At 40.7% G+C, this 72,089-nt stretch overlaps 1 protein-coding gene across 1 annotated transcript; it reads right to left on the reverse strand.

The window, feature by feature from the left end:
• Positions 1-41,030: 41,030 nt before the first annotated feature.
• On the reverse strand, positions 41,031-46,016 carry FOXL3 (forkhead box L3). The gene is made up of 3 exons (XM_089682726.1): positions 45,907-46,016; positions 44,601-44,769; positions 41,031-41,666 (listed from the first exon to the last, which is right to left on the reverse strand). The coding sequence occupies exons 1-3, from the start codon at positions 46,011-46,013 to the stop codon at positions 41,199-41,201; spliced, it is 744 nt and encodes a 247-aa protein (XP_089538852.1). The 5' UTR covers positions 46,014-46,016; the 3' UTR covers positions 41,031-41,198.
• Positions 46,017-72,089: the final 26,073 nt, after the last annotated feature.

Consider the following 72,089-nt stretch of genomic DNA (forward strand, 5'->3'; position numbering starts at 1 on the left):
CTTTTAAAACTTTTTATTCCCACCATCCAAGTATTAAACTCACATTAGACAGGTTTAAATAACGCAATATCCCATTGGAAATACTCTGCTGGCCTCTGAGTCATACACCTGCCGTCTATCGTGTTGTGCGGCTCCTCTCCGAGTGATGACATAGCCCCTCCCCTACGCGTTACGCCTCCAATCACGTGGCTTCATCGGGGGGTTGTGATAGCAAATAGAAGGTGGTCTTGGCTTACCTAATGTTTGGAAGAATTATTTAGCAGCAAGACTGACACAATGGCACACCTCTCCTGCTCATATACCATGGCTTAGATTTGAACATATTTCTGTTGAACTGTCAGCATTGGATCGTCTGGCTCGACAGCGGGCATCGGGTCACCAGGTATGACAGCGGGCACCGGGTCATCAGGTACCGGATCGTCTGGCTCGACAGCGGGCATCGGGTCACCAGGTATGACAGCGGGCACCGGGTCATCAGGTACCGGATCGTCTGGCTCGACAGCGGGCAACGGGTCACCAGGTATGACAGCGGGCACTGGGATGATAGGATCATCAGGCTGGATCAGTTCATCAGGCTGGGTACAGACATCAGGCTGGGTAGAGACATCAGGCTGAAGTGCGGGTGCCGAGGCACCAGGCTGAACCACGGAAGGCAGGTTCTCAGACGGCAGGCTCACCGGTTTGGATACTGGCAGGATGGTACTGGTTGGAAAGAATTTTCGCTTTTTTCTGGTTTTAACTACTGGAGCACTGCAAGTAAACGCAGGTCTGCAAACGAATGGAGCAGCTGAGGACAGAGAAGAGCTGGAAGATGGAACAGAGGAGGGAGCAGCCGCCACAGAGGACCTCTCCATAGGGCCAAAGAAAGGATAAGTGCAGCGAGTGGGAGCAGGGGACTGGTATGTGGTAGTTAGCAGAGTATACTGGGCCGTCAATGGGAGTGCTGTCGGGGATGCAGGAAGAGTGCCTTGAGCAGAGGAATGACGTTGCAAGCTGACTGAGGCTGGGTGCAACAAGTCTGACCATGTCTGCAGTATGGGTTGAACAAAGCTGAGCTTACACAAAGCCTGTCTGGTCAAAGACTGCACTGTGTTTATACAATCCCTTAATACCTGTGGTGAACATGCAACATAATGCTCCAAGAAGCAATCCACATCATCCTCTAATAACCAGGGACTCTACCTGGTCTGCACTAAATGGTGACAAAAAGTCATTCCTGCTTTCAGGGGTACCAGATGAAGCCAACTCTACACAAACCTGAATCAAAGGTTGCACCTCAGAGAACTCTGTGCCCTGATCTACTAGAACAAGAGCGATCAGTATACATTCTAGCAGTTGATCCCGGGTATACTCCCTCAGAGTCTGATAAGCATATTCTCTGTCATCAAAAACCAGCAGCGACAAATACACAACCTCGTCAAGATCCATCCTTCCCAGCAACAGGAGAAGTCAGCAGAGGTCAGGATCAAGCAGGGTCGGCAACAAGTCAGTCAGGCAGGAACAGGAACAGGAATGCAGGTAACAAGATACAGGGGACCATGGAAAAACACACACCAAGGCACAGACTGCAGGTCTGGCCATCCCTTAAATACACCTCCGTAATCAGCTTCAGGTGTTTGGCTGACTGCAGGGTTGAGTCTCTGCTTGCTGAGAGCACCCACTGGCCAGCCCTGGTACTGCAGCCCACAAGGCAGGTGAGTCCCACCATTACTGGCAGATCCATTCCTGACATGAACCCTGTTATCTCCCAGGACTTCTGTGGTCTTGTTCAATACTCTCAAAGAATATTATTCCATTAAATAGAGTTGTAGGCCAATCTCTATCCTTGTGGTCATTATAAAAAGAGCAGTATAAATTATTGCCTTGATCTCCCCGATCAGCCTCATTTTTAGATGAACCCAGGATTCCACCTGCATATGCTTGTAAATCTGAATTTGTCCTGTGGAAGAAAAAACATTTGGTTACTTTACATTGTCTTTCCTACGAGTTGCCCTTTGGCTCTTTTTTTCTTTTTTACAACAGCACTATGTCTTTCCCACTCTATATAAATATATGCAGATAAGACCCTTTTATTTTACCTATCGCTCTTCAAATGGAGGAGATACCAGAGGGGCCTTGAAAAAATATGTGGCGAGACCTCCAGGGACAAAAGCATAATTTCAGTCATCTATAGGTACCTTAATGATCAAGGCACCCCAGCCAAGTCCAAGGAAATGCTTAGCTGGGAAGGAGACACAGGTCAAGAGTTCTCTGCTGGACTGGCTTGATCTGATATCTAATATGCATAAATGCACATGCTCTATAGCACTTAAAGAAACTGTTATCAAACTTCATACTACATGATACTACAGCCCTGCTAAGCTACATATATTTTACCTTATGTTCGAGGTACACATTTACATATCTTCTGGAGCTGTAGAGTTCTTCATACACTCTGGCAACAGGCATCCAGGTATCACAAATCACTGGCTTTCTAATCACTTTAACATACCATATGTGTTTATTTTTTGCGGGTTTGCCTGAGGTACCACCCCCCTGTCAGAAACTAGTACACACTTTATTTTGTGCTATCCATTGGGCTATTGCCCTGAATTGGCGGGCTCCATCTGTACTCTGGTCTCAAGTACTCCATCACATGGAGACAATAAAGTTAATGGAAAGGGTTCATCATACAGTCATGGATACTAAGCACATCTTCGATCGTAAATTGTAATCATGGTCATCCTATTGACTACTGGGAATCACTATATTACAAAACTGTAACCCCCTAATTGTTGTATGATACAATACTAGTTGTACACTGTTAGTTCCAGTAACCTATATGAACAGATCGATCAGGTCATGTAATAATCAACATTTTAGTAGTTTGTTATAGATGTAATTTCATCTCATGTTGGTCTGTGATTCTTCATTTCTTTTTTATTTAATCTCTTGTTCAGAGATTGAGTTTGCAAACTCCTATATTTTGCTCTTTTGACATTGTATACAATCTCTCTGTCAATTCTATGCATATGCCTTTTAATATCATTAAAAACGTTGGTAAACAATAAAAAAAAGTCAGACATACTTTTTTAAATAATAATTTTTTATTGCTTTTACATTTTAAAATAACAAAGACATGAAAACATATAAAAGAAGAAGAGAAAAAAAGCACAAAGAAAACGGCAAATGATACCTTCTGGACTTCAGACATACTTTAACCACCTCTTATGGCCCAGAGCAATTTTAACTTATCTCGTATAGACCTGTTTTATTTGGCAATTGCTTTGTCATTACATAGTTACCTAGTTAGTCCAGCAACCAGCAGGGGTTTTTATTTTTTGCTAAATTAACAAAAAAAGACCAAAAATTTTGAAAAAAAAACACGTTTTTCTTTGTTTCTGTTATAAAAGTTTACAATTAAATAATTATTCTTCATAAATTTAGGCCAAGATGTATTCTGCTACATGTCGTTGGTGAAAATAATCCAAATTAGGATGTATTTTTTAGTTTGTAGGAAAGTTATAGAGTTCACAAACTATGGTATAGATCTGAATATTGATCAATCCTGAAGTACTGACAGCCAATCTAATTTCTTGAGGTCCAAGAATGTCAGAATAGTACAGATATCCCCCAAATGACCCCTTTTTGCAAAGTAGACAGTCCGTCATACTTCATAAGAGGCATGGCGAGTTTTTTGAAGTTGTATTTTTTTCGTCATAATTTTTCGGAAAATGAAAAAATAAAAAAAATTATTTTCACTATTTTTTTTTACATACTGTCACCAGTGCAGTACAGCGTCATCATATAACTGGCATGGCGATGATCAGGGACACTGACTGGTGACAGTGTGAAAAAAAATATACATATTTTTTTTAAATTTTTTTAAATTTTTTTTATTTTTTTTTCCCCAAAAAAGAGGTGTTTATTGAAAACAAAACACACAGATTGATACAAGACAGAATAAAATTTCAAACGGGTTGAACATAGGGCATATGGCAAAACATATATCATACAGAAGAGCATGAAATCCAATGCAGAAATGAACAAATTGGATGAGTAAAACCACGACAAGGTTGTGCCTGCAATATTCCAGTGTGCTTGTCAAACGATTAGAGCAAGGAGGCACCAGGCGTTCTACAGTAATGTCTCAAAGTATGGTGCTATGGAGGAAAGGAGGGTGCGTACAATATCTAAGCAGAAGTCCAAACTACAGGTTTGAGATAGCGGAGGTGGCGGAGAGCGTATATGGGAGTAAATTGTCATGGAAATCGCTAATGGGAAAGGAGATAAGATGTTGACATCATGCCTAATGCTCTGCGGAATAATTATCTGGAGCTTGTACAAGCATAAGAGAGGAGAAAAAAAAAGAGGAAGGATAGAAGCGCGAAGGAAAGAAAGAGAAAGAAAAGGGGAAGAGAAAAAAAAAAAAAAAAGGGGGGGGGGAGGAGGGAAACACGTGGGTAGAAGGGAGTGAGGGAAGGGGTGACTGCAAAAATTATTTGATCATCAATACGGGTCATATCAGGTGCGGTAGAAGTCTAAATTAACATTAGTTGCAAATAAATGTGGGATGTACACGGAGGAGGGGGAGTATGTTGACCACCATCGGGTCAAATACAACTGAGTTACAACAGTAGGGAACCTAAGTCAAGTCAAACAGGTTGGTCCATAAGAGATCGATATGCGGGGGTAGTCAGAAAATGAGTCCAACAGGCCCAAGTGTGGGAAAATTTTGTAGGGGTATCAAGTGCAGTCGCAATCAGTTCCTCCATAACTGCCGTTTTACCCACTCGGGTGAGCCAATCGCGTATAGAAGGGGGGCGTGTGGAACCCCACAGGACAGGGATGCAGAGTCTGGCTGCATTGATCATGTGCATAGCTAAGGATTGGAAATACTGCCCCCCGGAAAGGGAAGAGTGATAGAGGAGGAATTGAGCCAGAGAGAAATCCACAGGCAAGGTAGTTACAGACACCACTAGCCTGTGTACTTCTTGCCAAAATGGTTGTAGAACAGAGCAAGACCACCAGATGTGAAGGAATGATCCATCTGAGGTCCCACATCTCCAACAACTGTTGGGGAAAGCGGGGTTGAACCGATGAATTTTCCAAGGGGTTCGGTACCATCTCAAGGCTATTTTGTAGCCATTTTCCTGAGTCGAGACGTTGAGGGAGCATTTATGAGAATGCTTAAATACCCGGTCCCAGTCTAAGTCCAATATGTTAGTTTCAAGATCTCTATTCCACGCTCGACATGATGGGAGGGAGTCATAAGTCCGATTCTCCAGTAGGAGGGGATAGATCTCCGAGATCAGGTGCTTTCGTGGTTCAGCTTTAGCGCAGATAGTTTCAAAAGGGGTAAGAGAACGGCCCCAGTCGAAAGGGGGTTTCTGTGAAAGCAGATAGTGTCTAATCTGAAAATATACCCAAAAAGGGAAATTGCGGACACCTAGACTTTCAGTCAGTTCTCTGAGTGTTTTCACCTTGCCTTTGTGGAGAAAATGTTTCCCCAAGATCTGTTTATGCGGCCAAAATTTCAGTAAGAAGTCCTTGTGCATTCCTGGAGGGAAATCAGGATTGAGACGAATAGAGGTTAACGGGTTGGGTGTTTCGGAGATGGATGCAAATTTACAAGCCAAGCAAAAAGTTTTTAAGGTAGGCCCCACCAAAGGGTGAGTGATAAGGGTATGAGGCGTGTGCTGCGGCCGAAGCCAAGGAATCGATGCCAGGGGTAAGGGTGAGCACGCATCTTCTATATATATCCAGTCCTTGGAGGCAGTGTGAACGTGCCAATCAACTACCCGGGAAAGGTGACATGCCCAGTAGTAGCGGTGAAGGTCAGGGAAGCCAATTCCACCTCTAAGCTTAGGAAGGGTCATTTGGGAGAAAGCAATGCGCGGACGCTTATGATGCCATAGGAATGATGAGCAAAGTCTTTTGCACGATATAAAAAAGACAAGGGGTAAATGAATTGGCAATGTTTGGAAGAGATATAGAAGGCGAGGAAGTATATTCATTTTGATTATTGCTGCCCTTCCAAACCAAGAGAAGGAAGGACGATGCCATTTATTAAGGTCTTCCTGCAGAGAGCGAAGAGCGGGAAGGAAATTTTTCACATAGAGGTCATCCAGATTACGGGTAAGCTGAATACCGAGATAGGTTAAGGATTCCTTTTCCCAATGGAATGGGAATTGGAGTTCACAGGAGGAGACAAGCTCAGCAGGCAGGGTAATGTTAAGGGCAGCAGACTTGGAGAAGTTAATTTTAAAACTCGATAAGAATCTGAAGAGGGCAAAATCCTTCAGTAGGTTGGGCAAGATGATGTGAGGATCAGCAAGAAATAGGAGAATATCGTCTGCGTAGGCTGCGAGCTTGTAGTCTTTGTCCGCTACCCTAATCCCCTTGATATCGGAATTCGAGCGAATTTTCCGTAGCAAAGTTTCAAGGGAGAGGACAAACAGGAGCGGAGAGAGGGGGCATCCTTGCCGTGTGCCATTCCTTAGATGAAAGGAATTCGATAAATGACCGTTCACCCTTACTCGAGCTGTCCGATCGGAGTATAGGGCCATTATGAAGTTAAGCATCTTCTCACCTAAACCCAGTGCTACTAGAGATGCCTTCAGGAAGTCCCACGCAATCCTATCAAAGGCCTTTTCTGCATCCAGGGAGAGAAAAAAACCAGGAGAGTTAGACTTATGGAGCCAATGGTTAAGGTTAAGGGCCTTAATGGTATTGTCCCTTGCTTCTCTCCCAGGGACAAAACCCACTTGGTCTAGGTCAATCAGGGAGGGGAGCAGGGGAAGAAGACGATTAGCGATGATCTTCGCGAATAACTTGATGTCCACATTCAGCAAGGAAATGGGTCTGTAATTAGAGACCTGGGCGGTATCTTTCCCACTTTTAGGGATAACTGTGATGTGAGCCTCCAAAAGGCGGTTTTGCGATCGGGAAGGATAAGAGAGAGTATTAAAAGCCAAAAGAAATGGGACACTCAGGATATCCAGGAAAGATTTGTAGTAAGCTACTGTAAAACCATCAGGGCCCGGACTCTTACCCGGTTTCATCTGTTTTGTCGCGGACTGAAGCTCAGTTAAGGTCAGGTCCCCTTCCATAGCCTGAACCAGATCTTCGGAGAGGGCCGCAGGACCGTAAAGGCGAAGGAATTCGGAGATCAAGGAGGTTCTGGACCTGTCTGTATGTATAGGGGGACGTTCCGGAGAGAGATTGTATAAATCTCTATAGAAGCGTTCAAAGTGGGAGGCAATATCGGGGTCAGATGTAGCCTCGGTGCCATCAGAGCCCCTGATTTTATGTACCGTCATGCTGGCTCGTTTCTCACGAAGCGCTCTAGCTAGAAATTTTCCGCTCTTATTTGCGAATTCGTAGTACAGTTTTTGAGAAAGAATGTATTTTTTCCTAACAACCTTACCCAATTCCGTAAGAAGTTGTGAGCGAGTATTCGTAAGGTCTGCAAGGGTCGACGCAGCCAGAGTCCGCTTATGCGCTCTCTCCAAGGAGTGAATCCTGTCTGTGAGGAGTCTCAGGCGCTCCTGCTTGGCTCTCTTACGTCTCGACGCAGTAGCCATGAGGATACCCCGTATAACACACTTATGAGCTTCCCACTGCATGAGGGGAGAGGTGTCTGATGAGCTATTCAAAGAGAAATATTCAATCATCTTAGAGCGGATCTCTTGTTCAATAGCAGCGTCCGCTAGAAGGGAAGCATCCAGACGCCAATATGTTGAGCGTGAGTGAGCAGTGGGGAACCGTAGAGACATAGTGATGGGATGGTGATCTGAGAGAGTCATCGGTTCTATGGTAGCAGCATGGAGGAATGGAAGATCTGATTGCAACAGAAAAAAGTAGTCTATCCTAGAGTATTTGTTGTGTGGCGGAGAGAAAAAAGTGTAGTCCTTGACGGTAGGGTTGAGGATACGCCAGGAGTCGTGTAGTTGCAAGAGCTGTAGTTGTATGCGTATTTGCTTAAGAGCCTTGTAAGGCAAAAAAGAACATCCCGAAGAGGAATCTAACAGAGGGCTCAAAGGTACATTCAAATCACCTCCCAGTATCAGCATCCCTGATTGAAAAGCCGCTAAAGTGGAGGTAAGTGAACGCATAAAAGGGACCTGTTTAATATTGGGCGCATATACGTTAGCAAGTGTGATTGGTCTGTTGGCAAAGACTCCCTTTATAAGCAGATATCTACCTTCGGGGTCCGCCAGGGAATCTGTTATTTGGAAGGTGTCTGGCGAACAATATGGCCACCCCCTTTGATTTAGCTAGAGGGTTAGTGGCATGGAGGACCGTAGGAAAGTGGAAATTATATAACTTGGGAATGGAGTCTTGTCGAAAGTGCGTCTCTTGCAGAAAGACCACATCTGCTTTCTGTTTGTGTAAATAGGAGAGAAGCATGGAACGTTTTTCCGGTGTGTTCAAACCCTTTACATTTAATGAGAGGATTTTCAAAGACAAATGACCCACCATTGAGGTGGAAGAGAGCATGATTGCTATCTAGTGTCGTCTAAGTCAGATGTAACGGTGTACTATGGATCAGGAGGGGGGGGGGGGGGAAGGAGGAGGGGAGAAGGGGAAAAAAGAAAACAAAAAAAAAAACAAAAAAAAAAAGGGGGGGGGAAATTAGAAGGAGAAAGAAAAGAAAACAGGAGTATGAGAACAGAAAAAGAGGAAAATAGGTAATAGACGGCTTGGGGAACAGACCCGCTGTTCCACGTGAGAAGAGAGGAAGAGAAAAAAAAAAAAAAAAAAAAAAGGAGGAAAGGAAGTTCAGGAAGAAAAAGAGAGAAGCGCGGAAAAAAAAAAGGGAGAGACCAGAAAAGAGATAATAATAGTAGCCGAATAGAGGAATCAGTATAAGCTCACTGAGCTCACTGTGTGGGGGTCAAAGTCGACGTAGAACTAGGAAGTGAACCATTGCCGGCCGGCAGCCCTCTGCGAGCAATAATGTAGAGGGAAAAAGGAAGGATGCGGGGTACGAAGGGTGCAAATAGTGTCGGGAGTCCGATAGATTAAATAACCAGAAAATGACCACCTGTCCTCTGCGGGGAAAGAAATGTAACGTAACGCTCAAAGGGTGAGAACTGGGAGAATGGGCATAGGCGCAATATGAGTGGGGGGCCGCGAAACGAGGAGCAACAGTACACTATGTGTATAAAAAGTGCACGGACGCTTACAAACCAGGATAGCCTATACTAGTGTGAGATCAAGACTGGTTAGGGACTCAGCATTATGAGTAGAGCAGTGAGGGGCCCTCACAAATATTACAGGCAAACCGTATCATAAGGCATAAGGAAAACTAGACATCAATAGCAAAACAGGTGAAATCGTGTCATAACAGGCTTAACACACATAAACCCCTAAGCAACCACCGGTGAGCTACTAAGCTTCTTAGGATCAAAACCAGGCATGCAAGCTTAAAATCTGAAATGCGCTAGCTGATATGCATATATATATATATACACATATACATACATATACACATACACCTACAAATACATATATTAAAAAAAAACAAAAAAAACCCACACACCCATAGAACAAAATGACCTCTGAATCCTCCGAGTAGCAGGGGGGACGAGCATCACCTCTCCCAATTCAGCATAGTAAAGGGGACGAGGAGGCGAAAGGGGGATGTGTACGAGGGTGATCGAGGGCGTGATAGTCCTCAGGTGAACCTCGTCAGTCAAAGTAATAGGTAAGGACAACCCGGAGAGAAAAAAGGAGGACTCAAATCCGGGTGAACTATCTAGTGGCAGAGGGAGGCGATGCTCATCCACACAGCCAAACTCCATGTACAGTAATTGCCGCTACCAACCCCTATAACGCTACTGCCCATCCCAGCATGCAGTAACCATATCCCCTCAAACCGCCCCCCGAGAGAGAAATTAGGCCACTGACACAATCCCACAAAGAGAATACATTACAAATTAGGCAGAGGCTTCATCCGAAGGACCAAGATGTGCCGGGCAGTCCAAGGTGTAGGGGGAGCGAACAGCGTAATACTGAGCAGTCTCTTGCAGGCCGCAGGACATCTTCAGGGACGTAAGAGTGAAGCTCATTTAATACCAGAAGGACGGAGCTGAAGGATGGAAGTCTTCCAGAATGCAGACGGATGGTCAGAGGGCCCAGGAGGCTGTGAAGAGGCGCAGGTCAAGAAACAGCGGGGGGCGGAGAGACTGCCATGGGAAGCTGAGTGTGTCTGAGCGATGACCTGGATGGATCCAAAAAAAACTGTTCCCCAATGTGGGGGGTGGAACCGGTTTGCATGCGGTCAATGTCCGTTCCCATATCATGTAGGGAGAAGTGAGGAGGCCCTTTAAGTGTATACAGGGCCATAACTGTATGTAAGTTCTGTAGAGCAGAGGATGCCATCCTGGTGGATAAGAGGTATGTGTCGCAAAGTGTAAGTTCAACAGGCATGGATCAGTGCACGAAGAGGTAACTGGAACTTTCGTGGCAAAACTGTAAGAAAGCGTTCGTGGAATTGGCAAAATATAGGAACCTGGTGAAAACATGCGCCGGAAAGGTATTGCTGTGTGGGGATTCCAGACTATTAGATTTCGCGCCGCGGCTTCCTATGTGCAGGAGAGGCCGTCGGGCTGAGGATGGCTGTTGCGCCCCCTGTGGGGAGTCTCGGAGGAGTCGTCGGAGGCATCCGACCTCTACGGTTAGATTGAGCATGCCAATCCATAGCACTGTCCACCGATCCCGGGCCCTGAACTGGTGGCAATCTTATGGAGCTGTACCAGTCAGGTAGGTCAATGAGAGGTATGTCCAGGGAGGAACAAAACAATGGCAATTCTTCAGGGGATCTCAGGTTGCATGATTGTCCGTTAGCTTGTACAGAGAGGCAGAACGGGAACCTCCATCTATAAGTGATGTTACGTGATCGGAGCATGTCCAGAAGGGGACGTAATGCACGGTGCTGTTGTAGGGTAATGCTGGATAAGTCTTGAAACAGTTGTAATTCTGCGCCTTCATATGAAAGATGCCTTCTGTCTCTAGCACATCTGAGGATATCCTCTTTGAGCGGGAAGTTTACAAGGCAACAAATGACATCCCTGGGTGGGTCTGCATCTCCCCTCCTAGGGCGGGTCGCTCTGTGTACACGTTCGATGTCGATTGGGGTTGCTGGCGGGCGACCAAGGAGGTCATTAAATATGGCCATTACCGCTTTGGGGATATCGTTAGTTTCCACTGATTCTGGGAGGCCGCGGATTCTAATGTTATGTCTGCGGCCACGGTTGTCTAGATCCTCAACATGTCTGCAAAGTTCTCTGATAGTAGAAGTGTGCCTCACTGATTTTTGTCGTATGTCTAAAATGGCAGATTTGTTTTGCCTGGAGGTGGACTCCACCTGCTCCATTCGTGAGCCCATGGCCCTTATATCCTCCCGTAATTCTCCAAGGGCATTAGTGAGCGTGGCAGACAGGGTGGCCTTGATGTCTGCTGCCACTGCATAAAGATCCCTTAAGGACAGGGACTGGGATGCAGGATGGATGTCATGGTGAGGCACTGTGTCCGGAGCAGCCGACAAGGCAGAGCAGGAGGGAGCTGCTATATCAGTGGCAGCAGAGGGAGGGGGAGAGGGGGATGCAGAGGGAGAAGGAGATGGCTGCGGCCCTTCCCTCTGCTGCTGGGAGCGGAAGAGCTCCTGTATATGCCGCCCCTGCGCTCCCTGGCTCCGTGGGGATCGTGATCGGGGCACCGGCTGATGTCCGGTCCGACTTCCCCATAGTGAGACAGCACTCACTCACCCCGCTCCTCCGTAAGGCGGTGTAGAGGGATCCGGCCGGCGGGAGCTCTCTCTCTAAGCGGCCATCATCCAGCCGTGGCAGACCACGCCCCAAACTAAATTTTTTTTATTATTTTAAATTTTTTATTACATTTTTTTCTTTTTTTTAAAGATTTTTTTTCATATTTCACTATGTCCAAAGTAGTACAATGTTACCATAGTAACATTGTACTACTTTGGGGAAGTGATCAGCATATTTTTTTTTTTTTTACACAATTTGCTTATAGCAAAGAATTACTTTGCTATAAGCAAGCATTTACCTGAATGACATCAATTCATTCAGGGTTTTTTGTTTTTTTTTGTGCTTAGCTGTGATTTGGCCACAGCTAATCACATGACATGTGCATGTGATTAGCTGTGACCATTCACAGCTAGACACAAGTATACAATGGATGGCATGAATGAAGCCATCCATTGTATGCAACTGTCATGTGACCTGCTGTGATTGGTCACAGCAGGTCACATGGTACTCGCAACGGGGCCAATACTCAGATCTGTCATCGGCCGTGTCCGAGGTACAAGGCTGGTGACAGATCTCGCTGCTGCGCGGCTCTGCAAGCGCACGAACTGCGCATGTGCGGCAGTACGTCATATGGCGGCCTCCCGGAAAGCTAGTGCATTTTTGCGGACGCCATACAGCTATTGGCCGGGCGTCAAATGGTTAAGTGCTTAGGTATAACTTTATTATTTTTTTTTTACACTTTTTTCACTAAACCGTATTTTTCATTGCATGGAGAATTGGAGGCAAAAAGTCACCTATATGATACTTTTTTTGTGACAGGTTCACTTTAATGAGACAACAGAGGTCTTTTAGACTCCTGATGTCTCACCTGCCCTTTATTAAGCTAATGGAGTACAGATCATTCTCCATTAACTTTTTCCCTGGCCACAGTGGCCAGGAAAAGTGACAACAGAACCCGAAAGGAACATTTTACATACCTCTTCTGGAGATCTGCGCTCCAATGTTTGCTGATCTCCCTCCTCTCTACATGGCAGTACCTGTGAACTTACATGCTTTAAATGTGGTTGCTAATTTCTTTCTTTTCAAACTAAGTGCATCTTTAGAATGTACAGAAAATACATATTGACCTTGCCAGAAATGAACTGTCCTTGTCACTTCCTGTGAGCTTGAGAGAAAGCCTAACTAACTTTATCTTTATTGTGTAAACTACAATTCCAATCAAACCGCCATATAATGAAGATAAACAGAGGCAAAACCTGTTTGAAGACCAGCTTGTGTGACAACCATGCCTTCCCTCCAAGATACAGTAGGGAAAAACATAGATATGAAAGGACAGGAAATGTGTTATTCACAGGACTAACAGGTGTAAGTAGGTAAAAGGAAAAACTGAAAAATGAAAACTAGTGCAAACTACTGTATGTCTAAGGAATGGTAAGCTGCAATACATTTTTGTTATGGGGTTTAAATTTGCTTTGAGTGTAAAGCTGTAGTTTAATATGTATATTTGTATATTCAGCTGTTCTGAAAACAATTGTTAGTCACCTACTAAGATTATTTTTTTTACTAACAAGCAATTTTTAATTGATTACACAGGTCATCAAACGTTACCCCACACAAAAGAATACAGTGCAAAAGACTCTAATTTAAACATGAATAGGCGGTATTGCGGGGCACAGTTTGATAAAATAAGGACTGTGATGATGTCAGTTGGCCCTGAGCACTTTAAAGCTGTTTTTTTATGAAAGCTTCTCTTTAAATAATGAATGCCCCAGCGGGCCTGAAACTTGCCAGCACGTTGACGCGTCTCTTGGTTACATTTTAATAGTCATAGCAGAGGGATCAAAAGCTCCAGTTATTTGATCATGCTAGAAAAACACAATTAGCTCAGCCCGCTGCCTGAAACGAGCTTTAAGGTTACTGACTTATAAAGAACAGGGAAAACAGTAAATGTTAGACTATTAGATGGAAAGGTTAATACATAAATCAAACAGAAATGTCAAATGTCCTTTAACGTTGATTGAGATGTAATTTAGTCTTTGTAACAATATTTTTGTTACACAAATTCACAAACGCATTTAAGTCATCCTGCCAAAGAAGGACCTCTGTAAAAAGGAAAGAAATCATTGTTAACAATTTATCTTTATATATATATATATATATATATATATATATATATATATATATATATATATATATACAGTGCATTTAGAAAGTATTCACAGTGCTTAACTCTTGCCACATTTTATGTTACAGTCTTATTCCAAAATGGATTAAATTATTAAATTCAGGAAAAAAAGAATTTTAGGAAAGGCATAAACTTGTCTATATGAGGTCCCACAGTTAACAGTGCATGTCAGAGCACAAACCAAGCCATGAAGTCCAAGGAATTTTCCGTAGACCTCCGAGACAGGATTGTATCAAGGCACAGATCTGGGGAAGGGTACAGAACAATTTCTGCAGCATCGAAGATCCCAATGAGCACAGTGGCCTCCATCATCCACAAATGGAAGAAGTTTGGAACCACCAGGAATCTTCATAGAGCCCAGCCAAAATGAGCAATCGAGGGTGAAGGGCCTTAGCCAGGGAGATAACAAAGCACCCAATAATCACTCTGAAAGAGCTCCAGCATTCTCTCTGGAGACAGGAGAAAGGTCCAGAAGAACAACCATCTCTGCAGCACTCCACCAATCAGGCCTGTTTGGTAGAGTGGCCAGACAGAAGCCACTCCTCAGTAAAAGGCAAATGTCAGCCCGCCTGGAGTTTGCCAAAAGGCACCTGAGGGACTCTCAGACCATGAGAAACAAAACTCTCTGGTCTAATGAAACAAAGATTGAACTCTTTGGCCTTAATGCCAAGCATCATGTCTGGAGGAAACTAGGCACCGCTCACCACCTGGCCAAGACCATCCCTACAGTGAAGCATGGTGGTGGCAGCATTCACGTTGTGGAGAAGTTTTTCAGAGGCAGGAACTTGGATACTAGTCAGGATCACAGGAAAAATTAATACAGCAATGTACAGAGACATCCTTGATGCAAACCTGTTCCAGAGTTCTCTGAACCTTAAACTGGGGCGACGGTTCACCTTTCAACAGGACAACGACCCTAAGCACACAGCCCACATAACAAAGGCGTGGCTATGGACCAACAATGTGAATGTCCTGGAGTGGCCAGACTTGAACCCGATTGAACATCTCTGGAGAGATCTGAAAATGGCTGTGCACTGATGTTCCCCATCCAATCTGATGGAGCATGGGAGGTACTGCAAAGAAGAATGGGAAAAATTGCCCACAAATAGGTGTGCCAAGCTTGTAGCATCATACTCAAAACAACTTGAGGCTATAATTGGTGCTAAAGGTGCTTCAACAAAGTATTGAGCAAAGGCTGTTGAATACTTACGTACATGTGTTTATTTTTTCGTTTTTTTATAAATTGCAAAGATTTCAAAACAAACTTCTTTCACATTGTCATTATGGGGTATGGTTTGTAGAATGCTGAGGAAAAAAATAAATTTAATCCATTTTGCAATAAGGCTGTAACATAACAAAATGTGGCAAAAGTTAAGCACTGTGAGTACTTTCTGAATGCACTGTTTTATATATATATATATATATATATATATATGGTATAGAAAATGATCACCCATATTAAAATAATCACAGTCTGTTGCTTTGCAGCCTGAAATGAAGACAGACACATGTTTTGTTTTATCCAGCTGTATTTACTCATAACATCCAAGTGAAAGATAAAACACCATCATGTCAGAAATAAAAAAAATAAAAACAGAATCACTGAGTTGGAAAAAGGATCACCCACCCTCCTAAAATGACTTGTAAAGTCAATCATGTGAAGCTAATCACCTTCTCAATGGCGCACAAAGTAATTTGACTTTCATCTGTGATCAGCTGTGGTCTTGCAGCTCAGCATGAAAAGAGCTTTCCTGGAGCATTTCAGTCCCTGGTAGTGCAACTGAAGGAAACAGTCAACTATGGGTGGTAAGGCACTGTCAAAAGCTCTCTGGGATAAAGTTGTGGAGAGTCACAAGTCAGGAGAAGGATCCCAAAAAAATTCATTGGCTTTACCAATGCCTAAAAGCACAATGAAGTCTATTATTAAGAAGTGGAAGGTATTTGGTACACCATAGGCCCTCCCTGGATCACAATGCCGCTCCAAACTGGATGACAGAGCCAGGAGGAAACTGTTCAGAGAAACTACCAGAAGTCCTACAGCAACTCTGAAGCAGTTGCAGGAATTTATGACAAGGAGTTGTCATTTTGTACATGTAACAACAATATCACAAATTATCCACAAATGTGGGCTGTATGGGAGGGCTGCAAGAAAAAATCTGCTCCACAAGAAATGCCACATGGAGTCACAACTGAGCTTTGCCAAAACGCACCTTGAAGATTCTGAGGCCACATGAAAAAAGGTGTTATGGTCCAATGAGATTAAAATTTAAATATATGGCCTCAACAGTGAACAATATGTGTGGCAGAAATCCGGTACAGCTCACCATCCAAATAACACCATTCCTACAGTAAAGCATGGAGGTGTAAATCTCCTGTGATGGGAATGTTTCTCTGCAGCAGGGACTGGAGCACTTGTCAGGATAGAAGGAAAAATTAATGGGGCAAAATACCGTCAAATCTGCTGCCCTCTGCCAGAAAGTTGTCAATGGGTGGAAGTTTTACCTTCCAACATGAAAATGACCTAAAGCACACAGCAAAAATGAGCACACAGTGGTTAAAGGACAAAAAAGTGAATGTCCTTGCATGGCCTAGTCATAACATCGTCACTAGCTGGGGACTACAAAAGACTTCTAATGAGGCCTAATAGACATAGACCTGTAGTAAACAGGTGGTAAACATCTGCAAGTCTGTTATATTTATAACTATAACTGAACATTCATACCTCTAAAGTTCTTACCTGCTGCAGTAATGACATTAGCTTCATAAAAAGTGGTACACTTAAATATGAAAAGATGTCAGTCAGTTAGACACCAAACACATCATACATAATATCTACAGTATATCATAATTCTCACCAAGCTGCTTGGCGATAGTTTGGTAGCCCAGTCCAGCCTTCTGTAGGCCTACAATCTTGTCCCTGACATTCTTGGACAGCTCTTTGGTCTTTGCCATGGTGGAGAGTTTGGAATCTGATTGTTTGATTGCTCCTGTGGACAGGTATCTTTTATACAGGTAACAAAATGAGATTAGCAGCACTCCCTTTAACCAGTTGCTGACTGCAGATAGCCAAATGATGGCTGCACTGGGGCCGGCCAGTTCTGGGAGGGCGTCATATGACGTCCTCCCAGAACACGCTCTCCTGCGCGCCCCCAGCAATCTCCATGATTGCTGTGTCCTACGGACACAGCTGATCACGTGATGGGGTAAAAGGCCAATCACAGCAGCCTTTTACCACGTGATCCGCCGTGTCCAGTGACACACTGGTCACAGGGAAATGCAATTGCTGATTCTCGGTTGCACTTTCCTCTCACTGTCAGAGCGTGATGAAAGTACTGCCGAGAACCGGCAGTTGTCAGAGCAGGGATCGGCACCGATCATCAGGGCACTGATGATCAGTGCTCTGATGATTGGTGCCCAGCAGTGCCACCCACCAGCTCCATCCACCTGTGCCCAGAAGTGCCGCCCACCTGTGTCCAGCCACCCACCTTTGCCCAGCAGTGCCCGCCAGTGCCACCCGCCAGTGCTTATCAGTGCCACCCACTTGTGCCACCCAGCAGTGCCATCCACCTGTGCCACAAACCTGTGCCCAGCAGTGCCACCTACCAGAAGTGACGCCAATCAATGCCCAGCAGTGACGCCAATCAGGGCCCAGCAGTGACGCCAGTCAGTGCTGACTATCAGTGCTTACTATCAGTACCCATCATCTGCGCTGCCTCTCAGTTCCACCTATCAGTGCTGCCTATCAGTGCCGCCTATCCATGCCACCTCATTAGTGCTGCCTATCAGTGCCGCCTATCAATGCCCTTCAGTGCTGCCTATCAGTGCCCATCAGTGCCGCCTATCAGTGCCCGCCACTGCTGCCTCATCAACGCACATCAGTGAAGAAGAAAAATTACCTGTTTGCAAAATTGTATAATACTGTAGAAACAAAGAAACTTTTTTTTTTCAATTTTTTGCACTTTTTTTTTTATAGCGCAAAAAGTAAAACACCCAGCAGCGATTCAATACCACCATAAGAAAGCTCTATTTATGAGAAAAAAATGACAAAAATTTCATATGGGTACAATCTGTCTCTCAGTGTTACAATACACCTGCCATTCGATTTTTATACTGATCATTTCTTTGTAAGTGGGCACTGCTGCATATGTATGTTATGTAATATTCCTTTCTGCAGATATTCTCTTGCACCATTTATCTTTTTCGTCCATTAAAATGACATTTACAAACCGGTAAGCTATATCTCTGAATGCTCTAATTAGAAATTTAAAAAACTATTGCTTCCTTGAAGGAACTAATGTAATGTAGAATATGTTACATTGCTGTCAAGGCATGGCTAAGATTGACACAGACATTTCTTCAGTAATGTCAAAACTGCAAAAGCAGATACTGTGAGTGGTGAATGTTTCCGTTAGAACAGGTAGTGGCGGCTACCATATATTTAAGTTTAGGTTACTTTAAACTTGAGTTTATATTAAAAAGCCACAGCACTTTACTTTAACCTACTGAAAGGCTAACACTCCTGGTACATTCCAGAACTTTTTATCCCCAGTTTGGTCCTGGAACCTTGAATATGTCCCTCCTGGACAACATCTACATAAGGTTTATAAGTGTTCACATTATTCACTAGAACATCTCTGGGTGCTCCAGTTTCCTCCAATAACCATGTGACATACTGGTAGACTAGCTGGCTTATGATCAAACTGACCCCTATTCAATTTCTGTGTGTTTATTGAATATTGAAACCAAATGAGATGTATGTATGTCATCTGCTTATCAGAAGGAATGAATGGGAAAAAAAGCAAATCTGCCCTACTAAATTCCTTGCATTGCTCTCAAGGGGTTCACTAAAGTCACTGTTTGGGGCTCCATACATTCAGCTAAATTAAAAGCTTTGTATCGTGTAGCAAGTTTGTCCCATTTATGGCAACCTTAAAGTATAACTAAAGGCAACACTTTTTTTTAGTTTTGTATAGAGTGAAGATGGATTAGAACCCTTGTCAGTTTTTTGTTACTGTCTGTGTCCCTGTTAGGGAGATTCATCCTCTCTATTTGTCCTATTTACCATTATTATTGAAAGTGAAAGTAAAAGAAAATTTAAAATTTTGGATTGCCCCCAGAAAAATAACAGAGTTCCACTGATGTTCAGTGGAGTTTAAGTCTGGGCTCTACGTATAAATTCGCCAGCACACCATGGATCTCCAAAAACCAAAAAAGGTTTTTATTGCAAAAAGAAAATGCAACATTCCAGAACCACATAGGACCCCTTCGTCAGGCATGTGATAAGTCTTGGGGACCTCCAGGTCTCCAGAACTAGTGTCCCCATTGGAAGATTTCCCCTCTAATTTAGGACACTTTTGCATTCCATAGTAGCTGTCCTGTGTTCTGCCAAAGGTGCTGACCTATGGCTTATCAAATGTGCAACCTTCTCTGGCTGCCCCCCGCAAACAAGATATAAATCTGGCTATTTCTGTTGCCACTTTTGGAAAAAGAACAACTCCACAATTCTCTCTGCAGTTTGGGGTTCGTCAGACCTCATTAGTGCCACAGTGTTGATTTATTAAAGCAGTAAGGAGTATTTACTTTTAAAAGTGAATGTAACTGAGCTTAGTAAATAAGGTGAAGCTGTGTTCACTTAACTCCTCCAATCATGTGCTAGGGAAGCCATTTTTATAAAATATCCCTCAACTGACGTTCACTTTGCTAAGTGAGCAGCTTCAACTGCTTTAGTAGATTAAACCTACAGTCAGACATTTTATATTTATACATTTTGCGCTTAAACCACACAACTATAATCAAAAACATCAAGACCATTAAATAATAATAACACACAAGACTTGCCAAAGTTTGATTATGCATACAAATAGATTAGCACATTATATATATCAGGGCTTCTCTTTACTCTTGATCCATTTCCGTTACAATATTTACTTATAAACAACCACACTGCCTTTTAGCTTTAATGAAGGAATAGCATATACATGGAAAATACAGATACCGGACAAAATTATGGAAACAGGAAAAAAGAACAAAATCATTACTTAATATGGTGTTGGACCACCTTTGGCATCCTAGACAGCCTGAATTCTCCTAGGAATTGACAAATATAAGTCTTGGATGGTGGATAATGGAATCTGATACCACTCTTCATTCAAAGATCATTCCAGTTCTTACAAAGATGCCGGGGGCAGAAAACAAGCCTGAACCTTGTTTTCCAATACTGACCATAGTGCCTCTGTGACTGTGGCACCCATGGAAGGTTCAAAACTTTGTATGCATGCTCATCAAACCACGATTTGACAACACCAGCTGTGTGAATCAAAGCATTATCGTCTTGGTAAATGGCGCTGTTTTCAGGAAATAATGTCTGCCCCATGAGGTGCACATGGTCAGCCAAAATTTGTACATAGTCGCTGGTATTGACTCTAACTTTCAAGGTGATGATGGGGCCTGCAGATATAGCTACCCAAACCATGATTGTGCTGCCACCGTTGGCACAAGGCAGTCATGCCCGTAAGCTTGGGACGATGTTTGCCACACGAAAACACGTCCGGTGGTTGGGAACACTGTAAAGCTGAAATCATATTATAGTTTTCATCTTCTGAGCATTAATATCTGTCACTAATGGTTTCGCAATTGCAGCTTGCCTGTGAATGTTTTGATTATGAAGTTCCCTCCACACAGGTTTTGTGGACATAGGCTTTGGAAGACTGAGACTGAGCTCTGCAGTCACTTTTGCAGCAGTTGTTTTCTTATTCCGGGTCACAATCTTGCAAAATGTCCCTTTGTATCTTTCGGTCAGTTGACCATGTCGATTGCACTTTTGCTTATCAGATGACATTTTCCCGGAAACTGTATATGCCGTCATAACCTTTGATACCGTTCCTCGCGACATGGCAAATAAATTGTCAACTTCAGTCAAAGAGGCACCAGCTAAACGGGCACCAACAATTTTCCCTCTTTGAAGCTCAGTAAGCTCTAACATTACTCCATATTACTAGCATCCCACACAATGAATGACGAAAGTGAGGCTTCCTACTTGTTAGTCAGGTGTCTCATCACAGAGTGGAAGCAAAAGAATGTTACATCACTTTTGCTTTCAACAGGAAACATGTAATTACTTTCACACCTGCAAATCATGTAGTGTTTTGTCCAACACCTTTAGTCCCCCTTTAACTGATAACCAAGATTTTGACACAAACATCGGTCACATGTTGAGCAGATTGGTTACAGAGGAAAACCCATTAGCACACATAGGGAGATTACATTATTTCCTATCCTGGCCATTGTTTTACACTATATTACTTTGTTGCACTGATATTGATTGATGTTTATATACTGTACATACTGTATATACAACATATTTCACCCAAGTCAATGTCTCTCTACATAAGTACAGCAGAAAGATAACCCTATCCCCTCAAATCTTTGTACTTACCGAGGTTGCACCTCTGATGCAGAGGCATTTTTTACATTCCTCTGCAGGCTTATTCTTATTGATATCCACATGTGTGTAGTAGAGACTTCTGTGGGGCCAGGATGTGGATTTCCTGTAAAAATCAAGCTTATTCCCACCCACAGTATGAGTATCCTCAATGATCCATAGGAAGTTTCAAGAAGTTGAAGTGCTAGGGCTAAGGTAGACTTTTTCTGTAAAAGTCAAAATTATTTCCATTCTCACTATAATAGTTGAACTCACTGATCAATAGGACGGTTCGGAAGATGGGAGGGGTGAAGCTAAAGTAGATTTTACTGATAAAATATGAGATATTTCATATACTTGTTGTTGCATACATCTTTGGGTCTGCTGACTGTTTTCAGGGATGGCAACCTCTACATATGCATTTTTCTATAAAGTGTACAGATTGAATTGACATAGCAGGTTTACTTTGAAGTGGATGTTGGACAGACATACTGTACAGTTTAGGGACCAGTTGCATTTCAGCACAACTACAGAATGGATGCCCAGATTGGGAGATCTGCTCTTCTGCTGCCATTCTGAGCTTGATTAGCTTCTCTATACTCCATACTACTAGCATCCCACACAATGAATGACAAAAGTGAGGTTTCCCACTTGTTAGTCAGGTGTCTCATCACACAGTCAACACTTACTACTCCAATGTGAAAACCCCTTTAGGCTTTTTGAGTAGCACCACAACACCATGAGATCAGTAAGAGGTAAATTCCAACTGCTTTATGTGTATTGCTGCATGTTGCACATTTGCTCTATGTCTTATTGAAGTGATATGGCAATAAAAAAACAATTAAATAAATGATAACAAACATGTTTTACTTACCTGCTGTGTGAAGTGGATTTGCACAGAGCAGCCCCGATCCTCTTCTCCTTGGGTCCACCATCAGTGCTCCTGGACCCTCCCTCCTGCTGTCTCAGCCAATGAGGAGGAAGAGTCCCCAGAGAGCAGAGGCACTTGTGTACATCACTGGATTGTGACGGGGCTCAGGAAAGTATTAGGGGGCTGCTGCACACAAATGGTAAAAACCTTCATACATAGAATGCATGAAGGTAAAAAAACCTTGAGCCTTTACAACCACTTTAAAATAGCCCTTTTTTTAAAAGGATCAGTCCTCCAAAAAAATATTTTACTTATAGATGGAGCCTGGTGTGCTGAGTCAGCCCCTGGCTTTTTAAATGTTGTGGATACTTTAATATTGTGTCCCTGTCCTGTTTGGATTTTGGGTTCCTACCTTCATGTGTGTTCCAACACCTCCTGTGAGTATAATCCAAAATATAGAGCAGGTATGCAAAAAAAAAAACTCAAGAAGAGCCCTGGGAAATGTTTCAAATACCAAATATAAGCTGGATGTTTCAATCAAATATAAGCCGGCTAAAGCCAGCAAATGTGATTCTCTGTGTAGGGTAATGTTGGGAAGGTATGGCTGTCCTTCATCCATTGCCAGGGGCGGACTGACCATTTGGAAACTCGGGCACTGCCCGAGGGCCCGGGGTCAGTAGGGGGCCCCATGAGATGCCCCTGGTACCTTTTTCATAGGCTTTTTTGAGTTTGGGCAAGGACACAGGGGCCCCATGATCCCCTATTGCCCGGGGGCCCCATAAGTTGTCAGTCCGCCCCTGTCCATTGCTAAGTTTGAATATAAAAATGTGACACTTTGGGTACAAACTGCTACATGTTATAATTTTTCTGTTGTGCTGACAAATATGGCACTAGAAGTTTGGATGCAGTGAACATGATTCAGATTGCATGCACAACTTTACTTCCTTATATTGGAGACCTAATCAGTAGACTGGATAAGTGATCCAGTATTAATACAATGATGAAATAGGACACTATTATTTTATTGTATTTATGATAGCATTATCCTGTTTTTTCTCTTACATGTTTTTTATGAAGCTGATATACAGAATATCAAACAGAAACACTGACTTTTAAGGTACCCACCAGATAATACAAATATTACAATGACTGTTTTCATTGTTTAGAGGTTAAAAAGCCTATTAAACCTATTAAAAAGTCATTCATAGCAGCATGAATTATTCACTTGACATGGACCCTCTATCCATATACCCCCATCTGCCACCTACTGTTCATGTAGAATGTTTAACATTCATTAGCTGCACAAGTTGTTTGCAGATTGATTAATTCAATTGTCATAATTAAACCAGGCGGTGAAATGGAGGACATGCTATACATTTTTTCAGCTAAAGAGACTGCTTCTTCAGAAGGATGGTAGAGGTATAAAATATTATAACTGACACTTGCACCCAATTTTAGGCCACAAATGGATTTTCCATTACAACGGTGGGGAATATCAGGAGGGACAGAGCAATCATAACTTCCAAATGTGATTTTATCTCTTCAAAAGGGACACTACACTCATCGGCCACTTTATTAGGTACACCTGTTCAATTGCTTGGTAACACAAGTTGCTAATCAGTCAATCACATGGCAGCAACTCAATGCATTTAGTCATCTAGACGTGGTGAAGACAACTTGCTGAATTTTAAAGCGAGTATCAGAATGAAGAAGAAAGGGGATTTAAGTGACTTAGAACAAGGCATAGTTCTTGGTGCCAGACAAGATGGTCTGAGTATTTAAAAAACTGATGATCTACTAGGATTATCAAGAAGAATGGTTCAAAATTCTTGTGTTGTCAAAAATGCCTTGTTGATGTAAGAGGAGATTGAGCAGACTGGTTGCTGCGACATTCAGATAGTAGGGTTAGAATTTGGCGTAAACAACATGAAAGTATGGATCCATCCTGCCTTGTATCAACGGTTCAGACTGGCGGTGTGGTGTAGTGGTGTGGGGGATATTTTCTTGGGATTAGGAAGGTGTACCTAATAAAGTGGCTGGTGAGTGTATATTTAAAGCTAATAGATAAATTAGAATTCTAGTCAATTTTTATAGGACTTGTTTGGGTATATTTATATCCATATCTATATGCTTGAAACATATTTTGGGAGTAATTTATGTGATAAACTATTCCCTTTCAGGAGATATATGTATTCCAAACCAAAACATTTGGTATACATATTTGGACCAAATATCTATAGATGATAATTATTTAATCATTATTGTGATGAAAATTTACCTTTGATCTTGTGCCAAAAACTACCCTACAAACTCTCAGAAGCCTAAAATAATATACTATACAGTATATACATATATTTATATACACACATTGTACATACATATACACACTGTTCAGCCATAGCTTTATTAACACCCACCTAATATTGAGTAGGTCCCCCCTTTGCTGCCAAAACAACCCTGACCTGTCCTGGGATGGACACCATTAGACCTCTGAAGGTATGCTGTGGTATCTGGCACCAAGCCGTCAGTAGCACATATTTTAAGTTGTGAAGTGGGACCTCCATAGATCAGACTTGTTTTTCCAGCACAGCACAACTAGATTGAGATGTGGAGAATTTGGAGGCCAAGTTAGCACCTCATACTTGTGTTCCTGAATCAATTCATGAACCATTTTTGCAGTGTGGCAGGGTGCATTTTCCTGCTGAAAGAGGCCGCTGCCATCAGGGAATACCATTTCCATGAAATGGTGTACTTGGTTAGCAACAATGTTCAGGTAGATGGTACATGCCAAGTAACATTCACATGAATGGCAGGACCCATGATTCCCCAGCAGAACATTGCCTAAAGCATCACACTGCCTCTATCAGCTTACATTCTTCCAATACCGTGTCCCTGTGCCATCTATTTCTCAGTTAAATAATGCACACACACCCAGCCATCCACGTGGTGTAAAAATAATGTGATTCATCAGACTAGGCCACCTGCTTTCATTGCTCTGTGGTCCAGTTCTGATGATCATGGGCCCATTGTAGGCACTTTTGGCTGTGAACATGGATCAGCATGGGCACCCTGACCAGTGTATGGCTACACAGCCCAATACACAACAAACTGCGATGCCTATTTTGTTCTGCTTTCAATACTTTAGCTTCATGGACAACAAGTTTAGTTGTTGCCTAATATACCCCAATGACTTTTAGATGTCATTGTAACAAGATAATCAGTGGTATTCACTTAGTCTGACAATGGTCATATAATTATCGCTGATTGATATGTGTGTGTATGAGTATATACAATATATAGTTTACTGTGTGTGTATGAGTATATACAATATATAGTTTACTCAGTTCACATTTATATTAGCTCAAAATCCAAAAACTACTTATGTAATTTGTATCTAGTGCATGCTCTATCTGTCATTTTTTTTAACTTCACCCTTTTTCAACTTCACTGTAATTAAACAGTTTGCACTTTATTGATCCCCATTTTGGCAATTTTTCACTCTTAGATCTATACCGCTTCTTATAGTTTACTGACAATGTTATCAATATCTATCTATTTTACATAAAATACTGAATGCAGCAGGTGTTGGTTTCAATAACACATTTTCCATAAATAACTGTAAAAATAATTTCCTCTGGAAACATCACCTAGGCTCAGCTCTTTCTGTTCTTCTCTATTGGAAAAACTATGAACCTATATCAATGCACAATTTGCCTTGGAAAAATGACATTGTACAAACATGAAACTCTTTTCTTTGATGGAAGGGAACCAACATTGTGACTCGTCACTCAAACATATAATGCCATTCAAAATCTGTCCATACATTACTGAATGCCTTGTAACAGAAATCAATGTTATAAATTATGATTAAAGTTTTTTTCTTTAAATAAACTGTTTTTTTTAATCCTAGTACAATTCAAGCTGTGTTTTCATGTATTATTCTATTGAATAATCTGAGGGACCCTGGGTACATTTGGAGCACATGAAGTGAGCAGGTGGTGGCTGTGTCCCTATATATTGAGCCTGTCGGGACCCTATGAGAACCATAGGTTGCAGATTCTGGTGAGAATCCATCATGCATGGGGTTCCAGCATGGTGGTAGTTGTTGAGTGGATTTGCACAAGCGTTAAAGCGTTAAAGTGTTACTAAACCCAGGAACCTGCATCCACTATATCTGGTCTCCCACAGTACACAGAACATGGAAATGCATTGTTTTAGTAAAAATGTTCCAATCAGCAGTATATTGCAGCTTTGTGACTTCCATCAGTGTCTGTCTGAGCACTGGTTAATCTTGTAGGGGGAGTTTTCATTCTCCTCTGACTGTCCTATGAGGCTGCATAACATCTGACCCTCTGTCTGGATAGCGCTGATTGGCCCTGTGCCGATCACATGTACCCTTCTAAAAAAAAAAAAACCTATCTAGCAATACACACCAAACTGAGCATGTGCAGAGTGTCTCCTAGGGTTCTATACTATTTGGGGACAGTAAAAGAAGGAGATGATCAGAGAAGACAGGATCAAGCAGCCATTTTACATAATGTGGAGGATTTAACCCCTTAAGTTCTACAGTGAGTATAACAAGCACGCTTTACTGCATATACTGACTGATTTTACTGTTGTGGGTTTATGAACATCTTTAAGTATATAAGTAAAGTCAAATTCATTTTTAATAGTATTGCTTATTTTTACAGTAATTTTTCTTTCCTGAATTTTATCTGCATTTTAAATTCTGACAACAAAAATTTTGTTTTTTTATCCCATCAGTTCATTCCTTTTTTTCTTTTTCCTATCTGAAACCTTTCAGTTTTTGTTTCAGTATGTATGCGGCATCCACATTAAAAAAATGTTTATCCAGCTCTAGATCCTATTTTAGAGCAATAATCTACACGGTTTGTCGTGTGACAAATTAATTTATGTTAATTTTCCTCCTTGTAGCATATGGCTGAGCCTCTAACTTTTCTAATAGAAACTTGGTGATCCGTATCAATCTGGAGACTGACGTTTGCTCAGGGGTAATATGATATTAATGTTCATATTGGCGATCGATTGGGAGAAATGCAAGAGAGGCATATTAAATTAAATTATAATTGCACCGGGAAAGGTCTTTCCTGGCTAAGATATTTAAATAAGGTCACGACACCTGCACCTGGCTTATGTCTTTCAATATTAGATGCCATTCAAGTGGAGTCCTGTACAGCCTAGTGCATACCTGCCAGGAAGCCGAACAGAACTTCATGCCATCATCCTCTGAAAAATGATTGATATCCCTTCAGAAATCAAATTCCAGAAGTTATGAGTGTGCAGGTTTTCTAATATATTACAATAATGCAAAATATAGGGCATTTTGTAGCTTTCAGGCATCAAAACAAGCTCTCCCCCCTACTCTCCAACATTGGTTTAGTACAAAATTTGACAATCTAATTTTGTGGAGTGACTAATGTAAAGTTTGTCTTTAATGGAGCGTACCCATGAAAAGGTCATCACATGTATTTGGTTTGTAGGCACAGCCTTAGGTTAGCTTGACCTTGAATAGTTGATGGTATGCCAGTGTTTAATTGTACAATTTACATTGCTTTGTAAAACTCCCGTGACTGTGTAAATAAAACAGGCAACTAAAAACCTAAGCGTTGAACATTACTTTTTTTATACTAGCAAATAAAATCACCTTTTTTTCTTTTATTTTCCAGCAAGTTCCTATCTATATTTTTCTATAACTTGGTGTCATACTTCATCTGCTGCATTATATATGATATAAAAGAGTAATCCTCCAGGGAGAGTGAAAATCCAGCAAGTGAAAATATATGGGAATTCATTCACAGAGACAATTCTGCGTCCACCAAAAACAGAAATATCAGTTCACTGTGGATTGGCCTTCCTAAAGCAGATGTTAAATGGAAAATATAGGAGTTAAGGTATAGCCTATATTGGTGAGCTGTGTAAAGTATTTAAAAACACAATCATGTGCAGGGGCGGACTGACCATTTGGAAACTCGGGCACTGCCCGAGGGCCCGGGGTCAGTAGGGGGCCCCATGAGATGCCCCTGGTACCTTTCATAGGCTTTTTTGAGTGTAGTTTGAGTATGGGTGAGGACACAGGGGCCCCATGATCCCCTATTGCCCGGGGGCCCCATGAGTTGTCAGTCCACCCCTGATCATGTGTTACATGCCTTGCCAAAGCTAACTCATTGATGCTGATTTTTGGTTTGTATACTGTTCTGTCTCTCCAATCTAAGCATTGAAAGTGTGATCTCTGTAACTTTCAGTTGTGATGAGATAGCGATAACTCCAATCTTAGTTGAATAAAACAGGCAGTGACTCGATCCAGACAACACCTTGTAGGTCCTGTGAAGTTTGTTCCATAAACTGAGAGAATCTTACAACAATGAACATCGGATAGGTCAAAAGATCATAATGTGATCTACTCCATGAGACATGAGGCTTGAAGCTGAGGTGCATTACTAGGAAAATTAACAAAGGGGTGGAGTTATCTATACAGCATGAACTAAACCAAAGGAAAGGGAGGAGCAGAGACAAAATACAAAGAACACTTAAAGGCATATAACAGTCATGTGAAACATGGCATATACCAAACTCTCTCATCCTCATCATCTGATCATATGATATATGATATCAGCAATCTTCCTTCTGCGCAGCACTATCTGCATGAGATTTCATGAGAATTGAGGGAAAGAATGAAACCAGAATGCAGTTTTTACTTTTGATCTCACAGTCTGTAGCAGATCCAAAATACACTCCTACACAGGCTATACGGATAATGCATTGATAATATAAATAAAAACTCAGGTATGTTGGTACCAGGAAAACAATGTATAGTAGTTTGCAGGTTTTTTATTTGATAACATTATATGTGCTTGAACTCAACTCCATTTTCCAATTTGGAATATTGTAAATTCAAATGTTGAGTAAAATGGACAGGAAATATTATATGCTTCTGCTGTACTGTAGCTATATAGTTACTTGTCCTGGAGAAATCATGGGGCCCTTTGTGGCTATGGGATCACATAGCTGCTGCTTTGGTATTAATCATGTGATCTTTGCCAAAGGGTGATGTTTAGGAAGGGAACACTGTTGGGCAGCTCTACCTAGGTATTCGTAATATGTTCCAAAATCAGTTGAATCCTAAAACAGTAGGTTCTTTAGGATGGATAAGCATTAAGCAACAACTTTTACTATTTATAGGGAAGGTGGGAGGTGGGGTGGGGAAAATTAGCTAAGGATCTTTGTGTAGAATAGGTCAGGATTTTGTCCACTTAAAAGCAAAAGAAGATGAACATTTGAATAGACTTTAAACATACCCATGAAAAAGAGCGACTACATAGACTAAAACAGTGACAACCACATTGACTCCAGAAAGCCAATACCCTGCCACCCGACTACTAAGTAAAGGGATACTGTCTTGTTGTGTTAAGTAGAGTGTTTTTCCTTTCTCTTGTTTGTTACCAAAAAATCACTTTAAGGGTTCACTTATACTTGCCCCAACTTCAACACACATTAAAGAGCCTTACAACATGCTTTTTTGATGTGTTTTTGATGCTTCAATGATGCATTTTTGAAGCTTTAATGAAGCTTGGCAAATGCCCTCTGTGCGTTGTTTTTCTATTTGTTTTAAAGGGACCCAGTAGAATCCAGCTCAGTAGTATCTCCACTCAGCAGATCTCCAGCTCATTAGTTCCCTTGTTCAGCAGATCCTCAGTGTATTGGTACCCTCCTTCAGCATTTTCCCCTGCTCAGTTAATACTCCCAGCTCTGCTGATGCCCCACTCAGTAGTATCCCCAGCTTTGCTGATCCCCACTCATTAATAACCCCCAGCTCTGCTGATCCCCCGCTCAGTAGTAACCTCCAGCTCTGCTGAACCCCACCTCAGTAGTAACCCCCAGCTCTGCTGATCCCCACTCAGTAGTAATGCCCAGCTCTGCTGATCCCCCACTCAGTAGTAACTCCCAGCTCTGCTGATGCCCCACTCAGTAGTATCCCCAGCTTTTCTGATCCCCACTCATTAGTAACCCCCAGCTCTGCTGATCCCCCGCTCAGTAGTAACCTCCAGCTCTGCTGAACCCCGCCTCAGTAGTAACCCCCAGGTCTGCTGATCCCCACTCAGTAGTAATGCCCAGCTTTGCTGATCCCCTGCTCAGTAGTAACCTCCAGCTCTGCTGAACCTCACCTCAGTAGTAACCCCCAGCTCTGCTGATCCCCACTCAGTAGTAATGCCCAGCTCTGCTGATCCCCTGCTCAGTGGTAACCTCCAGCTCTGCTGAACTCTGCCTCAGTAGTAACCCCCAGCTCTGCTGACCCACTGCTCAGTAGTAACCTCCAGCTCTGCTTTACCCCCCACCTCAATAGTAACCCCCAGCTCTGCTGATGCTCTGGTTTGTGATCCTCATATGTCTCTGATCCCCACTCACCTCCCGCTGTATTTTTCCCATGCTGCGCACCATGTGTGACATTGCTAGTTTCTCCTGCTCCCGTCCCCCAGCTCTGATGATCCACTGGTGCTCAGTGTTCTTTTTCCGATCCCCGCTCACCTTTCACTATAGCATTCCCATGTTGCACACCATGTGTGCTGTCTGCTAGTTGCTCTGCTCCAGTCCTGACCCCACTCACAGTCCTGCTGCTCCGCACTGCACACCAGACGTCACATCTGCATCAGACACTTTCAGAATATATATACACATGGAAGTGTTTGCTGATGGCATCTTTCTGGTTTGCTTGTTGGTTTCCCAGTGCATACAGGGTCATATCATACCTGTAATAACTCAAAAACAAAGCAAAGCTAAAGCTGAATAAAAGCTGCTAACGAGGTTTTGTCATAGACTTCTATGAAAGTGGCATGGGGTATAATTTTTAAAGTGAGCAGAGGAAACGCAACACGTAAACAGGACTGTAAGCTTATAATTTTATTTAGTGACGGGTGCTTTGAGTGTCATTCAGAGAACTTTAAAAAAGTGTGTCCAATTCCACATTTTGAAGCAAGTGTGAATGAAGCCTAAGTGAAGACTTTTTTTGACTGCTTGTGGAGCTGCTGAACGCCTCTTTCATTAAAGGTCTCTCTGACAGCCACTCCCATGTAGTGCCGTATTGCAATGCCCAGCAGAGTAGTGATTCCAGCAAGTCCAGCGGAGGGGCAGGAGGGCCTGAAACCATTGTCTATCACGGACAGCAATGGTTAAGTTGACATCCCAGAATCACACTGAATCACAAGACTGGTTTGTGCCTGAACAATTTCTCCATTTAGTCAAATAGTAAATACAGAGCACAGATTTACTGTTTAGTACAGTGGTCTCCAAGCTGTGGCATGGGGGGCAGATGTGGACCATTGATTGCCTTTATCTGGCCCTTGGAGCACTATTCCTCCATCTGACACAATGATGAGACACCATTCCTCCCACTGACACCATCAATATGGCATTATTCCTCCCACTGACACCATTAATATGGCATTATTCCTTCCACTGACACCATTGATGGGGCCCTATTTCTCTCACTGATATCATCAATATGGCACTATTCCTCCAACTGACACTATTGATGGGGCACTATTCCTCCGACTAACACTATTAATACGGTTTTATTCCTCCCACTGACACCATTGATGGGGCACTATTCCTCTCACTGACACCATCAATATGGCACTATTCCTCCTACTACAAAATCAGTTGGACACTATTCGTCCCACTGATCCTGAGAATGAGAATTGTTTTACTCCCACAGGCCACAGTCTGGCCCCCCTATAGCATAAAAGACCTCTTGTTTAGCATATTCTTCATAAGAATAGACAGCAATAGAAGACAGCCTGGTGACACTGGTAGCTTGGCTGAAAATTCAAATTGGCAAGCTTTAACCCTTTCGCCACCAGGTCCATACGTCGTAAGGGGTATGTTATACGCAGCCCGATGGCTGCAGCCACCAGGATTGTGTATAAAACTGATAGGCAGACTCCTGCCTATAAGGTGGAAGCAGTCGGGTGACTGCGCTGCCACCCGATCGCTTCCACAGCCCCTCTCACAGACATCCCTTCGCACCAAGGGTGGACTGACAACTCATGGGGCCCCCGGGCAATAGGGGATCATGGGGCCCCTGTGTCCTTGCTCACACTCAAAGCACACCCAAAAAATCCTCTGAAAGGTACCAGGGGCATCTCATGGGGCCCCCTACTGACCCTGGGCCCTCAGGCAGTGCCCGAGTGCTCAAATGGTCAGTCCACCCCTGCTTTGCACCATGTATCAGGGCCCTGCTTGCCCATCTACAGGCCTGGGGAGCACCATGCTGGGTGGAGGGGAGAGAGACATGCAAGGTCTTTTAGACCCTGCATATCTCAATAAAGAGAACCTGTCACCTAAAAATCATCACATAAGGGACTTTGTGTCCTCTATGTGATGGAAGAAAACAGTTAAGTAAAAAAAGAGTTGAAAAAAAAAAACCAAAGTTACACCCAAGCATATAACATCCCCTCCAAAAAATGTTGAGCCCCCCCCCCCCCCACACACATATACGTATGTACGAACATAAAAGCACGTCAGGGTGCCTACACATGAAAATGCCAATTACGATACACATGTTACATATTGCCGTGGAATGAGAGCAATAATCCTAGCACAAGACCTCTTCCTTAATGCTAAACTGATGAGCTAGAGGGGCTTTTGAAGCGTTGCCTATAAAAAATATAGGGTACTGAAGTTTGTCGCCATTCCATAGATGCATACAAATTTAAGGTTTGCCATGTTGGGTATCTATTTACTCGACACAACCTCGTCTTTTATACCTTACCAAAAATGTTTATATTTTATTGTGTTTGTTTGCCCTAAAATTCACATTAGTGTGTTTTTTACTGAAATTTTGTGTTTCCTAGACCTTTGCGGTAATATCGTGTGACATAAAAAATTGGAACAACCACTATTTTATTCTCTAGGCCGCCTGCTTTCAGAAAATATATACAGTAATGTTTGTATGGGTTTTGTGTAATCTTTAGGCTCAAAATTATTTTTTAAACGTGTACAAAAAATTAAAAAACGGCTCTGGCATTAAAAGGGCTAAAGGTCATGCTGAGGGTGGGGGGAAATCTTCCAACTGGTGTTCCAGACAACAGCGAAGACCTAGAGAGTAACTGGACCAAAACCTACTCCAAACAATACAGGAATATCTGCGTTGGATGCTGTTGTGCTTTGCACACTCATAACATCTCTCAGTCAATCTCTCAGAAATGTTAGCGTATTACAAATAAAAAGGAACCAGCAAGTAGAAAATCACTGAACACTCGTTATAACCATTAGGCATTACTTTACAATAATAGCCACTTTATACACATCCACCAAGAACCATGTAACAAACATTGTAAACGTCTACAAAGACAAGACATTTTCAAACACATTAAAAATAAACTCCAAAAAAAAGTCATACATTACATTTATTTTAACAACAAATTGACTCTGCTGACTGTGTCGTTAATAAAAATGCAATAGTAATGATAGATTTCCTACAGCAAAGCGGTTTCGAAAGGACAATAAAATACTGAAATGCTTATTTCCATTTAACTGCATTGTAAAAAAAACACAAATCAGACATAGACATACCATACTGCATGCAGTCCACTCCATGTACAGTAAGTGCATTTATCTAATTAAAATCATCTATAAAAATATATGGTCTATCTATGTATTAACAACATATTTAATATTTTAATTCCCATTTTATAGGTCTGCGGAAAGTAAACTGTTTTATTCACCTCATATAAAGGCGTCGTTATGGCTTTCTAATTTTGTGCTAAGTGGGTATGGTTGGTGGCTGATTAGGAAGCTTGCGGATTTTATGTCGCTCTGTAGAGTAATATAATCAAGGCTGTATGTTCTGTATGGACAACTTAGGCACAAGGTTGGGGCTACACTGATTAGGGCGAGGCAATTTTGACCATTTTTTTCTTAGCCGTTATCACAGTCTGTCTTTAAATTTAAAAAATAATAAAAGTATTAAGTAGAAAATTATAATTAAAATTCTAATTAATTGGTGTTCATTAACCAATTTAAAGTCCATGCTTAAAGTAGATGTAAGCCCAAACTGGATGATATTTAATTAGCTAAAGCACTGTGCACTATAAACAGCTGATCTTTTTTTAATGAAATACTGTTTTTACCTTTTTTCTCATCCTGTTTGCATCTCAGTGCTGCTGATCTCCTCTGGCCTCTTTCAGCCAATCCTCATTGCAGTGTTGACTACACGTCATTGCTCTGGACCTGCTGCCTCATAGGGGTAGATTTACTAAAACTGGAGCATTCAGAATCTGGTGCAGCTGTGCATGGCAGCCAATCAGCTTCTAACTACAGCTTGTTCAATTCAGCCTTGGCAATAAAACCTGGAAGCTGATTGGTTTCTATTCAGAGTTGCACCAGATTTTGCACAATTCAGTTTTAGAAAATAACCCTCATAGCAGGGGCGTACTGACAACTCATGGGGCAATAGGGGATCATGGGGCCAAACTCAAAAAAGCCTATGAAAAAGGTACCAGGGGCATCTCATGGGGCCCCCTACTGACCCCGGGCCCTCAGGCAGTACCCGAGTTTCCAAATGGTCAGTCCGCCCCTGCCTCATAGTGAGAGCGGTGGGCCATGCCTGTGCGATAGGTGTTGGCACGGCCAATTGGAGTCTTATATGACATGGTGGCAACACAGAAGCACAATTCAGAGACAGGTTCAGAGCATTGTTACCATATAATAGGAACTGCCTGAACAAAGCCCTTAATGGCAGAATCACCAGGGATTATTTTATTGGAAGCTGCAGATTTTAAAAGATTGAGGATCCATGCACACTGGCTTAAAAAAACCCTTCTAGAGGAGTTCAGCATTTTGGCTGCAGAAGCAGCTCAGTGTTATCCGATGTGTCCATGCACATTAGGACGATTAGAGGCATATTTTAAGCTCAGCATTCAGAGGCAGAAAAAAACCCTTCTTTTTTGAGTTTTGCAGAGCAGTTTTCTTGCAGAAAACAAATGCTAAATGTGCCTAAACACTACTACAAAAAACACTCAAAATTAGCATTTTTTTTTCGCCAAGGGCACTGGGGGTTTTTTGAAGCCCAGTATGCATGAACCCTGAAAGCAGCTCTTGCATTACCATGTTAAAGCTTTTGTGATATTTTAGAGATTGGGTCTAGATCTGTGCGTTAAAGTCTAACTCCAGCCAAAATGTATTTAATTAGGGCCAGGGGCAGACTGACAACTCATGGGGCCCCTGGGAAATAGGGGATCATGAGGCCCAATGCCCTTGCCCAAACTCAAAAAAGCCCATGAAAAAGGTACCAGGGGCATCTCATGGGGCCCCCTACTGACCCCGTGCCCTCGGGCAATGCCCGAGTTTCCAAATGGTCAGTCCGTCCCTGGTTAGGGCTCGTTCACACTTGACTTTATTTCTAACTCTTGCCAAAGGCCCCTATAGCGTTTGACAGGCGTTAAACAGGCTTTTGGGAAGCATTTTTAATGCTCCTCAAATGCTCCCCAAATGTTCCCCAAATGCCCTATGTGCGGTTTTGAAGTGGTTGATAAGCATTTGCCAAGCTTTAAAACAGCACCACAAACGCCTATAATGAAGTTAAATGGTATTAACTCTACGCAAACGTCGCTCAACCACCTCGCAACCGCCTCACAACCGCGTCGCAAACACCTGTCAGGCATTTGAGGAGCAGCACCATAGACTTGAATGGGAGGCTTCAACTCCTGACAGGATAAGAGGCGTCAGTTTTGTCGCGACGCAACAGGACACTAGCGCTTCAGTGTGAACAGCACTGTGTGCTGCCATGTGCAGAATTTTCATAGGCATTTGAGAAGCGTTAAAACCGCTTCCCAAACGCCTGTCTGACGCCTGCTGACAAAGCTAGTGTGAACTGAGCCTTATAGATCAGGGAAGAATTTGAACCTCTGCCAGGTTTTTTGTTATGTGTATCAGCTGAACTCTCTACAGCCAATTGACACACAGCAATACAAAGGTGACAGTCATTCTCATCCTTTTCTGCAAGCAGGAGTGTCGTATTGCTGTTTGGAGGCCCACTTATAGAGATTTGCTATTAGGGCAGCAAATAAGGATTCCCCTTAGGCAGGGAAACAGATGGTAATAAACACATGACAGTGGTTATAATCCCTCTGTACTCTATATAAATCAAAAAGGTGTTGATTGTTGTTGGGCTTTAAATTTGAGTTTAAAATATTTAGCTCTTTTTTTTCTCAGCATCAATGCAATCTCAATGCAGTTAAAGCGGTATTAAACCCCAAAAGCAAATATTTATTATATTGCAGCTTAGCATTTCTTAGATGTGATGGCAGCAGTAGTTTTCTTTTTTTCTTCTATTTTTATCTGGTGATGTGGCCAGTAAGTCTTGTTTTTCAAAAATACAAGCTCTCCAGTAGAATGTGTCAGTTACAGAGATGAGTCAAACCATTTAACAATGGCAGGGTTGCTTAAAATGATCAGCTTTTTTTATTTATGTAAAACTTTTATCTCAAAAGAAAAAATACTGTTGCTGTAACTGGTTATAAAGCTTTAGTTGGAGTTTGGCTTCCATTTGTTAGTGTATTTAAATCCACTAGTACATCTAACACTCCCCAGACTGACAATGCTGGTGTCCAAAGGTGTCTCTGTGTTCCTTCATGCAGAGTATAGGCACTCTAATACAGGAGGTGTGTTATTAGCCATATCACCACAGGAAAGCAGACAGAAAAAAGCCTAAAAAAGAGAACAAATGCAGCCACCACATCTAATGATTGGTAAACTGCAATATATAAAATGTTTCTTTTCTAGTTTACTACCGCTTTAATGTCACCATCAGGGGCGGACTGACAACTCATGGGGCCTCCGGGCAATAGGGGATCATGGGGCCCCCGTGTCCTTGCCAAAACTCAAAAAAGCCTATGAAAAAGGTACCAAGGGCATCTCATGGGGCCCCCTACTGACTCTGGGCCCTCGGGCAGTGCCCGAGTTTCCAAATGGTCAGTCCGCCCCTGGTCACCATAGACAATTTAGTTGATTTACTAAAAACAAATAGAAAACACTTTGCAAGGGAATATTCCCTTAGCTTAGTGAATGCAGTGAAAATTTACTTTACACAGAATACCCAATCACGTTAACAAAACAAATATGATTGGTTTGATGGAAGTCAGCAGGACTTCACCCCATTTACTAAGCTAAGGGAAAAATTTCCTCAAAAACTATTTGCTTTTAGTTAATCAACCTTATTGACTCCAGTCCCATTCTATTTTCTCACTACTTTTAAACACTCATCAAAATGTCTAGCCCTGTAAGGTATATTTTCTGGTCATACTATGGAATTTACTATGGTTTTATCAGAAAGGCAGAGTGACAGTGCATTGATGTTTCTGCTATCTCAATGCAGGTCATTGGGCCAGCTCTATATTTTATAGAATATAAGGAATCTCTGGGCCCTTGTAATTAATGTTATCCTAGCCTTCATTTATCAAGGATGCTAACTGCATGATCTGACATTTAGATATCCACTAGAGGAAATGTGTAGAGGAAATACCATCTGGAATATACAGTACAACAAGCAAGAAAAGAGAATAATAACTCAAAATGTGTATTTGCTAAGTTTAAATTTAAAGGATCGGTAAGTATGATTGGTGATAAGAGAATCAATACTGATCTATCACAAAAATAAACCTGTGTACCTCTTACAAACCCATGCATGCGTATATTGCAGGAAGGTCACACCCCTAATTAACTGTCTATAAATGCACCAACTCCAATGGGAATCCTGCTCTTTTTTGGAAACAGAGGGCACATTGGATCATAGGGTGAGATTTCCTAATCTTTGTAAAGCATATTACCCAATAAAGAGCTATTGTATTGCTTTACTGGGACAACATTTAATGAGGGAGGATAGTATTTCTTTATCAGGTATAGTGGCCCTCTTAATGCAAAAAGGGTGCTGAAGCTGATTGATGAATGGAGCCATCATTAACCTCAAGGAGACATTTTGTTGCCGACTCACCCTTTTTGTGATCATATCTATTTCTTTTCTGTGCTTCAGGAAATCTCAGTCACCAGAACAGTGTTCCTTTGCTATACAGACCTTAGTAGCGGGACAAGTTTGTCTTGCTCCCAGGGCAAGGATGTGGAACTGCGCCCATCCCTTAGGCTCCATGTACACTGCAGCTGATAAACTTACGTTCAGGAACTTTTCTGCGTTTTTTTCAGCAGTCCCTGAACTCTTTTCCTATGTGTCCATGTACACTATGTCGTTTACAGTCATTTACAGGCAGTTGAGTTTACAGTCGTTTTTTTTGAACGCACCAAACTTGCATTCAGGAGTAGATTTTATCAGCGTTTCAAATGCTTGCAAACACCTGTAAATGCAGCTAACCATGTTTATAAGTGTTTGCCTTTGTAATTTTTTTTTAACTCTTCCATTTCCAGATGCTGTCCAGAGCCTTTTTTCATCATGAAAAATGCATGCAAAGCGTTTTCCCGGTACTCAAATGGACCTGGTACACCATACTTTGAGGTTTCACATGAAAGAAAATATGTTAGACACTGCTGCAATAATTTCTGCACAAAAATGAGCTGGAACACATCCAAACACCACAAAAAAAAAAAGACAGCTAATCTCAACAAATACTGCTCTCTATGCTTCTGCTCTCTCTATTTCTCTCAAAATGTCTGAAATAGTTAATTTCTTACTGTTTTTCAGTGCATTCTAGGCATTTTGGAAAGTCTCCTGAGATTATCTTTAAAAAACGCTTGTAAACGCAAACGCTCATAAACGCGCATAAACGTGGTATGCAAACGCAGCTAAACAGACTTTTTTAACCTACGTTTTCCAGCAGTCAGTTTCCATCATTCAGAATTGTTATCCAAGCATCCCGTGTACATGGAGCCTTACTGTTATGCGTGCAATAGAATGGGTTTACTGCCCTGTGTCCATTCTATGCCCCTTTCTTTGCTATGCCCAGGGCAGCAAATACTTGATGTGCTTTGCCCCTCAGCTGCTTATACTAACCTTTGTTTTCCTGCTGATCCATTCTCCCATGGAAGTAAAGAATGGTTACTGTTAATTTATAGCGTGTGACTCACTTTCCTTCCTATCATGGCTGCTTTAGTACTTGGGCACCTAGCACTCTCAGATGGTGGTAGAAGGAGGAAGCTGAACTCCCACAAGTGAACAACAAGAGAGTGAAGAGAAAAGAAGAATCAGCAACTGCAGGGGCTAGCATTACAGGGAACCTTTTGATTTGCCTGCTTGGTCAATGCAAAGGTTTGTTTTACAAATTGAGATATACTGTATGTACTATACACAATCTTCAAAAGCATGTGCATTAAAGTTTGCCTTCTAATAAATGTATATGTCCAAAACTGTTTTATATAACGAATCACGTATAATAAATGAAAATGTTAGGAACTTGTGACATTGTGCAACTTTTTTCCTATGCATACCTCATTTCCTCCCTGACAGTCCTACAGAAGAAAAAAAACCCAGAATTTTATGAAAAGGGTGCATAGCAAAGAGAAATACTCTGATCAGGGGCGGACTGACAACTCATGGGGCCCCCGGGCAATAGGGGATCATGAGGCCCCTGTGTCCTTGCCCAAACTCACAAAAGCCTATGAAAAAGGTACCAGGGGAATCACATGGGGCCCTCTACTGACCCCCGGGCCCTCGGGCAGTGCCCGAGTTTCCAAATGGTCAGTCCGCCCCTGACTATGATCTCTATCTGCACAGACGATGGTATCTTTAATCATATATTTTAAATTGGCATCTGAAAACATACTGCCCCTGGCACAGCAACGGTTAAATAGTTGTTTAGTTTAGGGAATAAGACAGGGTTTCTCAATCAGGGTTCTATGGAACCCTAGGGTTCCTCCAGAGGTTGCAAGGGACTCCTGGAGCAACGGGCAATTTCTGCCTCTGAGAAGTTCCCTCTGGCACCATGGATCTTTTTAACTGTATAAGTGGGTAATTCTTCCCAATGACCACAAGTGTATGAAGCATTCTTCCCACTGACCATCACACTAAGGCAGGGTTTCTCAACCAGGGTTCCATGGAACCCTAAGGTTCCTCCAGAGGTTGCCAGAGGTCCTTGAGCAATGAGCAATTTTTGACTCTCAGATAAGTTCCCACTAACACCATTGATCTTTTTAGCAATTTGTAAGGGGATAATTCTTCCCAATGACCACAAGTGTAAGGAGCATTCTTACCTCTGACTATCACACTAATGTATTATGAATTGTGGAGTAAGTAATTTTATCAGGGGTTCCCTGAGATGAGAAAGTTATTTCAAGGGTTCCTCTGTGTTGAAAAGGTTGAGAAAGGCTGGAACAGAGGGTAAGCAGGAATACTTTCCTTATTCCTGATTCCTCTGGCAGCCATTGCTCTCCTCTGTCCCCAGTATGTGGGCAGGTCCTCGGCCTTCTCATGTACAACATGAGACTGGTAGTATAGGATTAAATATGACGTCAGAGATGCTCTGCCCACATGACCAGCGAAGAGAATCAGCTTTTTGGGACTGGCCGTATGGTGGAAAAGAACCCTGCATAAAGGAGCAGCAAATTAAATATTTCCTTACCCCTTAGATTAAAGAATCATTTAACCTGTGCTGTGTGAGTGGAGAGGTAATAATATACTATTTTTTTTGTTGCAATATACACAGCCTGGGTCTGTTATTAGACTCACAATTTGTGAGTGAATGCTACAACAGTGTATTTTCTTGTTATGTTTTACCTTTCCATACCTTTGCATTAACGTGATTATATAGATCATAAAATGCTTAATGGAACTTTTTTGTTGTCTTCGGATATATGCCTCAAAAGAAAACTCAGTAAAACACAAAGTTGATATTCATTGCCTACAGCTACACAACCACTGAAGTTGCACATTTGATACTAAGTTGGCTCATAACCACCAAGAGTTTTATATTGCTTTAAAATCACGTTAGGCAGCAAGCCTTTCTTCATGTGCTATAGACTCCATAGGTGAAGATTTCGTTGGTGAGTGTCCAGGATATGAAATTTGTTTTCAAAAATGGTATGTTGAGGTCTTAGAATGGGTAAAGGGTCCGGAGCAGACAATATATAATCAATGCTAAATTTGATCTCATCTGTCTTTCCAAGGCCAGAACGGGTTTGACTCTGTCTGCCAGAGATGCCTGTTGAAAATAGACCATCTGAATCTCCTTGTGTCCTTGGTTCTGGTCTATGTTCATGACGAGGTGCTAGATGTTCTGAAGATCCAATAATGGTATATTCTCCAGAATGAAGAGTTTTAGCCAGGGTTTGCTTTCGGTCCTTCTGGCATTTTTTCATATTCCTCCTTCTTCGTCTTCTTTTATAATTACCATTTTCAAAGAGGTCAAGCATTGACTCACATCCAGAGGCAAAAGACCAGTAGTTTCCCTTCCCCTTTTCATTTCCTTCTGTTCTTGGAACCTATAAGTATACAATGTATTGTTACCATTAATATAAAATTCAGACATGGGAACATACCAGTATTGCACAAGTCATAAGCCTATTCAATGTTGCTAAACGTTTTAGACTTGTCCACCATTGTCAACCAGGGTTCCATTAAACCCTAAGGTTCCTCCAAAGGTTGCTATGGGTTCCTTGAGCTGTGGCTGATGGTGCTTATATAGTTTTGGGGTCAAAGCTATTTGTAAGAACCATCAGTATGACACCAGTGATATTTTTAGCATTTTGTAAAATATGGAAAAATGAGGGGGGGAATTCTGACCATCACTGTAAGGGGGACAATCTGACCAACACTGTAAAGGGTCATTCTTCCCACTAAACCCCACTGAATTGTCTTCAGCAGAAGTTGCCCTAGACCATATAATTAGTTCATGTGTTCCTCTGAGATAAAATGGTTGAGAAAACCTTTGACTAATATATATATCCAGAATACAAACCTACTATAGTGCAATTATATATAGGGGGCTGTATGCAAATCTGTGGAGATTAAAGCAATTTGGAAATCCAGTGGCATGTGAGTTATGAACTGGTTTGACCAGCCTTCATGAATATAGTTAGAGGTATAAAAAAATAAATGTGTAGCTTCTCTTGATTTGTGGATTAATTTGCTTATCACTTTTTGAAAAAGTATTATTATGTTTTGTTTGTTGCCTAATAAAATGCAACATCCTAATTTTTTAAAGGATCTGAATTACTGCCAAACAATTGAACTGAAAAGAGCTCAAAGAGCTTAAACATTGATTCAACAAACCTAAACACACACTGTACATCCACAAAAAAGTCACACAAAATAATCTAGTGTAGGTTTACTGTTAAGTGCAGTAAGTACTACTTGAAAGAAAATAAAAAAAAAATACAAAATCATAATTAAATTGACAAGGATCTGCTAATGTTATACAGATACACGTTATCATATTCTTGCATGCTTTTCCAAAAACATTGAAGAACAGCATGTAAAAAGCAGTGACCTGCAGCTATCAGGTTGATTTCACTGATCAAAGTTAAAGCAGTACTAAACCCCAAAACAAAAATGTAATACAATATGTGTTACAGTTCACCAATCCTTAACTGTGGTAACTGCACATTTCAGGAAAATGGTATTAACCCAAAACAAATATATTGCAGCTTATCAACTCGTAAAAATGGTGGCTGCCTTATTTTCTTTTTTTTTTAAGCTTTTCTTCTTTTATTTGCACCAGGTGATCTGGCCAGTAACATACTTCCTGTCTTAGGATATCTCCACTCTGGATGGAGAAACAATGGAGACACCTTTAGACAGCAGCATTGTCAATCTGGAGAGAGGGTAGTGTTAGATAGACTAGCAGATTTAGATGGACATGACTAACAAACTAAAGCAGAACTCAAGCTAACACTTTTTGGGTAGTTGCAGCAATAGGTTATTATTATAGTTGATAAAGTTGAATAAAGACACCAGTCCATCTAGTTTAATGTGTGTGCCTCTACAAATCCCCATGTCCCCGTATATTGTATTCAATAAGATATCCATCTAAACGTTTATTTTAATTTAGTAACACTTCTTGCAGAAACCACTGATTGTGGAAGGGAGTTCCATATCCTTATCACCCTAACAGTAAAGAACCCTGTAAGCAGTTAAAGGGTAAACCACTTCTCGTCCAACTTCATTGAGTGGCCATGTGTCTTCTTGAGTGACCTCAGACTGAATAGTTTCCTCCCAATGTTGGAATCACCATTAAGATATTAGTATATCGCTATCATATCCTCTCTTAAGCATCTCCTCTCCAGGGACAATATGTTTAATGTTTGTAATCTTTCCTCATTAAACTTATTCTCCCTGGAGAAGAGGCACTTAAAGTAGAACTATAAGCAAAACTTTTTTTTTCATTTTGGAGCTTTTACTTCCACATTCAATGATAATGGTAAATAGGACAAATAGGGTAATTCTTCTTAATGTGGGCACAGACAGCAATAAAAACTGACAAGTGTTCTAATCCCTCTCCACTGTCCAAAGCTAAAAAAAAAAAAAAAAAAGTTTTGCCTTTAGTTGTACTTTAAGATAGGATATGATAGCGACCATATCTTTTTGGGATAAAGGCTTTACATAGATGAATAAACAGCTGACCATTGTAAGCCCTCCTTTCAGTGTCAAATGGTTTTTCTCAACCCTCTAATTGCTACTTTTGTCTGGACAGCTTGGTCTGTTAAAGGAAGTTGAAAAATAGCAGAATTACTGGTCAGATCATCAGGTGAAAATAAAGGAAGAAAAGCCTAAAATAAAATATATGCAGCCATCATTTATAAGGATTGGTAAGCTGCAATATTTTGTTTTTGGGTTTAATATTGCTTTAAATCTAAATGGTTGTTATTGGTAATTGCACTTAATATATCATCAGGACATGTTTCTAATTAATAGGTTTGTAGGTTAAATCTTCAACGTTTAATAAAATGTGTACATAGAATATATTTAACTTTTTTGTTTCTAATTTGTGCAAAAGAAGACATCAGTTGTATAAAAAACATAATAACAATTTTGTAAAAATAGTGCAAATTGCTATTATAATTTTTTATCAACAAATCATTAACACCTGATGGAGTAGTCACAAAAACCAATAGACAACTAATCAATGCCCAAACTGTGTTGACAAGGAACAAACTGTATGAAATCTGACTTTGAGAAACCCACCCTCATCAATACAGAGTCATTTCACAATTCTACTACAATGTGCTTAAATTAGCTTAACCATGCCTTATATAAATATATTGGTTAGCATGTATGTGAATGTACAGTATGTATGTATTTATCTATATATTCACATACAGAAGCACCTGTTAACATATACATACATATATACAGAAGTACTGACACTGAATAGACAAATTTATATTTCATCCAGTCATTCATCAAGGTATAGTTACCTTTACAAAACAGCTGTTCAGGGACAGGTTATGTCTTATGGAGTTCTGCCATGCCCTCTGATTTGAGCGATAATATGGAAACTTCTTCATTATAAAATCATAAATCCCAGACAGGGTGACTTTGCTATCAGGACTTTGCTGAATTGCCATAGCGATCAATGCAATGTAACTATAAAAAAATATCAGAAAGTTTACATTTCAAATATGATAATTTAACTTTTTCAGTCTGTCTAGAATTATTATGCATGCTGTACATACCAATCAATCAGTGACAGCATGAACCAATGAGTTTCCCAACTCTGCCTAGCTTGTGATACTTTACAACTTTTACAGAACTTCATTGTCTTGCTATGGAAATGTGATCTTTATATTTCCATAAAGTGTCAATCAAACTGCAAAATATCTATCTATCTATCTATCTATCTATCTATCCATCCAAATGTCTACTTATTTAAATCTCTCTCTATATATAAGATATATATATATCTTAACATTAATTTATCATAAATGAATATCTATCTATTTATCCATCCAAATGTCTACCTATTTAAATCTCTATCCAGTCAAATCTATCTATTTATCTAACTATCGTCTATTATGTTTGTGCATACATATCTAGCAATACTATATATATATATATATATATATATATATATATATCCTAACATTAATTTATCATATATGAAAATCTATCTATCTATCTATCTATCTATCTATCTATCTATCTATCTATCTATCTATCTATCTATCATTTTGGGTATAGGTGCATTCTAATAAAAAGCTGATTCCAAATATATTGGCATTAATCTACCATTTATGACTATCTATCTATTTACTTATCTATCTATCTATCTATCTATCTATCTATCTATCTATCTATCTATCTATTACTATCATAGGTATAGATGCATACCAACTGAAAAAAATTCCAAGTATATTATATTCTACTTATAGCCTAACATTTTACTATAATTTCTATCTATCTATCTATCTATCTATCTATCTATCTATCTATCTATCTATCTATCTATCTATCTATCTATCCATCTATCTCTTTTCTACCTATCTGTATATCTAGATGTATTTTTTTGTATTTGTACTTAGCATAACATTTTATGTAAAGTTATGTGTCAATGTGTGTGTGTGTGTATATATATATATATATATATATATATTACTATATATATATATATATATATATATACATATATATATGTAGAATGTCATAAGTCAACTGAATGTAAACAGTTCCTGTAAAAGGAAATACCCTAGAAGTATAATCCATTCTTATCCTAAACTTTCTTACCTATAGGCAGGTCTGGTGCACTTCTTCTCCTCATCAGAGCTGCAGGTTGGGTAATCATCTCCATCATAGTTGAAGCAATTATATGGGTATTGAGTGTGGTCAAACATTGTGCAGGTGCTTGGATGGCTCTAGTGTGGCTGGGTTGGTGTGTTGGGTCCTGTATGTTGCAGCTCCTGGGAGGGAGAGAGGGGTGGGATGCTCTGTGTAGCTCTCCCTTTCCAAGCTTGGATTCCCACTCCACTCCCTCCTCCTTTCTTACTTGGGTAGAGGTTGTTCTTTTAAAATTCCTGACTTCCAGACAGCAAGTCTGTTGGGATTTTTGTGTTTGCATCCAATCTGGATATAAGAAAGACAGCGAATAACTGATTAAATTGGGTAGTTTGATTCTGAACCTTTGAACTTTGCACAGCCTCTCACGTTGAAATGTACTCTCTGGGTGGTCCTGATGCAGACAGTAAAGATGTTGGGGAAAAAACAAGGATATTTTTTCAGTATAAAAGCAAACAAACCTGATCTCTGCAAATACATATATGAAAGGCATGATTTTTTTTCCACTTTTGTTAACAGATTGGCTGCTGAGCTATTTTCTGATAAGCGAGCATCCTTTGCAGGTACTCACGTCAGTTACAGACGTTGAAAGCTCTGATGCTTCCTGTGCTGTAACAGATAGAGATTCTATTCCTTTTAATAAGGAGGCAGCAATATTTTTCAAAAGAGTACAGAGCTGCAGATATGAAGGACCGCTGTCAAGAAGCAGAGTCAAAGGAAAATAGCTGGAGGCTGCAGAGCTGTCTGTGTGTGGGCTTTGATGTGAAGGATGAATTAGTCTAATGGCCTTCCGACTTAGCATCCAAAATTGTAACAATGCAAGAGTTTTCTTTTGCTCTTTGCAGTGTTTATGGGACATTTCATGTAAACAGAAATAAGCTTTACTGGACCTGATGGGAACTAAAATAGGTGATGGGGATGTGATAAAGGGATGTGTTAATTTTTCAGGACATAAGCCAGGCTGAAAGAGGAGGATCAGTGCTGAAGAAAAAAAGAAATAAAGAGAACAGAGAGAGAGAGAAAAAAAAGAGAAGGAGAGAAAGGGGAGAGAGAAAGGGGAGAGAGAAAGAAAGAAAGAAAGAGAGAGAGAGAGAGAAAGAAAGAGAAAAAATAGAGAGAGAGAGAAAAAGAAAGAGAGAAAGGAGATAAGAAGAAAAAGAGAGAGAAAGAAAATAGAGAGGAGTTAGATAAAGGAGAATGAGAAAGAGATTGGAGAGAAAGAAAGGAAGGAAGGAAGAAACAAAGGGGAGTGAGAGAAAAAGTAAGAGTGTGAGAGAGAAAGGAGAGAGAAAAGAAAGTAGATGATAGATAATGAGAAACAAATAAGAAAGAGAGCGAGAAAGAAAGAAAGAAAGAAAGGAGAAGAATGAGGGAGAAAAAAAAGAAAAAGAGCAAGAAAAGAAGAAAGAAAGCAAAACAGAAAGAAGAAAAAGCGAAAAAGAAGTAAAAAAAGAGCGAGAAAACAAAAGGAGAAAAAAAGAGCGACAAAGAAAGAAAAAGAGCAAAAAAGAAGGAAGAAGAAAAGAGCAAGAAAGAAAAAAGAAAGAGCAAGAAAGAAAGAGAAAGGAAGGCAGGCTAGTCTGGGGTTTTATAAATCTAAAACATTAAGAAACAAATGATTAGAAAAGAAGAATAATCTAAGGTTTTATATCATTATATGTTTTTAAAAATTTGAAATGCTAAGTGACACCGACTAATCTGGAGTTATACATCATAGTTTGTACTTAGTGCTGGAAGGTCAAATAAGTTCCATATATTTGCTTTTGGCACAGCATCATTGGTGGGAGGTATTGCAGCATACAAGGAAAGATATGTATAATTTAGGTAGAAATCATTTTGTCTAGACAGCGCTGTGATTTACATTACAAAGGGAGCATTCAATTAAATACTGCAAGCTCTTGATGGCATGCTTAAAATATTTTTTTTTTTGCATGTAAATGAATAAAAGAAAACTTGAACACAGTCCTGATCCATGCGAAGATACAAATGGGCTGATGTGCATACAACTGGAGTTCTTGGTGATCCATTGCAATTTTTGTTTGAAAGGTAAAAGATGATTGGTTGCTGTTGGCAACAGCTCCAATTGTTTTCTTTTTTTGGTGTCTGGTTTCATGAAGCATCCCTAAAGACTGAGAGAGCAACAATATGTAAAGAGGAACTAAAGTCTGATATTAAAAAACTGTTAGCAGGCAGGCTCTTTCTTGCAGAAGAGGCATGCAGTGTCTCTTCTGCAATAAAATAAACCTACCTGCCTGCTCCCAGTCTTCTGTAAAATGTACATTGAGCTGTACTGCACACCTGTGCATGCATGGCAGTGACGTCTTCCCGTGTCAGCCATTCAAGATGGCCAAAAACTGGCAGCTGGAAGAAGCTGAGAAGAAGATGCTGGCAAGGTACCTCATGGTCATCAGACTGTTGATGCAAATATATGCATAGTGGAATTTAGTTCTGCTTGAAGGAATAACTGTCATTTTAGCACAGATATTCTGTAATTGATTCCCCTTCACCTCTCTTCCCCCACCACTACTTTCCAAAGGACTCCTTCACATCTCATTGCACATAAAAATGCCCAGAAAACACAATATTAATTTTTTACTTGTCGCGCTGCATTTTACTGCTTGTTGAACTATGTTTTTTCTGTACAGGCCACATCAAGGGTCAGAAATTAAAACTTTTTTTTATTAAGATCAGCATTTGGCATTGATATACGTTTCTTTGTGTTTCATTCTGTAAACATGCAGACACAATGCATTTTATGCAACATACTTGCATAGTATAAACAGGGCACATAGGTGGTCTGACTCAACTATGAGACCATAAACTTTATTTTGTATACAGCTATACGACATAGTGTTGAATTTATTTCTTGCATCAGGTTAGACAGTTTAACTCAATGAATAACTCACATGGTGAGGAAGTCAAATGAGGAAACCCATTCGAATGTTCTGTTTAATGGAGGATAATCATAGATAGAAAAACATTAATGTGGTAAGTCTCATGGAAAGATGCATTCAGGAAGACAGGATACAGTAGAATGATTACCATAGAGAGGCAGGGGGGAAGGCATATACACAAGTACGGTGAGAGAAAGAGCTCAGCTTTGACAGGAGACAGATTAAAGACACAGAGCAATAGTAAACAGAGGAATAATAATAAATCAAATAGTGTAACACAACACTCCCCATCTGAAATCTTTAGATTTCATAACTTAAAAATATATATATTCAATAAGTCCAATTTTGATGAACAACTTGGAACTGTAACAAGAAACATGCAACAAGCAAACATAAACATAAGTTAAACTGGATGGCAGAACATATAGTAATCAAACATGGGACATCTTCAGAGAATACCAAAGTTTCAAGTAAAAAACCTGTGGTTAGCAATAATGTACACCCCGCAGTGCCAATAGCATAGCAGAGTGGTTGCACGAGTCAGTCACCTGGCAAAAGGAGTACTAGCTCTGTAATTGGTCGAGCAAATGTTCTTGTTGATTTTCCCTTGGTTACCTTGACCTCTGCCTTCCGGGCCTTGTCATCATCACTGGGCATAACATTAGTAATAAGACCCATAGGCTATTTATTCTGACAAACTTCCTTGTCCTTTAGGAGAATGAGATCTCCAACCTTGAGATTAGGCTTTGATGTTTGCCACTTGTGACGACCTTGAAGATGATGAAGATACTCCTTCCTCCAGCGATGCTAAAACACAATGGCTGGATGTTGCACCTGTTTCCATTGACACCTGTAGATATTCTTGGAGTCAATTTCACTTGGAGATATTTCAGCAGTTTCAATCTTTTTGAGTAAGAAGCGAAGCTGAAGTAAGGATCACTGGAGCATCTGGATATGAAGATACTGACAGTAAAGGTCTTGCGTTTACTATAGCAGACACTTCAGCAAGAAAGGTAGACAAAGTCTCATGGGTGAGCGGTAACTTATGATTCTACAAGATGGCATCAAGAATTCTTCGTGCTACTCTAATAATTTGTTTCCAGGATCCTCCCATGTGTGAAGAATGTGGAGGGTTAAACAACCAAGAACATCCATTGTTGGCCAGGAAATTGCAACTCTTTACATGCTCCAACGAAGTTGGTATCTCAGTTGTTTGACTGGTCCTCTAACAAAGAAGAATCTTTGTAGCGCACAGATGAAGGAAGAAGAATCCATAGACTCAATCACTTCTATATGTATTGCTTGGATGCTAAGACAGGTAAACATTACAGCCCACCTTTTACTATTGGCAGCTCCACCACAAGTTCTCCGAGTGGTGACAGACCATGGAGGTGAAGGGTGGATCTGTACTTAGGCGATCAGCTGGGAGACTTGCCATTTGTTGCTGTTGATGTCTTCCTCTTAACTTGTGACACTTGACAGACCTGAAGAGCAGGGAGGAGACACACCTTTTCATACCAACAACCCACAAGCCAGATGATCTAATAGCACCTTCTGTAAACTGACGACCTTGGTGTTGCACCCGTTCATGGTGGTGACGAACCAGAAGACTAGCAACATGATGTTGACATGGTATGATAATAGGATTCTGTTCTTTGCTGCATAGGTCAGATTTCCCTATACAACCACCAACTCTCAGTAGCTGATTGGCGTCAACTATAGGGTTTAGATTGAAGAGTGAACTGTTTTTGGAAAATTCAGCTCCATTTCTGATTCTCTCAAATTCCTCCTGATATACCTCATGTTGCACACAACAGATAATTACCTCTTCTGCGTGTGCAATATCTGCTTCTGTGGGGCATCCGGAACAAATGTGCCAGCCATGACACTCTGATGTAGAGTTCTTTGCAAAGCAATGAGCAATGTGAATTAGGTGAGCAATAGCTCTTACAGCAGTTGACCAGGTAGAAAAACACTCAAAACGGTGTGACTGCAGTTTCTGTTTTGTACTCACAGAAGTGTGGAGTGAGATGTTCACAGTTCTTATTTTCTTATCATCTTCAGGATTTACTAATCCATAGGTGTCATCAGTAGGGAACGAGTAGGAGTTCTCATACAAAAACCTTGGAGACAAAACCCATAAGCTGTACTGAAGAGCTGCTGATGACATGGCTCTGGTCCCACAGTCAGCTGGGTTGAGTTCAGTAGGAACGTAATGCCATTAACTTAGTAGAGAGAACCTCTTTACACATTCTACCTTATTGCTGATGTACATGTAAAACTGTTTTGTTTGGTTGTATATATAACCAAGTATTACCTTACTGTCTGTATAAAATATGAAAAATCAATTCTAGTGTCCATATCACTTTGTATGACTTCAGCAATTTCTACTGCTAGCACAGCTGCACAGAGTTCAAGTCTTGGTATAGCATGTGTAGGTTTGGGAGTGAGTTTTGCCTTGCCTAGAACAGAACTACAGTGTGATTCTCCATTAATTCCAGAGGTCTTTAAATAGGCTACTGCAGTAATAGCTTTAACTGATGCATCAGAGAAAATATGAATCTCTCTATTGTCAACAGTTGAAATGGAAATTGGAACATAGCAATGTGAAATTTGAAGTTTTTCTAATGACCTCACAGAACATCTCCACCTTCCCCACTTGTGTTGTTTCTCACTAGGTAAAGGAGTATCCTATTCTATGTTCTCAGTAGATAATTGTCTCAGCAGGATCTTCCCTTGAATGGTGACTGGAACAATGAAACCCAGTGGATCATAGATGCTGTTCACCACCGACAAGACTCTTCTCTTAATGAAGGGTTTGTCACAAGTTAACACTTGGAAGGTGAATGTGTCTTGTTTGATGTTCGACAGCAAACCCAAACTTTGTTGTATGGGTGGGAGTAACATTTGTACCTACATCAAGGTTTTTTAGACTAGTGGCATTGTCCACAAAGTGCAAGGCATTCATAAGTTCGTGGCTGTTAGATATAATCTTGTGAAGTCTAAGGTTTGCTATAGACAGCATTTCCTTTGTTCTGGTGAGAGGATCAATTGCTTCTTTAGCAGATGAAAAGGATTTGAGTGTGTCATCAACATAGAAGTTTCTTTCTACAAATTGGTGGGCATCAGATCCATATTCCTTTTCTCCAGCCTGAGCCGTTCTCCTTAGCACATCAGTTGCCACTGCAGGGGAAGGACTGTTACTAAAGACATGTATCTTCATTCGATAATCTATCACTTCCTTGTTGATGTCATTGTCTTTGTGTCATAGAATCATGACACAAAGAAACATTTGTTGAATGTCGGCCATTACTGCTATGGGCTCTTGTCTGAAGCGGACCAGTACTCCTATTAGACTGTTGTTCAAGTTGGGTCCAGTAAGGAGCATGTTGTTAAGAGAAACACCTTCATGCTGAGTGCTGGAATCAAAGACAATTCTGATTTGGTCTGGTTTGCATGGGTGATACACACCAAAAGATAGAAGGTACCAGCATTCTTATCTCTCCTTTAGTGGGGGTGCAGGCTCTGTATGATCTCTGTCAAATATATTTTGCCACAAAGTGCCTTTGCATCTGTGGTTTCCTGCTTAAGTTGCGCTTTAAGGAGGAGAATCTACTGATGGCTTGCTGAAAGTTGTTGGGCAATCTCTCTCTTGGGAGATGAAAAGGTAGGGGTGCTACGCAGTTATTGGAGTTGTCTTGAAAGAACTCATTGTCCATTACTCTGATACATTCTTTGTCTTCCATTGAAAGAACCAGTATATCATCTTCACTAGTTGTATTAAACACTGTAGAACCAATATCGTCATGTGGAGAGAAAGAGCTTGTTTTACCTGAGACACTATGTCGCCATTTGCAGCTGGCTACCTTCTCTTTCACCCAGTAGTGATGTGGGCATGGCTCAAAGTAAGCGTTTTGGCCATTTGGCAGAATATTTGTCTTTAATGATGAAATGTTAGTAGGTTTCTTCATTTTGCCTATACAGACATTGCCTGTGATGACCTAACCTTGATCTGTATGCTGGGCAAATGGGGCATTTTGGGCTCCACTGACTTGTCTGTGTACCTTATCTCATACCCTTAGAATGTCTCTTCCTAACAGAAGAAGGATCTGAGCATCTTTGTCAAGCGGTGGTATCTCACTTACTATTACCTTCAGGTGAGGGTGATGGAAGGCAACAGCTGGTGTAGGGATTTCTTCCCTGTTAGCAGGTAGTTGGTTACACTCAACAAGTGTAGGTAGGAGTAATTGCAGGTTACCTTTGAGAGGAGATACCATGAGTCCACGAGCCCTTCTTCCAAAAACTTCTGTAGTTCCACTACAAGCACACAAGGTTTAAGGATGAGCTTCACCCTTTATTTCAAATAGATCAAAAAGTTCCAATCTTGTGAGTGATCTATTGCTCTGATCATCTAAGATTGCATACACCTTTAGAGTCTTTTCTGGTTGATCTTCGTGGTAAATGTTCACCAGGCATATCTTAGCACACAACTTATCACAGTGGTCTTCCCCACAAACTTCAGTGCAGGATGAAGAAATTTTGGTGGAATCAGGCACTTGATCTGTATTCTCCCTGCCTTGCCTTGACCTGGGAGGAAAGTTAACAAGTTGTGCAGAGCTGGGCTCAAGTGGATGGAGGGCTTGCACATGTTCTTCTGAGGCACACTCTATGCACTTGATGGACATATTACAGTCCTTAGCAAAATGTTCGGTAGAAGCACAACACTTGAAACATACCTTGAATGTCTTTAAAAGCTCCTTACGCTCTTCAAGAGGCCTTTTCCATAAGCCGATGCATTTTTTGAGGGGGTGTGGCTTCTTGTGAATGGGACACTTTCGGTTAGGGTTTTCAATCTTCCTACTCTGTTTACTTGCAGCCACAACTGTGGTAGGAGTGGAGAGGATGTCAGTCTTTTTCACAGATACTAGGCCTCTAAGGTTCCTATAGCTGGCCTGAAGACTGGTACTCTTAGGAAAGGAAGAAAAGAGACTGTACTCACCGTAGGAAAAACTTGGGTCATTCTTGGTCTCTGCAATGTTCCTGATGAATTTGCAGAAGAAAGAGAATGGAGGGAAAGAAACATTGTTCTTTTTTTTGTATGATGACCCTAGTGCGGACCATTTTTTTTGCAAACCATACAGGAGCTTGGAGAGGATCGGGTTTACCCTTCTAGCAGTGTCCAGGTAGCTGTGTCTAAGTAGTTTTGGGTCTGCTTCGGCTGGCTGAAGCTCAAGGAGAAGGTCACTCAGTCTCTGGAACTCCTTGTTGTCCTTACCAGATATCCTTGGAAAAGTTTCCAGATGCATAAACAGAGTATTTTCTCTAGCTTCTGGACTGCCATAACTTTGCTCCAATCGATCTCATGCAGCTGTGAGGCCTGCTGTAGGATTTTCCATGAAAATTGATCTTAATGGCTGAACACGTGCAGCAGATAGAGGACCAAGCCATCTGAGCAGCAGATCCAACTCTTCAACAGCTGTAATACGAAGATCATTGATTGCAGTTCTGAAAGCACATTTCCAACCTCTGTAGTTTTCAGATTGGTCATCAAAACTTGTAAGACCAGTTTTTGTGCGCTCTCTGTGAAGTATGTACCTCTCAAACTCTGCTGTCTCAGTTGTCTCTGACTTTATAATTGCGCTATCTTTGACATTGCTGTTATAAGACACAGGGAAATATGGTGCAGCAGATGCATTCAGGAGAGTTTCTTGCTTGAAGTCAGTTGCTCCAATGGTACATTAATTTGAGGCTGTACTGATGACAGGAGATTGATGCCTTGCTTGCAGGTTTCTCAGATGCTCTGTGATGTATGAAGGAATGTTAGGTAGATAGGCAGGAAAGGTGTTGGAGTGATTTTGCATGCAGGAAGTTTTGCTGGAACCTCTTTAACTTGATGCTGAAAAGAAGTCTCTATGTTGTCAGGAGTATTGGAGACAATAAAGTGTTCACTGCAGTGGCTTATAACATAGTCTGTAGTGTTTGAGGGGATCTTCCATATCCGCTTTGTTTAGGTTAATGCTGTCTTTCTCACTTGCACCTCTGTGTGCACTGATAGCTTGTTATAGGACCCTTAGTTATACCATAGCTGTATCATGTTTACACTATTCGTTTAAGATTTCTATTGCTGCACTTTGGCGTGCTGACTGAGTTTCCTACTCTGCTCTTTGGCATGCTGAATGAGTTTCCAATTCTGCTCTTTGGTGTGCTGATTGAATTTTCAACTCTGTCATCTGAGTTGCTAACTCTGCTCTTTGGTGTGCTGACTGAGTTTCCAGCTCTGCTGTCTGAGTTACTAACTCTGCTGACTGAGTTACTAACTCTGCTTTCTTTTTTGCATATGCGGCCTGCACCTTGCTGGCTTCCACTTCAGCGTGGGCACGAATAAGTCGCTCACTGAGTGTAGAGCATCTTGAACTATGGGATTAAGAGGACTTTTTAGAATGTCTTGTAGAAACGGATCAGTGAGATGCAGTGTCTTGTAGCAGCTTTATCTTTGCGTCTGCTTTTAAATTGGTTTGCTGGATAAAACTGTCTCTTTCTACATTAAGAACCTGGAAGCTGCTTAATGCCTGTAGTGACTCTTCCATGTTCATACTTTGTAAAACATTATTGAACTTGTTGCTGGTAAACTAATAAAGCTCATATGAGGCAGAAAGTTGTTGGATGGCGCCCTCTAGTGGTCGTACCTTGTGTTCAACAGACAGTGTGTTAGATTGAGTAACAATATTTTCCCCTAATAACTTCAGGCTAGTTGTTAGCTCAGTTCTTAAAGTTTCATAATTTTCCATCATTTTCCAGTTGGTTTGACTGAACGTTTGGGTAACACAGCTGGATCAGAGACTTGGTCTGCTGTGTGTGACATCTCTTCACAGAAGGAGCCCTTGTAAGTCATGTTGACACAAGCAGATAATGACTGAGAGATAAACAAGCGGGAAAGTTGTGCCTGGGTTTAGTTATCGAGGTTCACACGTGCTTCTGCCATCCTCTTGCTTTGCAATGAGAGCAATAACTCTTGTCTGTATCAGAACTGTCACCCAGGAATCTTGTAATTAAGCTGTGACTCTGTTTTTCTACTGTTCTGACTCAACTATGAGACCATAAACTTTATCTCCAGCGATGTATACAGCTATAAGACGTGGTGTTGAATTTATCTCTTGCATCGGGTCAGATAGTTTAACTCAATGAATAAATTCACATGGTAAGGAAGTCAGATGAGGAAACCAATTTGAATGTTCCGTTTAATGGAGGATAATCATAGATAGAAAAACGGTAATATTGTAAGCCTCATGGAAAGATGCATTCAGGAAGACAAGATACAGTGGAATGAATACCATAGAGAGGCAGGGGGGAGGGGATACACACAAGTATGATGAGAGAAAGAGCTCAGCTTAGACAGAAAGAGACAGCTTAACCACTTCCCGACCGCCCTATAGCAGAAATACTGCTACAGTGCGGCACGGGTGCGCAAAATCATGTATGTATAAGTTAGTTCACATTTCGGGGTAGGGGGAGCGCCACCATTCCTGGCTGCGGTTGTCGGTGATTACCGACAATCACCGACGGGGAGGAGGGCTGCTTTGTTTACCAACAGTCCTCCTCCCTGTCGGCTCGGGCACACTGCTCTGGATGGCTGTGCACAGTGCTTATTATTATTAGTGCTTATTTTTAGCACAGATCACTGTATTGGTGTCACTGGGGATATCAGTGACACCAAGTCAGTTCCCCCCAGTGTCAGAATGCCCACCGCAGTCCTGCTATAAGTCGCTGATCACCGCCATTACTAGTAAAAAAAAAAATTCCAGTATCTATACCGCCATTTGTAAACGCTATACCTTTCACGTAAACCAGTTCGTTTACACGTATTAGGATTTTTTTTTAAGCAAAGACATGTCACAGAATACATTTTGGCCTAAATTTATGACGAAATTTGGGTTTTAAAATTTTTTTTTACTGGACATGTTTAATCACTTCCACATCGCCCTATAGTAGAAATACTGGTACAGGGCAGCATGGGTGCACAAAATCACGTATGTATACGTGATTCGCACTCCCGAAGTTTTCGTGCCTTTCCAAGGTAGCATCAGATTGCCCGTCAGTACACCAGTAATCACATTTAACCCCTTGATTGCCAGGAACACGCTCACATACACAGTAAACCTCCACTGATAGTATAGTGTCTAAATGGATCAATATATTTGATCAGAGCAGCACTATACTAGCGTTCACATTAGAATAGTGTCTCCAAAAACATAGCGTTAGTTGGATCAGCCCTGGCCCCTGCCAGCACCTGCATTTAGCCCCTACGCTTACCCTCCCCCCTACTCCACCAGCTAGCACAGTGTTTGTAGGTCACTGTCACTTGAAACATTGCACACAAAACTACAGTGTTTGCAGAATCAGGCCTGATCTCTGCTAGCACTTGCCGGTAAATTTTGATGAATCTCATATGCAGTAGAGTGCCAGTATTAGTGCCGCTCTACCTTTTGGTGAACTGGCGAGCAACAGTGGTCTAGTACATCCTGGTATTTCACATACCAGGCACTGAAGTATCACTTGGTGATGTGGCAAGTTCCATAAGTGCAGTACAAGCTGGTGCGGTGGCTAGCACAAGTATTGTCTCGCAGCCACCAAGAATTCGCACACAGGGCCATAGAGCCCCTAGTATCCTTCCGGATGTGCTTGCAAATCCCGATTGGCAGCCCACAAATTCTGCAGAACCTGTACTTCCCTCATTCACTGCCCAACCCAGAATTCAGGTGGAAACAGCAAATTTAACTACTCCCCTTTATTTTTTTGAGCTGTTTTTTACGGAAAATCTGTATGCATTGATTGTGGATCAAAGCAATTTTTATGCACAACAGTTTATTGCCATCAACCAAAATTCAAACCTTGGCAGACCATTCACATGGAAACCCATTACGGTTTCTGAATTTAAAGTTTTATTGGGCCTAATCCTCAACATGGGCATTACTAAAAAAAGTAAATTGCAGTTGCATTGGTCCACAGACCCGAATCATCAGTTGCCCGTGTTCTCTGCTGTCATGGCCAGGCATAGATTTGAGAGTGTAATGTGTTTATGCATTTCAACGACAATACACTTTATTGTCTTCGGGGTGACCCTGAATTTCACCGTGGACAATATTTATTCAAGCGTGCCACTATTTAGACATGCAGCACCGACTTGTTTATTCTGACAGCAACAGGGTCTTGTTCTCAGAATATACATAAGTAGGTGATTTTTCATCCGTAGGTATTTTTTTAAGCTCTTTTTTGAGCATATAAGCTGAAGCATGGGGTCCTGCATAAACAAAAGAACATAGCAGATACACCCAACAAGGACCAGCAACATACTGGTACATCACTGGAATTTGAGTGGTATCGTTTTTTTCAGTCGGTCGATCAGCTTTCATGTAAAAGCCCCCCTCCCCCGCTGCCTTCCATTGCCTTCTCGGGCAGTTCCATGCCATCGGTGAAACCTGAGAATGCAGCCAGTGTTTCTGCCAGCTGACCATAGAGCTGATTGGAGACCGGAATTGTGCCAATCATCTGTATAGTCTAAAAATTCGGAAGCTACGAGCATTTCATCACTTCAGTTTTGCAGGATATGAACAGCGCCATTTGTAAATTGGGAAAGCATCTGATCACACCAATCTTGGTGAGATTAGATAATGTAAGGGCAGAGGAGATATCTAGAGTCTGATAGAACCCAGATTTCTCAAAAAAGAATATATGACAATGCCCAATTAAGTTATAGGGGATATTTGCATTCCCTGAGATAGCATTAAAAGGGATTAAAAAAAATGAAAGGGACAGTGTAAAAATAATTAACAAAATCAAAACACACCCTTGCCCCCCGCGCGCGCGCGCACGTGCATCTTCGTGCCCAAGCGTTGACCCTGTGCCAGTGTGTAAACAGCAGTTGCACCATGCATGTGAGGTATTGCCACAAACATCAGATCAAGAGCAGTAATTCTAGCACTAGACCTCCTCTGTAAATCTAAATCTAGCTTTTAAAGCATTGCCTATGGATATGAAAAATGTATGCAGTTTGTCACCATTGCACGGGGCATGCAGTTTTAAAGCATGTCATGTTTGGTATCTATGTACTTGGCATAGCATCATATTTTATATTTTACCAAATAATTGGCCAATATATTGTGTTTTGTGCATTAAAAGTTTGCGTTTGAAAAATCGCTGCATGTGTACTATGTGACATAAAAAAATTGCAGCACCCGTTATTTTTTCATTAGGGTGTTTGCATTAAAAAAAAATAACGTTTTGCAGGTTCAAAATAATTTTGTAGCAAAAAATACTGATGGTTTTCATGTGAACAAAAAGTGTCAGAAAAGGCTTGGTCATCAGGTAGTTAGAAGAGTGAGTGATGTGTGGCATAAACTTCTAATGCTGGGCATAAAACGCCCCCACCCAGCAAAATGACCCCTTTTTGGAAAGAAGACATCCCAAACTATTTGCTGAGAGGTGTATGGAGTCAATAGAAGAATTTATTTTTTTACCACAAGTTTTTCGAAAATGACAAAAACATTTTATTTTTTACACAAAATTGTCAAATAAATTATTTATTATTCACACAAGTATGTGGAATTACTCCCCAAAATACATTCTGCTACTTCTCCCGAGTATGGGGATACCACATGTGAGAGACTTTTTGGCAGTCTAGCCAAATACAGGACCCCAAAATCCAATAAGCACATTCAGGCTTTTAAAGTGCTTTATTTCCTCATTACACTTCCTGACTGCCTATCACGTTTTCGGAGGCCCTGGAATTCTAGTAAAGTGCCAAAACCCACCCAAATGGCCCCTTTTTGGAAAGTAGTCACCCCAAAGAATTTGATAAGAAGCATGGTAAGTATTTTGCAGATCTCGTTTGTTGCCACAAGTTTTTGGAAAATGAAGAAAGAAAACAAAAACATATTTTTTCTTTTCTTTTTTTATATTTCAAAACCTGGTGAGGAAAAATGAGATCTGCAAAATACTCACCAATTCCTTGGGGTGTCTACTTTCCAAAAAGGGGTAATTTGGGGGGGGGGTGGTGCTATCCTGGCATTTCAGGGCCTGCAAAACTGTGATAGGTAGTGAGAAAGTGAATGAGGAAGTTTTGCACCTTCAGGCTTTCAAAGTGGTCATTGGATTTCAGGCTCTTGTATGTGGCTAGTCTCCCAAAAAGTCTCACACGTGTGGTATCCCCATATTCATTAGAAGTAGAAGAATGTATTTTGGGGGGTAATTCCACATATACCCATGGCTTGTGTGAGACATATATCATTTAAATGACAACTTTGTGTAAAAAAAAAATGTTTTTGTCATTTTCCAAAAACTTGTGGAAAAAAATCTTCCATGGACTCAATATGCTTCTCAGCAGATAGCTTAGGGTGTCTACTTTGCGAAAAGGGATAATTTGAGGGTGTTTGTACTATCCTGGTATTTTAGCACCTCACGAAATGTGATAGGCAGTCAGAAAGTAAATGCTGTGTAAATTCCATTATCTATACCATAGTTTGTAGATGCTATAACATTCACATAAAGCATACAATGTACACTTATTGGGATTTTTTTTTTTACCAAAAACATGTAGCAGATTACATTTTTGCCTAAATTTATGACGAAATTTGAGTTTTTTGAATACTTTTTATAACAGAAATGAGAAAATATAGGTTTTTTTTCCAAACTTTTCTTTTTTTGTTTATAGCACGAAAAATAAAAAGTGCACAGGTGATCAAATACCACTGAAAGAAAGCTCTATTTGTGTGTAAAAAGGGCATAAATTTCATTTATGTACAGTATTGCATGACCGCGCAATTGTCAATTAAACTAGCGCAGTGCTGTATAGCAAAAAATGGCGTAAATTGCAGTATCTATACCATAGTTTGTAGATGCTATAACTTGCACACAAAGCAATTAATATACATTTATTGGGTTTTTTTTTTACCAAAAACATGTAGCAGAATACATTTTGGCCTAAATTTATGACTATATTTTTTTAAAGCAGAAAGTAAAAAATATTGTTTTTCTTCAAAATTTCCAGTCTTTTTTTGTTTATAGTGCAAAAAATAAAAAGCACATGGGTGATCAAATCCCATCGAAAGGAAGCTCTATTTGTGTGAAAAAAGGTCGTAAATTTTGTTTGTGTGCAGCATTGCATGACCGTGCAATTACCAGATTAAATAGTGCAGCGCCGAATAGCAAAAAGAGGCCTGGTCAAAAGGGGGGGGGGGGTAAATCCTCAGGAGGGTTAAAGACACAGAGCAATAATAAACAAGTGATGGTCACAGAGAAATAATAATAAATCAAATAGTGTAACACAACAATAGGAAAAATGTTTTGTGTGTCCTTGCAACAAGCCTGCATGTGTGAATGAGCCCTTATGCCGGATTCACATTTGTATGTTGTGATAATATGCATTTATTCTCATGACTTCACGTAGCAAAGTAAAGTAGGAACTGTGCTGTGTAGCATTGATATATATTTTGATTAATGCGCCACTATAAACCTTCATTTTTTTTGTAGAACAATTTGTAGGAGGTTGGTGCACACACAAGTGCAGTTTCAGTAAAAGTTCCTACAGCGCCCTCTGGTGTACATAGTTTGTAGTGTAGTTAGAGGCTTTTTAGAAGTCTGGGTGTATGTCAGTGAGTTTACTTTAGGTCAGACTGAAGGGCTCTGCAGGTTATGCCTCAGGTACCTCCCCCTGGTTCTAGACATTTGGAGACGTATCTAGAAGCTAGTGGACGGAGGTCAGAAGGTGCTGATGTGCATGTTTATGGGAATCTGGCCAATCCCCAGACAGGAGGCCTGGCAAGGTGGCCTAATCATCCCATAACTATGAGAAAGCCTGACCAGCAGGGGAGTCAGGTAGAAGATGGAGTACTGAGGTGTGTTGCTGTGTATCCTGGGAGGGGACCCCAGAGAAGTGGGGGGTACTGCCTCCAGATTGGAGGTTGAAAGAATGGAAGAAGGAAGTTGACAGAGGGTGCTTCACTGCCGTACAGTCCACTGAGGAAGGAGAGCCTGCTAGCCTGGAAAGAAATTAGCTCAGTGAAAGGCCTGAAAGCAGCTTACCCAAAGTCACAGGACAAAAGGACAGCGTGAGTACCTCTACACCCTTGGGGCCTACAAGTAAGAAGGATGCTAGGTGCCATACCCAACCAGTTCTTCCTGGGACAGTGCTACAAGTCTCTTCTAGAATCTCTTGCTCTGAGATACTCTTCAAAGACAGCCAGTTGGATGAACAGTTTCTACTGTAGCTGGGGTCTGAAGAGGTTCATATAAAGAGGGGACCAAGCGCTCCTTACAGAGACTTTGTTTCTGATCCATCAAAAGACTGATGCCATGCTGGAGGAAGTAGAAAGTCCAGAATCCGTCCTTTTTTGTACAGAATTTAGGAAGTTTGTTTTTGTTTGATTTATTGTTTCAAATCAGGTTTAGCATCCCATTTACACCTAGATCCTATCCAAGTGGTTTCCCCCAAATAAAACAACAAAAACAAACCCATGGACTGGTTAGTGACTCTGAATGGAAGTTGTAAAATGCGCATTGCCTGGCCATGCAGGAAATTGGGGGACCCAAAGCCAACAGCTCTCAAGGGACTAGCGCTACACTCCTTTGTGGTGCCTTGCTGCATTAACATGGGTGCAGTAATGTAACACAAGGATTGCATCTTGTCTTATACTAGCCTGTCCTTGCTCCTGACAGATTTTCATTGTGTGGCCCACTAAGAGACAAATAGAAAGGACTCCTGGCTTCTTCTGAGCATTTGTGTAAAATCTCCATTTATGCCTATGCAAAGGCCATAAGAATGAATGGAGAATTTTGGTGCATGTGCAGAAGTAGAAGATGCCCTTTCAGGAGAGTTTGCAATAATGGCTTTGCGGTTCCCCATGTTCAGGAATGAGGAGCTACAAGGGAGAGGTAATTTAAAGCTGGATTCGTAGAAAAAAGGTTTTTTTTTCTTTTTGCCATGTAAAAATAAATTGCCTGTAAAAATGGGTGGCTAATTATTGGCTACTGCTGCTTCATTTAGTAAAAATCCTCCTTGCATTCAGCTCAGACACCACCACAATGACCAGACTCCTGGCCCAGAATCTTACAGCCCCCACTCTACTACACTTATCACAGTGGGTCTCTCGCTGTACACCACCTTCATTTTCAAAGTGCCTTGCTTTGTTTTCACAGAAGGCAAGGCATTCTGTGACTGGAGGAGGTGCAGATGAATGTCAAAATCTCCCCTACTCCATTCATAAAACATCTTGCATCCTTTTCACAGAAGCAAGACGTTCTGTGATAGGATTAGCAAAGATCATGACATACATTCGCACTTCCTTAACTAAGGGCTTGTTCACATGGAGTGGTTTACTGCAGGCCCCGTGCAGGTTTGTGTTTTCCTGGCATGTGGATGCACAGGTGTTACATGCATTCCCATTCCAAAGTCCCATACATTTCTATTGGGACATACTGTACAGCTACATGGGTTCAACCACTGAGTCCCAATTTGACATGCGGGTGAGTGCAGGAGTGGGTCCCCAAATGTATACAGGGTGCATTCAGTGAACCACATTCACCTGCATGTCATATTAGGACACAGTGGTTGTGTCCATGCAGCTGTCTTAATAGAAATTAATGGGACGCTGCCACAGGGATGCAGGGATGCATGTAACACCTGTGCATCCCGAAAAACATGGCACTACATGGAGCCCACAGTATAGAACCCCATGTGAATATGCCTTTAACAGAATACCTTGGTTTATTAAACTAATCACAATCAATGTTCTGCAGTTGTCTGGCACCCTAGCAGGGGGATTGCCCTTAACTTAGCACTGCTGTGAAAGGTCAGGTTTGGCTCAGGTTTTATCAGAACCAATGCTACCTTGAGATTCCCATTAAAGATTGTAAAACATTTCTTAGAAGATAGGTTTGTTCCCAAAAACTTATGAACTATTCTCCATAAGAATACATGGCAGATCAGCGACAACAATAGCTTGAAGATCTGAGTTTGGCTTGATAAAGCCATATCAGTAGAAACATTTATTTTTTCGCTTGAGTGGAGTTGTTCTTAAAAAGAGAATACATCTATCTATCTGCTCATTTACACCAGTATATGAGTATTTTCTGCATGGAACAAAGGTTCTTGCTGGCTGAGCTAGCAGAAGATCCTGCATAAAATATGCTCCTAAAGTAGCGTGTTTAGATGCGTACAGTGCAGGGGCGGACTGACAACTCATGGGGCCCCCGGGCAATAGGGGATCATGGGGCCCCTGTGTCCTTGCCCAAACTCAAAATAGACTATGAAAAAGGTACCAGGGGCATCTCATGGGGCCCCCTACTGACCCCGGGCCCTTGGGCAGTGCCTGATTTTCCAAATGGTCAGTCCGCCCCTGGTACAGTGTTTGAACGCATACAGTTCCTCTATTGACATTGTGCATTTATGCGTATACATGCCTTTACACGCGTACAATCTGCAGATATGTATGACCCTAGTATAGGTCCTATATTTCTGTATGCCACCATACGCAGGTTCGAACATGCAACTGTGCTTATGACTCTACAGCTGTGCTTATGATTCTGTTAATTCATATAGTGCTGTGTTTATAGTAAAAATGGATACCTTATGGTGCCGCTCCAAGCTATGGATGGCAGGAAAAGAGGTTACCCCACCAGCAAGTGAGAAGAGGGGAGCATGAGTCCAATTTATTTCAGTGTCAGTCAATACAAGTGAAGGGATGGACGCTGCTCAACCAACACCAGGAGTCCAATATTGAGGAAGGGCCTTAGCTGCTGTTCTGGCCATGCCCCCTGACACATTTCACCCTGCCCAATGGGTAAGAGGTGACCAAGCCCCCGTAGGGGAGGGGCAGTGACGTCATCACGCATCCGAAGTCAGACACGGCGAGTATTGACAGTGTGCACAGCCACACCAACCAGGCTGGTCACACCGCTACCCGCGGTTGTGTATATACAAAGCGCATTTGATATTTATACAATGTGAGTGTATTACTTGAGCACATTAAATCCTTTTACCCCAGATAAGACACTATGTACCTCTTTTTTCCTTCCCCTATGATCCATGGGAGGAGAATCTAACTAAGGAGAGTGCTGGGGAAGGAGTACACTTCTCATACTACTGCTAACCATTACAGCTATACAGCAAGGGACATTACAAAGGAGAGTATACGGCATACAATTTCCTGCTGAATCTATAAGGAACTGGATATTATTCCAGGGTATTTGGGATCATTTACCATTGAGAATTATAATTGGACTTTTTTATAATTTTTATATGTTTTCTGTATATGATTTTCAGAAAGTTTTTTTCACTTTTTTAAATTTGTTTATTTATTTTTTTATTTATTTTTCACTTTATAATTTTTTTTTATTTCTGCCCATGTGCATATATCCTCATTTATTATTTAATAATTTTCTTTTGTTGTTTTGTTTAAATATGGGCACGAGGTGTATAAATGGGTATTTATGGTAACAATTGAGAGAGAACAACACATATGAGTTTAAATAATTATTTATTTATTTATTTTTAAGAAAAACAATGTATAGAGCGCGGCACCTAATTTATTTACGTCCATCCCTTTACTAGTACTGTGTTTAGATGCATAAAAAACTGTAATGTAGGCATTATAGATGCCCTTGTGAATGAGTTCCATAACTTAAGACTCAGAAGTAGAAAGAACAGAAATGGGGGCGTTGCAACCATTTATATTCAATACATCAAGTCACAGCAGATCTAATTTTTTTTTCTTCCTTTTACCAATGGAAGGCTTTGCCTGGCTTATATTTTATTATAAAAAAATAATGTTGGAGCTTGTTATATGTTGTGACAATGCTTGATATGGGAGCCACAGGATGTACAGCACAACAAGCTAATCACTGGCTGATAAGAAGAATGTACACTCCGTGCTGCGCGATAATAATAACTAAATTGCTTGTTACACTGTTTACCTGTGCTTTCTGATGTGTGCAGCAATATAGCAGAACCAGTGTGATTGAAGCATGTGTTTATTGTTACATCTCCGCTTGATAAACAGGTGTCGTTGATTAAGCCAGCGCCGACAGTGACATGCAGATTCTGAAAAGCTGCTGGTTTTGATGCCGTTTTTTTATGAACATTTCATTATACACGTGTAGCGTGTGGAAAAGATTTGCAGCTGTTTCTTGTTTTTCATTCATTTAGTGTGGCAGATGAGGTTTAGAGCAGATACCAGACATTCTAAAGGCTAGATATGGAGTTTTCCAACATTGGGTGGTATTTACCAGTCCCAAAGCAGCGCATTCTACTAGTTTACAGCTGAACAAAAGAAGACAAGGTTGGTGGTGAATGTTTTAAGCAGCTTTGTGGATTAAAGCTGAACTCCAGCTAAAAAAAAAAAAAAATTATATATATATATATATATATATATATATGATAAAAAAAGAATGAACTGCTCATTATTATATAAAATAAAGACCTTCAACTCAGAGCTGTCCTCTGCAGTTCTTCTTTATCACCACTAGACATCCTCTGTCTTCTAGGTTGAATGATGATCAGAACCATTCAACCTCTCTTGTGAGCCCAGGCTGTCATGGACACGCCCCCTGGAGAGGCATCATCATAGGAACCTACACTCATGGTACTACTGCACTAAATTCAATATGTGAACAGAAAAGGAGAAGTTGTTCTTCATTCTAAAAGCATTGTATGTAAGTGTATCAAACCATCAAATGCATGGATTTCTCCTCAAACTCTAACTCATTTCAATTGAGAAAGAGCTTAATCATAGAGTCATTATGTGAGTGCCATTCAGTGTAATAATACGCACTCGAATAAAAGTCAACGCTGAAGAAAATTAGTGGCAGCTGGCATTAAAGGTCAATATATAAACCTCAACTGAAATGTCTACAAAAATGCCATGCCCAAATATGTGTAACAATTTAGAAATGATATACCAAAGAAATGTGACAACAATTACCAGTGAATGATAAAATTACATAAATTGTGCAAATCATTTTTAAAAGGTAAATCTACTTTGATGGAAAACATCCACAGAGTGAACTTGTGGTCCATTGCTTAAAGTGTTACTAAACCCTCAACAGTAAAATCAGTCTGTATATCAGTCCGTATATACAGCAAAGCATGCTTATTATACTCACTGTGGAACCTAAGGGGTTAATTCTCCACATTATGTAAAAAAATGTTTGACGCTCTCTTCTCTGATCCTCTCCTTCTTCCAGTGTCCCCCTCTTATCTCCTGATAAGATATATTGTGTGGAGTCACTCTGCACTAGGGGCGGACTGACAACTCATGGGGCCCCCGGGCAATTGGGGATCATGAGGCCCCCTAATGTCAAAATGTGTCAAAAAAGCCTATGAAAAAGGTACCAGGGGCATCTCATGGGGCCCCCTACTGACCCCGGGCCCTCGGGCAGTACCCGAGTTTCCAAATGGTCAGTCCGCCCCTGCTCTGCACATGTTCAGTTTGGTGTGTATTGCTAGAGAGTTTTCTTTTTCTTGGGAGAGTGCATGTGATCAGCACAGAGCCAATCAGCATTGTCCAGACAGAGGTCAGGGGCCCTGCATCCTCCAATATAATGTAGTATTTTTATTAATAAGAAATCAGTGCAACACAAATAAAAGTTAAAAGACAAACCATTTAAGAAAATAGTCCTGCCGGTTTAAAAAAAATTGCAATAAAATAGCTCCAGGAGTGATCACATCATAAAAATGCAGAGAAAGCACTTACAAAGATGGCTGCCAAGTCCGAATGTGGAAGCGGCAGCCTGCTTTATTATCATTGATGGGTTGGGCCTAGGCAAGATGTGGACACCATCCTACTGGAATCCTCAAAAGTATTAATGCTACCATATTCGTGAAGAAACTTGATCTCTAGATATATTTAAATTAAGACTCAATAAGAAAAAGACAAATGGCATGTCTGCATCAAACATAAATCTAATCAGAATTAAAACAAAACTGTAAATGAAAATATTAATCTCCCATTTGAGAATTTACATTTAATCGGTCTTTTATATAATTTTCATCCTCCCATGGGTCAATCCAAAAAAGGAACGAAATCCAAATCCAAAAAACAAACGTATGCCATTTTAAAGGATACCATGCCTGCTTATAAAGCTGTACATACAAATGAAATATACAAATGGGCACCATTTTAAAGAAGACCATATGTTTCCTACATATATACAGCTTTATACACAGGCATGGTCTCCCTAAAAATGGTGCCTGTTTGTCCACAAATTCACCCTGTGGGCTTTTTACATCAAAATATTTGCACAGTTTATGTCATTTTATCATTTACTAGTAATTTTTTAGTGTACAGTATAATTTCTGAATTGTGTTACACATATTTGAGCACAGCATTTTTGTGGATAATAACAAGCACTGTCCACTCTGCCACTGAACGAAAAGAAGAAGGACCTGTGACATTATTGGACTGCCCGTAGAAAAAGGATATGTATGTGTATTTTTTAGGTGCTGGAAGAGGCCCTAAGAAGGGTTAGAATTCCAATATGAAACAGAATTCCTCAACCCAAAAGAGGAAGTTATAATATTTCATTATTCTCATTAGATTGGGTAGTGTCAGCCTAGCGTTTAGCACATAAAATAGCATGTCATCAGCATATGCTGCTGCTTTGTGTTCTATCTCTCCTATCTGTATCACTTTAACATCCAGACTATTTCGTACTGTCGCCAAGAGAGGATCTAAAGATAAACAGGTGAAAGCGGACACCCCTGTTTTGTCCCGTTAAACATTTTGAAGAACTCTGATAGTGAGCCATTGACCTTTGCCGCTTCTGAAGATTGGCTATAAAGCTTTCTTATCCATTTTCCCATTCTAGGTCCAATTCCCAGAACCTCTAATGTATCCATCATAATGCCCCAATCTACCCTATGTGCTTGCAATGACTCCTTCCTTATTTCCACTTTATCTCCTAGTGCATCCATATATACACTCAGTTTAGGGACTAAAACAAATCAACCCCTTCAAAATCAGAGATCTTAAATGATAATGTCCTGATGATAGAAAAAAAGGTTTTACAGACATAATTCCCCTTCACATGAAGGAAAAAAGAGCTAAAATATCTGGGAATAAAATTGACCCCATCCTTTAAAACCTATATAAAACAAACTACATTCCATTAATAAATGAGAAAAAAAGATGAATTGAGGAGAATCTCTATAGGATCACTTTCCTGGATAGAATGAATAAATCTGGTTAAAATGATAATAGTCCCCAAAATCCTACATAAATTTCATATGCTACCTACCTGCAACATGTTTTAAAATAATGAAAAAAATTATATTGAGTTATATCGGTGAAAATAAAAAAAAACGAGAATAAGTTATGAAGTGCTGTGCAGAGATAAAGAAAATGGTGGTTTAAATGTACCGGACTTTAATAGATATTATTACTCCATATTAATGTCACGTATTTTTGATTGGACATATAATGCACCAGGGAAAAGTTGGGTTAATACAGAAAACACATTAAGTGAGACACAACTAGATAGGATTGTTTGGTTGACACATCAGTATCGTAAGCTGGCTGAAAGCACGAGCACTTATACACAAAATGTAATTAGGGTTTGGGAAGTAATTAATTTTGCTTGAGGTGATTGTAGCCGTATTAGTGCATTTGCGACAGAAACAATTGAGTACTGTCCGTGATACTTAAGTACTGCTTAGACCTGAAGAAGGGACATTCCTTGAAAACTTGTCCTCAAAATTGTATGTTAGTGCAAATAAAAAAAGTATCAGGGACAGTACTCAATTGTTTCAGAATTAATTCATAAACAAATGGGTTGGGAGTATAATGCATAACATAATGTTAACCTCCCTAGCGGTCTGATTATGTCCATATTTCTGTGCTCAAAGCGGTATATTTTTTTGCATGGAAATATGTATTTTTTTATTGTAGGCCTGTAATTTTTAGGAATAACTGACTGAAATCTGTCCGAACAAGAGTCTAGTAAACATGATAAAATTTTAAACACAAAATCATAAATTATAATTTAATAAATAATCATAAAAAATAATAATATAATAATAATAAGTTTAATTCAATAATATAATCAAACCGAAAACAATGAAATTTGAAATATAAGTTCGCACATCAAGTCGCAAAATCGTTTTCAGTGTCTGATGCCGAATTTCCCCACAAATCATTATCACTCAATTCTGCAAGTGGTTCGGATTTACTATCGCTGTTCTCTAGCCGGTCTAAAACCGATTTTGACCTAAAGAGACGCTTTTTGGACGCCATGGACGCCATGGACATTTCTCAGTTTCCAGGCAGACAGAACAGTAAAAATGCAGGCAGGGCACAGGACAAAGCACTCGGGACAAAATGTATGTGAAATGGTTTGATACAGTAATGTTTTACTATGTGATTTTAGTATATTTAGTGAATGTCACTTTTTGTCATTTTCAAATTTCCCACCAGTTCCGTCCCCCATACGTCACGACGTGTGAGGACACCGTGGGATCGAGGGACAGGTGAGTTTCTGTTTTTTTAAACGTCTGAGCTACAGTTTTTGTAGCTGCTTTTTTTTTTTTTTTGACTGGAGCGCCGCTTTAATTTCTTAATGTATATAACGAAAAGAATCAAAACTGGTGGGCATTGACTGGAAGAAAGGGTAGAGGGAGACCTATATGTCCAATGGTCCCACCCCTTGTTGATTGATTTTACTGGTGCCACACCCCTTATTAACAAGACACTAAAAAGCACATAGACCCTAACTGAAAGAAGCTAATGGGGCTTTTAGAGGCACCATACCAAAAATAAAATCAAAGTATAATAGATTAAAGCTTTATTGAACTATGTTAAAACCACAGTTGTTGGAAAAAAAATTTTTTGAACATTCACATAGCTCATGTTAAAAGACATATGTAGATTGTGCATAGTAACAGGCTTATTACATGACATTGCAGAAAATATCCCTAGATAACATGACTAGCATAGTTGACATCATTTTCTAAAGATCTTTCACCAATCTTTCTCCGACGCTTTTCTCAGGACAATAGCCCACTTCCTCAGGGAGATATAACATACAGTTCTAAAATTACATATCAAGAAAATGTCAGGAAAAGATAACACCTGTAGCAATCAAATATTCAAATTTACCAAATTATGGCATCAGGATGTTCATAAAGAGCCACAAGGAGCCATGACCATTTGAATCCAAAAAGGTCCCTCCATCAAGGGTGCAGAGATAGGCCAGGTGGGCAAACTACATGTCCATAGTAAGAAAAAAGCTGAGAAAACAGATCAAATTGTTTGAATATTCACTGTGTCCCAAATCCATCCAAAGTACACCCCACTCGCCAAACTGATTTTAACACAAACAAATTAGTAATTTGGGACAAAAGGGAAGTAATCTATACATAGACCTCGGCCAGGTACATATTAGAATTAACCCTTTACAAAACTAATTTACTCTGGGTAATGCACATCCAAAAATGTGGCTTTCCAGAAAAAATGAAAAGTATATATATATATTTATGTATCCCATACCAATAATGTACATTGCTTACCATGATCAAACTCATCCCCAGCTTGAGGTTCCGATCTGCATAGATATGTTGGGAATAATAGATATAGTAATATACTGTAGATATTCTGCAGTAAGGTGTAGCCCTAGAATCACTACCTTCTACCAAGGACTTTAAGTAGTGAAGGAAAGGTGCCAAATGCCGGAATTTCGGGCCATAGGGCACATGTGCAGCCATGATGTTGGCACATACGCGTGACGTCACGACGTCTGGCATCATTACGGCTTGTGTTGTGGCATCCGACATTGCAAGTTTGCCTCGAACTCCCATGGCCATTTTGGAAAATACAAAAAATGTATAAAACAAAAATGTATTGGTCATAAATGACAAAAATATATAAATGGTCATGGTTCCTTTGAAGCCCTCCTCATAGATTAATTACAATTGCCATAGCAATATAGTGATTTCTATAATAAAAAACAAACAAAAAAAATTAGAAAATCACCACAACAATTACATACATCAAAATACATAATACAACAAAATACATAATTCAACAAAATTCTTAATAATAAATTAAAGAACAATAATAATATGTCAAATAACAGTATAAATAACAGTCTAAATTACTGGCTTAAATACATTTGTAAAGGGAATCTGACTTATTTTTTATTTCATTAGCTGCCCCCTCCTTCTGGGCCAGTCAGAAAGTATTGAAATGGAATTCAAGC

This window comes from Staurois parvus, unplaced genomic scaffold (assembly GCF_062004578.1).
Source record: "Staurois parvus isolate SC_StPar_1 unplaced genomic scaffold, SC_StPar_1.0 ptg000297l, whole genome shotgun sequence".
In the NCBI taxonomy this organism is placed as follows: Eukaryota; Metazoa; Chordata; class Amphibia; order Anura; family Ranidae; genus Staurois; species Staurois parvus.

Bases quoted from the DNA above. Each gene is read 5' to 3' on its own strand.
- FOXL3 (XM_089682726.1), bottom strand. From the start codon at position 46,013: ATGTTTGACCACACTCAATACCCATATAATTGCTTCAACTATGATGGA. The intron at 44,770-45,906 runs GTAAGAAAGTTT...ATTTTTTTATAG, and splicing joins TGCACCAGACCTGCCTATAG to TTACATTGCATTGATCGCTA. The intron at 41,667-44,600 runs GTAACTATACCT...GTATACTTATAG, and splicing joins TGAACAGCTGTTTTGTAAAG to GTTCCAAGAACAGAAGGAAA.